The 62,500-nt window shown below is 44.5% G+C and overlaps 3 protein-coding genes across 4 annotated transcripts in view; all 3 read left to right on the forward strand.

The window, feature by feature from the left end:
• Positions 1-5,191: 5,191 nt before the first annotated feature.
• Positions 5,192-33,628, forward strand: abcc6a (ATP-binding cassette, sub-family C (CFTR/MRP), member 6a; the record flags this gene model as incomplete). The annotated part of the gene is made up of 31 exons (XM_080524735.1): positions 5,192-5,233; positions 10,773-10,949; positions 12,120-12,245; positions 14,590-14,727; positions 17,333-17,455; positions 18,684-18,745; positions 18,965-19,096; positions 19,683-19,892; positions 21,132-21,309; positions 23,892-24,053; positions 24,245-24,337; positions 24,902-25,105; positions 25,382-25,528; positions 25,767-25,854; positions 26,580-26,649; positions 26,737-26,863; positions 27,052-27,228; positions 27,577-27,744; positions 27,969-28,152; positions 28,337-28,418; positions 28,594-28,714; positions 28,863-29,070; positions 29,222-29,532; positions 29,851-30,050; positions 30,476-30,602; positions 30,878-30,979; positions 31,311-31,457; positions 31,875-32,033; positions 32,152-32,318; positions 33,083-33,277; positions 33,520-33,628. The coding sequence occupies 31 exons, from the start codon at positions 5,192-5,194 to the stop codon at positions 33,626-33,628; spliced, it is 4,536 nt and encodes a 1,511-aa protein (XP_080380861.1).
• A 6,840-nt stretch (positions 33,629-40,468) lies between these two features.
• cep20 (centrosomal protein 20) lies at positions 40,469-42,537 on the forward strand. Its single transcript, XM_080524164.1, has 4 exons — positions 40,469-40,499; positions 41,070-41,267; positions 41,426-41,510; positions 41,685-42,537. The coding sequence occupies exons 1-4, from the start codon at positions 40,472-40,474 to the stop codon at positions 41,812-41,814; spliced, it is 441 nt and encodes a 146-aa protein (XP_080380290.1). The 5' UTR covers positions 40,469-40,471; the 3' UTR covers positions 41,815-42,537.
• Positions 42,538-58,264: 15,727 nt separating this feature from the next.
• myh11a (myosin, heavy chain 11a, smooth muscle) overlaps positions 58,265-62,500 on the forward strand; it is a gene marked incomplete at its 5' end in the record, with an annotated part of 47,179 nt that continues 42,943 nt past the window's right edge. For both annotated transcript variants that reach the window (XM_080523762.1, XM_080523761.1), the window contains 2 exons: positions 58,265-58,609; positions 58,944-59,100. In XM_080523762.1, coding sequence (XP_080379888.1) covers positions 58,265-58,609; positions 58,944-59,100 — 502 coding nt within the window. The remainder of the gene's footprint in view (positions 58,610-58,943; positions 59,101-62,500) is intronic.

Consider the following 62,500-nt stretch of genomic DNA (forward strand, 5'->3'; position numbering starts at 1 on the left):
AAAGATTCAATGATTAAATAGATACATTTGGACGGATTGATGGCAGCTGCTGGATTGAAAAAAAAATCAGGTGTAGTGCTGAGGCACAAATGTGTACATTTCAAGCCTGCAAACTGCGACACTTTAAATGAATGTGCAATAACACTATGTGCAATATGACAACCCTAGTCGTTTTATCTGTACAGTATAGTATAGTGGATAGTGTACATAGCCTTTATTTATGTAAACCAGCTCCTTTCCCTTCTTGTTTTTTTAGTTTTTTTTTTCTTTCCTAGCACCAGGGGAGCCACCCCTCCCAAATTTCGTTGTTTGGTACCTGTACTATAGCAATGACAAATAAAGACCATTCATTCATTCATTCATTCATTCATTCATTCATTCATTCACACATTTTCTGGGTAGTAAGAAAGTAAGATAAGCTTATGATATTAGCGGATTATAGATGGTTTGGTTGGTTGGTTGGTTGGTTGGTTGGATGGATAGAATGTTAGATAGATAGATAGATAGATAGATAGATAAGTTGGTCAGGGGTAGCCAGGGGTACTTCAGTAGATAGCCTGGGGTTGGTAGTGGTAGAGTTGGTTGGTTAACTGGATGAGAGTTACTGGAGTTACAAAGAGCTCAATAGTGTAAAAAGTTGAATGGGTATCAGAAAGCTTTTATCAGGGTTGATGAAGATTTTCTGGGTAGTTGAAAGAAAGTGAGATAGGTTGGTGGGTTGGATGGATGAATGGCTACGTGAAGATGCATGTTCACCTTTTGACCCCCATTCATGAAAAAAAAGGTCAAAATGTATTCATATCTGTTGTGTGAATGGAGTCTGTGTACGTCGTATGTATGTGTGTATGTCGTATGCCCCCCCCCCAAAAAAAACAACAACATGAAATACATGTACCCTCACCCCCTGTTTAAGACTGTGTGTTGCCTCCTACAGTGGAGGGTCTACGCCACTGCGTAGTTCAGCTCCCACCACCAGACCTAGCACCACATGGCGAGTATCAGACGATCTCTGGTGTAACCAGGCCCTGGAAGAGCTAGAACTGCATGATAGAATGATTGACAGCAGAGGAGGAGGAGGAGAAGAAGAAAGAGGAAGAGGAGGGCAACAAGGGGGAGGAGAGAAACATGTTTCATAAGGGCTTCAAAGACACCACTTACGTAAAATATGATATCTCTTGTGAGACACTAGTCAGTGGCAAACCTAATAAACACCCCCTAGGATGTATGAGTGCCATTGCAATGCAGTTGTTTACATAAAAAATACACAGAACATTTACATGTTGTCACGAACCTACTCTGACGAATAAGGTACATGTGGAAGGTGGAGGTTTTCCATCTAGGCCTGACCCCCATGTGGGACATGTGAAACATCCATCGAGAGAGCCAGCCGGTTATATAACGGGTATGCCCCACCTGCTTGTGGTGGGACAATGAAACAAGGCTCTGTTCCCTCTGTTCTCATCTACGTTTCTCTAACTAACTTGTTTGAGCCTCAATTCTGAGCAATCGGCCACTGAAACATAAACACCAGGCTGTGTTATGGTCGCGCTCCCGGGGGGAGCCCCCCCCCTAGTTTTGGTGGTCCGGCCATGTTATTGCCACGGCATGTCTCGGACCATTACCCCCAGTAAGAACAGGCCACTCAGCCTCCCTGGGATTCAGACATAACAGGTGGGTTTGGTCGGGCCCTTGTTTAGAACTGGTCTGCTAAGCGGCTGGTGTTTGTCAAACTGGTGGATGGCATCTATTTGTCTCGTTGGTTAATGGGGCTGTCAGTGATAATACTATGTCTCCCTAGAGTCGCCCTGATTGCACTAGAGGTGTTGACGTGTTTTACATGTACATTTACGTTTCAGACATTCAGCAGACGCTCTTATCCAGAGCGACTTAGTTATTGTACATTTGTCTAAAGTCATGAATCAAATATACATCAGAGTCATCCCAAGTACCACTTTTCTAGGAATAGAAGGATAAGTGCCACAGTGCTAGAGAAAGGTTTCACAGTACAGTAGAGCAGGGGAGGCTGGTGGAGATAGATATCGGAGGACAGGATCATTGTACAGTAATGCATGGAATTAAATGAGGAATGGTTTCAAACCAGTAGCTCTATCGAAGAAGGGCAATTCTTTATCGATTGATTCTGAATCAAAGCAATAAAATCCTTCCATTATCACTGCCTGATGCCATTATTAATACCGGTATGTAACAAAAAGGTAAGTATTTATGAATTTCTGTTAAATATCCATAAGCCAGAGGTCTTTTAGGTGCCCCTCTACAATTCAAAAACATCTCAAACCAAATGTGTCACAGCAAAAAAATATACACTAGTCTACGTGAGCATACAGTACATGACGTCAATCACACAGCAAAACAGGACTGACCCAGAAAGCAGGAAGATTAGTGCGTCTTCAGCATTGACCGCAATGAGGCAAGTGGGGTGAAGATATACCACTCCCCTCCAACATTAATCACAACGTTTACTCCATGTCACAGAGGTCCTCCAAGAGTTTGTGTCACTCACGCCACATACTGCCAGGGGAAGGGACAGCACAACAACTACACTCTCTGATCACGCTTCCCTTGGTTGGGTTGAACTTGGTTGAACACACACACACACACACACACACACACACACACACACACACACACTTCTATGATCTTTTAGGATATAACACACCATTCTCAGATGTCTACCGATCACCTATTTTTATTTATATCCCCCCCTATTTATGTCTATTTATGTCTCATTCTTGTTTTTGTATTATCTTTGGACTGTGTTTGTTTGTTAGCACCTAGGGTTTGCATTTAAATTTCGTTGTACCTGTTACAATGACAATAAAGATCATTCATTCATTCATTCATTCCTTCATTCAGGCACACACACACACACACACACACACACACACACACACACACACACACACACTGGTGATGATTCATATAAAAGACAAATATTCAAAAATGTGTTTTGAAGCTCTTTGCACGTGTCCAGACACTAGGACGGTGGGCCTCTGCCTGTTCCCCCGTTCTTTCCATGTTTCTTCACTGTGGTGGCGGTGGTAAGCGGCTAGCAGAGACGCTGTCATACTTTCCCCCCCGGCTGCACCAACACTTTCCCCAGCGTCTCTTGACCAGGGTGACGGTCATCGTTTGGTTTGGTCTGATGTTACTGTACCCATTAGCAGACTACAAAGAAGACAGACAGTGTTTTTATTGGTTAAGTCGAATGTTCCATGTACTGTAGTTAAGATGGAGAGGTCTGATGGGGTTGAGTTTGTGGTGGGGTTTTTTCAACCTCGGGTTTGGAGCAAAGTGGAGGGCTGAAGGGTTACTCATCCTCACATCTGGTGGCCTTTTTATACACTTCTGGATCACACAAACACTAATCCAAATCCAATATGGCCACCACAATACCAGTGAACCTTCGGGTCAGGGTTTGTCCACTGTCCATTGTCGTACTGCTATTGTACGGATGTACAACTATTACCAGTGTTTCTACTACATTACCAGGCTATAGAGCTGATTGAATATGTTGTTGTTATGAATCCTCCAAAAAGCCTTGAAACCTATAATTTCAGGCACATGGTGTTTACGCGCGTGGATCCACGATATCCGGGGGAATCCAGTAAATTCCAGTAAAACACAGACTTCTCTTATCCCGTCCGAATGCGCCACATGAAACACAGACGTCACCACATAATACTAATCCCATCTGGATGGGGCTTTAGCCTCAGAGTCAGGTCCTCTCATTAACTGTGCAGTGGGGGATGGGTTCGGGGGATGGGATTTATGTTTTTATTTTTATTTATTTTTTACAATTTATATGATATATCTAATTCAATGGTATAATGGCATCCATATTGGATTGTATCCGTCATATTGGATTTGAGGCTAAATCCAGCATTGCCTAAAGCTTGATTGCAACCCAGTCATATTACTCAGAAATGACACTTTCTGTCCATTCAACTCTGCTGGCTGGGGCACTCAAAGAGCATGCTGTATGTCTATGTGTGTGTGTGTGTGTGTGTGTGTGTGTGTGTGTGTGTATGTGTGTCTTTGTGTGAGTGTGTGTGTGTGTGTTTGTCTGTCTTTGTGTGTGTCTTTGTGTGTGTGTGTGTGTGTGTGTGTGTGTGTGTGTGTGTGTGTGTGTGTGTGAGAGAGTGAGTCAGCGCAGCACGACTATGATCTACCGTACACTCAAATAAATCAGCCAAATCATATGCTGTGAATGTGCGTAGGTGTTCAGTGCATTCATCACACATATGTGCCTGAAGCTTAAAAGTAGCATTCCCCTGATGTGATACGATGACATACATGTCACAAAGGTGCTACTGGGCACAGGTATAAACTCAGGAATGGGGAAGGGGCAGAACATCTGAGATTATCTGAAGTATTCAAGTCCTCCCAAAAGTGTGTCAATATGTAAAAACAGTCCCTGTGGTCACGGAGGAGGGAGAAGGCAGGCTGGTGGTTTAATACAGCGAGAGGATGGGGTGAGAGGAGAGGGGGATGAAGAGGGAGAGGAGGGAGGGAAGGAAGGAGGGAGTGTTCCTGGGTGGGGAACTGTCATCCCATTGAGGGGAGTAGTTGTGGTGTTTTGATTGGGATCCAGCAGACGTGGGAGAAAGGAGTGAGAGAGAGAGAGAGGGGGGGGGGGGAGAAAGGGAGAGAGAGAGGAGAGAGAGAGAGAGAGAGAGAGAGAGAGAGAGAGAGAGAGAGAGAGAGAGGGGGAGATATATTTCCACCCACCTAACAAGCCAAACAAATCTAACAAGCCAAACCCACCTAACAAGGATAGACACTCATAAGCAGTAGAGACAGACTGAGGAGACTCACTAGCTGCTGGATCACAGAGCTGCACAAGGTGTCCAGGAGAGAGAAAGAGAGGAGAGTCAGAAACATAGTGCCTTAACTAACAGAAAAAGTCTCAAATACAAACACCTAGTCTCTAATACTGAGAGATATTCTCTCACACACACTGACACACTGACAGTTACTACTTGAGCCTGAAAGAGACAGGGGTTGAAAGAGAGTGCCTTCACGGAGAGAGGAGAAGTCTCACACACACAAATACATACACACTCTCACACACCCACACACACACACTGAGTGAGTGTGCCAGCCAGCCTGAGCAGCGGGGATATTGTACCCCAGCGCGTGGAGCATCAGGGAGGCAAGAAAAGGAGCGTGGATGGATGCCTTTTGTAGACTCAGTGGCCTGGATCCTCTATGGGTGAGTGAACCTGTGGAACCCTGTCAAAAGCCAGCAGTAGTCAAACTGTTATCTGTTAACTGTTAAGTGATATCTACTCAAATTGAAGTATATTATACTTTATTGCAAAAGTGTGTCTGTTGAGATTGAGCATTTCTGTCTGGTCTTATTGATTGACTCATAGAAGCATCTATTATATATGAATATGGTCCAAAATAATGTATATTTTATTAATGTATTTTTTATTTAATTAATATTTTAGATATAACGAATTTTCATATTAATAATAATTAATAAGCACTTTGAGCTGCAACGGTTGCAGGAAAAGCGCTATACAAATAAAGTTATTATTATTATTATTATTATTATTATTATATTGGCACTAAGGGAGGACATTCAGCTAAGATGGTTTATTTAAACATAATCTACATACCTGTATGTGTATGTGTGTTGCATGCCACTGTATATACAATACTAGAGTAGCAATATGTTTACATGCCGTATAGTAGTAGTACAGGGCTGTATTGACACTGTATTGTCCAATACTGCTAAATCTAGCTTGGCAGAGTAGTGTGTGTACACACAGTGTGTTCTGTGCAGGATTGTCTCCCTGAGGTGACTTCTTTGCCAGCCAGTTTGACGTTATTGTCCTGGCAACATTCCCTTCGACCTGGCACCGTGACACATCGATCGCCGTGCAACAGAGGGGTCGAGGGGAACGTCTTTAAACTGAGGGTTTTACGTTCAGGTTACTCGAGACTTTCCGGGAGTCCCACCTGAGACTACAGAGGGGGCACAGTTTAGTGGCATTCTCCGATGTCACCTGCGTATGTAACTGACTATAGGCTGGCTGAGAAAGGAACTCGGGGGGCGTTAGGGGAAGTCTGAACGGGATAAGTGCCTGAGAAGTAGAGGGCAGACTTAAGCCCTTAAGAATGTTAAATGTTGCTATGTAACTTGATGACGAGGGAAAACGTGGGTTGAGCATTGCTCTCAGTGAACGTACACAGGTAATCCTTTGTCCTTTTGTATAGGAGTAAACCTACACATTCTATACCTTTATTGATAGTAAAAAAAAAGCTTGGAGCTTGGCATCGATCCATACAGAGAGGTATCAGTCAATGCCATTATCTCTCTCTCTCTCTCTCTCTCTCTCTCTCTCTCTCTCTCTCTCTCTCTCTCTCTCTCTATATATATATATATATATATATATATATATATATAGATATGTATATATATATATATATATACAGTATATCAGTCTCATTCAAGTAGATACAAGTGAACTGTCATTAAGGCTACAGGCCATCAGCAGGTCTTCAGGTCAAATGCTGCAGGTTTGATATTGTAAAATGCTTTGGTGCATAGCCTTGTGCAGCATGATCAGCACTTTGGTGCATAGCCCAGAATGTTCTCAATAAAGTTTCCAAAATGGAACATAATGTGCAGAAAAAGAGGTGGACAATGAGATTAAGTATCGCTTTGAGATAACTCTTGGCAGCCGGCAAAAGATACATGGTAATTGTTTGGTGCTCAGGGTGCAGGGTACTCTGATGGTGCTGTTACAGTAGAACATCTACATCTAGCTTTGGGGCCATATCAGGTCACTTCTAGTTTAGTTTAGTTTAGTTAGTTTATTAGTTTATTATATCGAGGACAATCCAAATACATGAACCATATAAAATACAGTAAAAAAGGCAGCAATAGCCTAGTCGGCTAATTTTCAGCTGAAGTCCCCGGCCAGTTGCAACATGGCATCCTGAAAAGTAACGTCATTAGTTAAAATAAAACATTTCAATATTCTAAGAACACGTGGCTGAGACAAGGTACCCCAACGTCACACTTGACAAAAAACACAAGTAAGCAAGCTGAGGTGATTGCAAGCGGCTTAACATCATTTGTCTAAGAATGACCAAGTAGCGTGCGGAAAAAGTTAACGGTTTTGCGAATAAAAGGAACTTTGACAGATGTAATCCGTCATTTAGTTAAAAAGGTGTGGTGTAGAAAACACTGAGTCAGCGAGTTCTGAGGGAGTGTATTCACACCATCCAATTTTCTCTCATCTAAATCAAAATACCTCTAATTTGGGAGACAGGAGAAGGGCAAAACAACCCTGTCCAGCCTGTTTATCTAGTTCTCTAACTCATCTTTGGCTCATCTCTAGCTCAACAATATATATATATATATATATATATATATATATATATATATATATATAACAGGATAACAGGTATTCTCATCTTTCAAGTATTGAAAAAAATAAGCATTATGCATGTATTATGACTACCAATGGCCCCTGGCCCTAGCATTGATTTGATTTTCTTATGATGACTGACGGATAGATGATTCACTTACTTAATGTATATGCTGTAAGTCGCTTTGAATAAAGGTGTCTTCTAAATGCCAAACATGTAAATGAAAATGTAAAATTAATGATAACAAAATTCAAAATGTGACTGAGAGAGTCAGTAGCAGCGTACAGTAGCAGTGTATCTTCTCTCCCAGTTCACATCACTACGCTTCACAGGTAAAAATAGCCACAACGCTGCCATCCAAACCCTGGTCTGATGCACTCACCTACACTCACCTACACTCACACACGCACACACACACACACACACAAACACATGCACACACACACACACACACGCACATAGCAAGCACACACGCACGCACACACACACACACACACACACACACACACACACACACACACACACTACTTCAGCCAGAGCAAAGAAACGCTGCGACCAATAAAGGTCTTGGAGTGTGTTTGACAAGTTGCATTTCATACATAAAAGTCATTAAAAAATGTCTATTCACCCTCTGAAATTGACCACAGGAGTCAGAAGGGTCTGTGAGAAAACCTCCCACTCGCTGTTTCTCTAGCCATCTATCACCCAATGAATGTGGCCCATTTTTGCCCGTAGAAAAAAATAAAATAAAAAAGTTATACAGTAACTGAATGAATTCATGTAGTGTAATAACACATGTATTAATGTGCAGAAACCAGCCATTCCACCATGATGTTATGGCTCCATAAGATACAGTAGACCAGTGTACACATCTATTTAAAGGTCCAGCATGTCGTTTTGTGTATTGCTGGCCCCGCTAGCCACATTGAAAATGTGAAAACGTGCATATGCTACGTTTTCTCATAGCGACAAAGAAACTGCATATCGTTGTAAACAAAAATAAATATGAAACTGGCATGTAAAGGCCAGTGTCCTACCTGATAAAAGATTTTCATCAAGTGGTTGATGGCTACCGGTTTATCATGGCCAATTACCACTATTCTAACAGATAAAACACTTGTGTCACGACCAGCCACCAAGCGCCACCTCTATAGGCCTCACCTGCTGTGGTTAGGGTGGTGGCAGGGCAGTTGTGGCTGGGTGGGTGGGCAGGGTGGGGGCCGTCTGAGTCGGGTGGTGTTGTTGTTGCGTAATGACCCAGCAGCTGCAGTGAATTGTGGTCACTCTCCCTTATCCCCGGTCTTAGCCGGGGAGGACGGTAGCTAGCCGTCTGGCTGCGAGTCCGCACCGTAACACTCTCCAACGAGCTCCAACCCTTAAAACCACTTCCTCTCCCGACTCCACCAAGCCGTCTAGCAACGACAGCCGCCGCGACGGCCCGCCAGCCACCCTGTCCCTCGTTAGGGAGATAAACAGGGAGAGGTGAGAGACAGACAACAACAGAACACTTAGGGGAGGTATTTTAGTCTTTTTACGACGGACATCCGTCTCTCCACCTTCTTGGCCCCAGATGTACTGCACTGATGTAATCTCGAATTTGGCGACGTTTGCCCTAACAACACACAAGCAGTGTATCCCATCCCTAGACTGCATTATTCTATTACAGTTTTGACCTCAGGTGCAGTAATGTGTTGACGTCCACGGCCCACCCTCCCGAAGGGAAAGTTTTTGAAAGTACCGAAGTCAGGGTACGAAAAATTCCAAGACTGACTCAGCTCTTTAAAAAAATTCCCTGTCCAACGAACACACACACTTTCTGTTGACTTGCTGCGGTTTCACTCTTTACTGCCTAGATACACAAGGAGAGACGTACTGAAGGCCGGGCAACACCAGGTCCAAATGTCTCTCTGTCCCACCGAATAATCTCTCAGTAGGCTAATACTCTGACAGTGGTATTAACTGTTAACTGATAGATAATTTTTCACTCAGAGGTGACTGTAGGCTAGGGGAGGCTGGTGGAGGTAGAAATTGGAGCACTGGCTCATTGTAATGCATTGAATGGAATCAGCAATTTTATCAAACACATACATAGATTTGCTGGGTAGTTGGTTAGGTTGGTTGATTGGATAGATGAACGGATAGATGAAAGAGAGGATGGGTAGATGAGACGGTTACAGTAGAGGAGGTAAAGAAAGATCAAAACAATTAAGAGGTTAATCAGTATAGGTTATACTGAGTGAAGCAGTGACTTTACCCCCCACCTAACAATGAAATTCTAAGGGCAGTTGTGATGGCCGAGTGGTTAAGGCATTGGAACCCCGCTCAGCACAGAGCCAACAAGGTGTTTCTTTACAAGATGTCGGTCCACCACAGGAAACCTGACATTGAGAAAAAATTAGTTGTTGATCTACAATTGCGGGATGTTTGAAGTAATGGTGTACACAAACACAAAATGGTTCCCAATGCCTTTGGGATTTCCTTTGCAAAGCCTTTCCTGTAAGACAGGACATTTCAAGAAGTAACTTGGAGAACTGTAAGTAGCGTAACAATGGAATTCAGCAGTCTGCTGTGAAAGCAGAGTGGATAAGATGTTTGGCTTGAAATCCAATGTAGCCTCCCAGTGTTGGTTCAAACCCTGCTCGCGGTGCGCCTTTATGTTGTAAGGCCGCAACAGACTTTCCGCTAATTTGTTGAGCAAAGTCAAAAAGGGGTTACATATCTAAACAGAACACAGGAAAAACATGCGACGTTGCTTTCTCAAAGGAAAGTGTGTTGTTACACGTGTATTTGTGTAATGTAATTGCATTTTTGTAACATGGCTTCTGTGAAAACTCTTTGTGTAAGTCTTCCTCAATAAGAAAACTCTGGTCTATGTCTAGAACTTGAAAAGATATAGTATGTACTACAAATCAGGCAGTACAGAAGGTAGGGCAGCACAGCTGTGATGGGCGAGTGGTTAAGGTGTTGGACTTGAAATCCAGTAGGGTCTCCCTGTGCAGGTTTGAACCCGGCTCACAGTGCAGAGACAATAATGTCCCTCCTTATGTACTCGATGTCCCACTTTTGGAAACCTGACATTCAGGAAAAAATATTGATTGAGTTGTAATTGCAGCATGCAGGATAGATTTTCTGGGTAGTTGAAAGAAAGTCTTCTTATGGATAAAGTTAGAGATACAACAGTCGGATTTGCTCAAGCAAGCCCACCTAATTAGCAATTCTCTTCATTGAATTCAATGCAACTAAATTGCGTTCAGATTTCAAATACTTGAAGAATATGTGACGGTTGCACAGAAGGCCTCAAAACCGTCTCACACGTTCTTACATCTTATATCATTCTTATGTCCATTTGTCTTCTTTTCCTCCAGGATTGGAACCGAACGTGGTACACGGCCAACCCGGACCTGACCCAGTGCTTCCAGAACACCGTTCTGGTGTGGGTCCCCTGCATCTACCTCTGGCTACTCGCCCCATTCTACGCCCTCCATTTCTACTGCCATGACCGTGGATACATCCGCGTCTCCTGCCTCTGCACGGCAAAGATGGTGAGCCTCAATGGTTCTTGTTAAATTAAAGTTATTTTTTCTGAGTGGGGCTGTCCCACTCATATTTTTCCTTTTTAATGACAGACACAGAGTTAGAGATTATGACAGGAAGGATGGGTGAGAGAGAGAGAAGGGATGACATGCAGGATATGTCCGCGGCTGGAATGTAACCGGGATCCCTGCGGTACATGGTCAGCGCTTAATCCACTACGGATCCACTAATCCACCTAAGCACCCCGGTTCTTGTTAGATTTGTTTAGCATACAGTATGTTAGCTTTTTCTTTACCTCACACATCCAAAATCATACAACGGAGCTAATGCTATTGTAGCTCTATTTTAGCTTTATTATATAAATAAAGGTGACAAAACATTAGATGCAAACCCATTGTAAGACAGTTTCCCTTCACAAGTTTAACACTGCTGATGAAACTGTATCAGATTCTTTTGCATATCTGATTATTTTATAGCCAGTTACCCATAACTGCCTTCTGGCTACTACTACAAAGCTAGCCAATATGCTGGCTAGTGCTGACCACAAGAGTAAGCTTATAGGACTACAGAATAGCTGCTAGCTAACACCGACTGCAAGAGTAGGCCTATAGGCCTACAGAATAGCCGCTAGCTAGCAACAACTGCGAAAAGAGTAGGCCTAACACTACAGGGCAGCTAGCGCCGAATGCAAGAGTAGGCCTATAAGACTACACCAAGGTCGTTAACATTATACAAGTCCAGGCACAGTGTCGGAGTGCAGTGACCATATATGCAATAAAAGTAATATGAGAGTGTGAAAAACAAGGCACACATGGTAAGGGTTTGGGCCTGAGCGAAGGGCTTCATGCCTTAGCAAGCGAGAGGGAAATGGCCTGGGGATCTTTAAAGGTTTAGAGGGTAATCAACAGCGCATAGAGATGTTTACAGAGGGCTTCAATGGAGACGGTCAATACAGGACATGGCTCGTTTCAATGTTTTTGGTCACTGTACTTTCTCTTCGATTTTCTTGATGTGGTTACGCTTTAGCCACAGGCTTACACACACACACACTAGCAATTAGTCACAATGCCCAGGTTTTTTTACAACATTATCTCTATCTCTCTCTCCCTTCATTGTGTGTGTGTGTGTGTGTGTGTGTGTGTGTGTGTGTGTGTGTGTGTGTGTGTGTGTGTGTTCAGGTGCTGGGCTTCCTCCTGGCCTCCTTTGGCTTCGTGGAGTTCTTCTACATCCTGCTGGAGAGGAGCCAGGAGATTCACCAGCACATGGTGTTCCTCCTCAGCCCCATCATACGCAGCTTGACCGTGGTAAATATCTACAACTACTCAGGGGAGGCTGGCGGAGGAAGAAATCGGAGGACGGCCTCATTGTAACGCACAGGAACGGAATGAGGAATGTGTTTTTGATACCATTCCTGATTCCGTTCCGTGCATTTACCATGAGCCCGTCCTCCGATTTCTACCTCCACCAGCCTCCCTCTATAACTACTGTTATTCCCACTGGCTTTGTCTCTCTATCTTGCTTTGTACTCTGTCTTTATCTCTCCATCTCTGTCACAGTATACTGCTCTCCTCTGTCTGAAACCTTTAATTTCCAGTGTACTCTGAAATCAGCCGTAGATTAGTAGGGCATGTACTGTAGGGCGGGGGTGCAGTATGGGTGGTATAGTCCAGGGGGGTGTAGTATGGGTGGTAATAGGTCCACCAAGAATGAAGACCTGTTTAGTGTTTACTCTCTGTGGGGGTGTGATGTCAGAAATATGACAGAGGTAGTGGAGCAGAGGCTGTGGGGTGAGAGGGTTTTAGGGGTGAGGGCGGGGGTGGGGGGTGGGGGGGGGGGGGTGGTCTGGAACGATGTAGGCCAGTAGACCTCCTGTAGCAACCCACAGACCCATAACCCCCTTACCCACAACCCCTCTCTCCCTTGGGCTGAAACAGAGCCTCTACACACACGACCTCTCTCCAAATCAGACTTCCTAGCCTACCTGTGGTTGCCTCAGACACCTAAGTCAATATCAATTATCCGTTTGGGTGAAGGAGACATACTGAATCTCTTATACAGTACATGTTAAACATTTATTTTTATTTTAAGAGCATCACTAATCATGATAGAAATCGAACCAGTGGAGGCTGGTGTGGAGGTTTTGAAATCAGAGGACGGACTCAATACCATTCCTCGTTCCATTCCACGCATTACAATGAGCCCGTTCTCCGATTTCTACCTCCACTAGCCTCCCCTGAATCTAGCATAGTAGGGCAGACGGTTGCCACAGTTACCAGACACTGGGATATTTACTTAGCATCGCGATATACTGTAGCTAAATGAAAGCAGATAATTTTCTGGGCAGTGCATGGTAATAGTCACCAGTCACCAGTAGCCCTGGTTTCACCACCACCACTGGTTTCGTTTACGTAAAGCTAGGAACAGGAACAGAGTGTGCTTTGCCATTCAAATCCAAATGTTTCCAAATGGCACCAGTCAATGTATGGGATTATTATTATATAAAAAAAAAAAAAAATGTCACCACTTCCATGGTCCTCTGCTGTCCTTCCTGACCCATGACGGATGGGACACACGCACACACGAGTACATGCACACACACACACACACACACACAGACACACACACACACACACACACACACGCATGCACACACACACACCATGACGCGAAACCCTATTTCTGCCCCTGTGCTCCAGACTTCCCATGTAATTACTAGAAAAGTAGTTTGGGCTCAGTAATGGACTTCCACCCACTGACATCCCCTCCACTCGTTGGGAGCCATGTCTGGCTCTGCAGTGTGGTTAGTTAGGCAACACGTGTAGAAAAGGACAAATGAATCAACAACCACACTGCGCAGAGGTTTATCTCTATAGTCTACCTAGCGACAGTGTGCTGTGGTGTTTTTGATTGGTAAAGAGTGAGTGGATATAATTACGAGGTCAGTGGCTTTAAATAGGATAGTGCCGTGGTTTAGAATGTTCATCCCAATGCAACCAGTATGGCAACTATTATGCAACTTAAAATCACCACCCTCTCCTTATGGCGGTGAGCTGGCCCGGCAGAATGACGTCTCACTTAACCAAAAGTCAGACAGGAATAATTATTGCTCAATGTTGAGACACCTGACAGCTGTGCCTAAACACTGAATCGACCTGGTTTTCCGAGTGAAATAGAGAGTCAGAAATACAGTGCAATTAAGAAGTAATGCGTGGACGGAGGGAGGGCATGTCGTAATACATCTGTTGTTTTACTGGGGAAATCAGCAGGATAGCATCTGTGTCTGTGGCCAGGGAAATCCCAATCTCACCGCCTCCTCTCTCAACCAAAACCAACAAAGCTAAATCCAATCTCATCCAACTGGTTCTGTTTAGGCTGTGTTTACCAGCCCTGAGACGGAGACTAGACTGGGAGAATGAAGACGGATTGCTGATCCGGGGGGATTTAATTTTTTTATTTTCTAATCTTCAAAGGCGTACTCTTTCCAGAGCAGTTCACATGCAAAGCAGACGCTTGGCTTTTACAGACTCTAGTCCATTGTAATGCAACTGGATGTAGTCTGACTTCTCTCTCTCTCTCCACCCCCTCTCCCTCCCTTCCTCCCTCCCTCTCTCTCCCTCCATCTCTATATCTCCCCTCCCTCTCTCCCAGGTCCTGGCCATATGCATCATCCAGTTGGAGAGGATACGAGGCTGCCGATCCTCCGTGTTCCTCTTCCTGTTCTGGGTTCTGGCAGTGGTGTGTTCCCTGGTGCCCCTCAGGGCCAAGATCCAGCTGGCCATGGAAGAGGTACAAAACCATCCCATCTCATATCCCATCCCATACCATACCATACTATACCATCAAAATCAAATCAAATTTTATTTGTATACCATACCATACCAAACCATACCATACCATACTATACTATACTATACCATACCATACCATACCATACCATACCATACTATACTATACTATACTATACCATACCATACAATACCATACAATACCATCCCTGCCATGCCATGCCATGTCATACCATATCATGTCACGACACAATATGATCAAATGCGATACGATGTGAATATGATGCCATATGATAATATAATACGATATGACATAACCCTGCCAGGGAACATCCAGGGAAATTCATACATTTCACAGCAGGGTAATAAACCCAGAGGCAGGCTAGGGAGCCAAAAGGTTGGTGAGCTGAAGAAATGCCACCGCAATGACAGAAGAGTGTGCAACTTCCATTCTCATGTCAGTTTGTTAGAGTTATGTTCCGTTAGTCAGCAGCAGCAGTCCGTCGTCTTGGGTGTGCATTCCACTTCCTCCTCCTCCTTTCCTTTTATAGACGAGGGTAATGACACAGGCACTAATCCTTATATATCCGAATCGCGCGTCTGCTTAGGTTTGCACTCATTGACCCCCCGGCGGAATCTAGGTTGCCTGAAGGGTTGTTTTGTTGTCTACCCATAGTCTAGACCAGTGACTGATAGCGTTTGCTCAGAAGAGGTAGCTGTGTCTACATTTGGTTTTTTTAATACATGCCCTTAAACATCGCCCGACGTGAGCCCTGAGTCGGCGAGGAGCCTGGCCAATTCTGGTCTGCTCTTTTCTAAACCATGTGTGTGCAGATTCCCACTCTCTTCCTGTGTCTCCTCTCTCCTCCAACCTCCCAACACTGCAATCATTGTCCTATATATCCAGGCCTACCTTCTATAAAAAAACACAAACAGCCAAAGCAAATTGCATTTGCGCTTCTATAAACACACACGCGCGCACGCGCACGCACACACACACACACACACACACACACACACACACACACACACACAGACGCACACACACACACACACACACACACATATCCATATTTCCAGTTTTATCGCGCCCAGTGTGACTGTGCTGCGCTAGGCGAGGGTAATGATGGCCCTGGGAAAAACGTTGGTGAGGCGAGGCAACCCAGGGTCAGACCCGAGTCTCGTCAGCACGCCTTGTATGAGCCTGAGAAGCCAGCTAGCTGCCAGTAAACCCTCAGACCGGGACATAGGATATGTGCATTGTCTCCACACACTGACACATTTAAAGTCGGATATACAGAGCTCAGATGCACAGCCACATACACACGTGTACATGCACATTATGCACAAGGTATACTCCACCAGTAGTGACAATTTGGACAATCTCAGAGAGGGTCTGATCATCTTTATTCAACAATACACTGGATAGACAGGGGAACATAATACACTTGCTATATACAGTATATAAGCATCTCAACCGAGAGTCTCTCAATCAAGCGCATAAGACACATTTCCAAGTAAATATAATTGTTGTGAGAAGGCAGAGAGAGTTCATGTTTGCAGACCCGACCAATTCCCTCTGCCCAGCCTCACCATGACCTATATTTACCACCCACTCAGCTCAGCTCAGCCCATTCTCAACCTGTTTTGCTGTGCGGTCGGAACCAGCCTCCCGTCCATATCTCCTCTGTGGGTACAACATCACTCCAGGGAAATGCTTTTACCACTATAGCTCACCACGTTCGCGCACTCAGTCACACACACTGGCCTACACACTACACACTAGCTAGCACACAAAGAGAAACTGGTAAACAGAAACTTCAGCCAGAAAAGGCTTGCCCCCTAAGTATGTTAAGAATAACATGGGAACACCACATTTCGCATATGTTGTCGAGTGGTTAATATCTGCGTTTTGGCTCGTGGCCTCTCAGAGTGAGGGGCGGACGCTGGTTTGTTGAACCACAATCTCTTCTATTTACAGATGCAGGCCCAGTGGCGTGACGGGGAGTTTTTATACAATCGTTTTATTTATATAAAGCGAGCCATTAAAGCTTTTGGTTTTTCACAAAGATTTGGCTGCACAGTTCAAAATAAGCTTTATTGAGTCTGTGATCCTGGCATATAACCATATCCGGTGGTATACAGTGCAATAATATGCCTTATGTGTGGAAGTTGTTAGTTTCTTATCAGACTCGAGCTTGAATGTTGTGAAACACACGCACAAAAAAACATTGGTTCCTGTGCCACATAAAGTACAATCATTAATTAGATAATGAATGTTTATATGATTGGACAAAATAAAACTCATTTAGCTTTTAGCACACACTTTGGGATGTAAGGACAATGTTGTTTTTCTGTGGTGTGCGTATGGACAGTATTCTGCAGTACCAATTCCATCCTTAAAGAAAGACACAGGCAGGTCCTTACTAAAGTAAATCATTAACGGTTGCACACCAATTCAATTAGGGAGATAACAATGACAACGCTGATTTTGCTGCTCCTTACTGTGTATGTTCTCTCTGATAGGACATCTCCAGTGATATCGTGCCAATCTCCTTACTGTATATCTGTATGTGTATTTATACTGTATGTGTTCTCTCTGACAGGGCATCTCCAGTGATATCGTGCGGTACTTGGCCTTCTTCTCCTACTTCACTCTACAGCTGGCCCAGCTCTTCCTCTGCTGTTTCGCCGACCAAGCGCCTTTAGGAAAGACTGTCCTCGACAAGGTAAGCATGCAAACACGGGTTAGCGCCCGCTGCCCACTTCCGTCAATATGCTCCCTCCTTCCAAAATTGCTAAAAAGAATGCCCGGGTAGCCATCTTGTGGTTTTGAACTTTTCTTGTCAACACACTTGTCCTTTTGGAGGAAGCTAGGTGAATCACTTCCTCCCCCACTGCCCACTCTCACTCTGGTTTCCTATGAGGAGAGTGTGAATGAATGTGTGTGTGTGTGTGTGTGTGTGTGTGTGTGTGTGTGTGTGTGTCTGTGTGTGTGTGGTGTGTTTGTGTGACACGTGTGTGTGGTCTCCATCCCCGTCCATTCCATCCAGACGACTCACATCTTTTTGGGATAACATGACCCGTGTCTCGACCGCTACACCGACGCAGTTCCGCAATACAGTACACATTAACAACGCACCCTCTCACTGACCTATCAAATATGAGCCTGGCAACAACCGACCAATCCAAAAAAACATACATTCTGTGACAAACGAAACATACATTCTGTTACGTAATGAAGTAATGTGGTGCAGTGAGTCCGTGCGAGCCAATGTGACGCAAGATTTTCGGAGAAAAAGAGAAAATAAACTCAAAAAGCCCCTAATGTCTCCCAGCATCTGCCCGGCGGTGACCGAGGTTGAGAAGCCACAGTGTGCTGGGGGAGCCACACCCATGGGCCCCTCCCTGTCCTCTCTCCCCACGTCTTGGTCAGAGTTACTCACTCACAACAGATGGATCCAGTGAGGGAGGGAGGGAGGAAGGGATGGATGGAGAGAGACCTCCGGTGAGGGGGTGGTATAGGGAAGAGGGATAGTGCAAAGTTCTGGCGTAGGCACAAATAACTGGTGTGTGTGTGTGTGTGTGTGTGTGTGTGTGTGTGTGTGTGTGTGTGTGTGTATGTGTGTGTGTGTAAGACTGTGTGCATTCAGCATGCCACAGTGACGACACATTTCCACCAAACGAAAGATCTCCTCCCCACCCTGCCCTAACACTAACCTCTGTTTATGTTTTTCTCTGGGACTCCAGTCCCCAGCTAGTAACACAGTCTCCTCAAAGTTCACTACCACCACACTGAATCATAACCTCATTAACATCCGGTAAACAGGGCCTCCACAAGTACATCATTCAACCATCAAAGCCTCTATGGAGTCCTATGTTTTCGAAAGCCTTTAAACATTGACAGATTTACTTGGTGGGGACATTCTAGTGACCGTGGCTTTTAATCTGTTTCAGAACCCATGTCCAGTCAAGGATGCTTCTTTCCTTTCAAAGATACTCTTCTGGTGGTTCACTGGGTAAGATGGTTTTACCAATCTTTCCATCAGTGGAAGCTGGAGGAGGTAGAAATCGGAGGACGGGCTCATTGTAATACGTGAGCCCGTCCTCCAATTTCTGCCTCCACCAGCCTCCACTGCTTTCACCATAGGATTGTATAAAACCGACCGAGAAGATCCTCTGTGTATAACATACAATGTGTATGTCTGTGTGTGACTGTATCATCGTTGTTCCCTCAGGCTTGTTATCAAGGGCTACCGAACCCCTCTGGAAGCTGAAGACTTGTGGACTCTGAGGGAGGAGGACTCATCAGACAAGATCATCTCTGACCTGGAGGAAGAGTGGACGACAGAGTGCGGCAAACTCCAACAGTGAGAAACACTCCTAATCCTCAACTCCTTTGCGCTAACTACTACCATCTAGCTTACGGATGAAAAAGCCTCAAAAGCCAATGTCTATTTTATGGGGCTGTGGTCAAACTTCAATAGAGTGTTTGTCGTGAAGATGAAGGTCCCTCGGGGCACTTGCGTAGTTGCAATCATGGTAATCGAAATGCGAGCTGTTTCATCAGAGACATATTTGGGCTGAAAATAGGTCAAACGCAATCCCCTGAGGTCGTACCGCAACGTTAAGACGAGAGCCCTGTGTCATTTTCAACTCTTGTTAACACGTCCATCCACGCTTTGAAGATCTATCGTTAAGGCCATAACCTTGCGTTAAGTACTCCTCTACGCGTCTGGATAATGATTTTTACGGCTGCAAGAAAAACTCCCGCCACACTTTTCTGTGCATCAGTGATGCGTTAACTTAACAACAATTACTTTTTTTTTTCTTCTTCCTTTTGTCTGTTTCACATTAAAAACTTAAAAGGCGCCGGCCGGCCGGCACCATGTCGAGCCATCCATCCCTGACGCAAATGCCCCGTCTGTTCTGTTGTTCCCCCCTCTCCCCTGGCAGGCAGGAGAAGGCCCTGGCATCGGGCGTGGCGCTGGGCTCCAGACTGCCCTCCGACCAGGCCCAGCTCCTCAGGAAGCTCCAGAAGGAACAGAGCTCCGGGTTCTGTCTGCTGAGGACCCTGGCCCGCAGCTTCGGCCCTTACTTCCTGACCGGAACGCTGTGCATCATGGTCCACGACGCCTTCATGTTCGCCATCCCTCAGGTGCTAAGGTAAGAGGAGCTTTCCGGAATATTCTCACTGCAGTCGTCTCCATGGGAAAGTCATCCGAAAACAAGTCCGCAACCCAAAAACTGGGATGTACTTGACCCAGCAACCCAAGTTTCAAGTCCAACAGCTATTCTCGACAGCCCTGACATTGACATCTAAACAAAAACAGACTCCGGTGACCTAGACACTGAGCCACAGCTGACCTCTGACCCCCGCCACGCCACCAGTCAGTCAGACAGACAGGAATCTTGTTGTTGTTGCACAACACCATGGCTTGGTGGAAGTGTTAATTACGGTCATGGGCCTGTGAGCGAGAGAAGAGAGGGAAAAGAAGACCACAGCTCTCTGCTGAGGCATGGAGGACGCTACAGGAGGGAAGGAGAGAGAGAAAGAGGGAGAGAGGGAGGGATAGAGAGAAGAAGCAAGGCTCTAAATGGTAGAAATGCTGAGGTCGCGCTGGTGGACCACAATAAGGGAGCCGCTGGCCAAGAGTGAGGGCAGACCCAGCCACAAGAGCAGCAGTGTTGTGCAATCCGAGCAGCTTTGTGAGTTGACTGGGACCAGTAGGGCATGCGGCCACACAGCAATGCTTGCAATCCCATTGACTAAGGCAACACAGTCTAACGTATGGTATAAATGTGGGGAATTGTAAACTTGACCTTGCACAAAAGTTGACACAAGGAACAATAACATGTCAGTATTTTACTGCATGTCTCCATAAAACGCGGTGGAATTGGCATTTGTAGTGCATTTGAATGTAGCGTACCGTAGCCTTGTGTGTTACACTGTGAATGTTGGTACATAGAGCATAACATACTCTGCAAATTGCTGTACTTCCAAGTGTTTTTGGAACAGACCATGTTTAATAGTAGGTCTTCATCGGGTCTCCATAGCATAGAGTTTACAGAGAGGTCTTACAAATATGATACACAAAAGGGCCTTTACACATCACAGGGCCGACCTGAACCATACTGAGTTGGCTGATGTTTTCCTTTCACAAGTAGAGTTAGAGCACTTGTTATAGCTGCGTAACCAGGCCAGCCCAGTACAGCTCAGCTTAGTTCTGCTCGGTTTAGCCCTGCACTGTGAATTAGAGTCAAGTGTCTTCAAGACGTTCTCTACATCAAATTGTAGGTCCTCATCAGGTCTCAATAGCAAAGTGTAAACAAAGAGGTTTTTACGAAGTTCTCTATCGCTACACCTCTCCTCACCCCTATTACCTCCCCCATTCTCCCCCACAGTCTGCTGCTGAGCTTCATGAGGGACGAAGACGCCCCCTTGTGGAAGGGCTACTTCTATGCCACCCTGATGTTCCTGCTGTCCTGCCTCCAGTCCCTGTTCAACCACCAGTACATGTACACCTGTTTCACCGTGGGCATGAGGGTAAAGACAGCCGTGATGGGCCTGGTCTACAGAAAGGTACGGATTTAGTTGGGATGTGTGTGTGGGGTGTGCGTGTGTGTGTGTGTGTGTTGGGAGGAGGGGTTGTTTATGGACAAGAGGGCGAAGACAGCTGTGGTGGATCTGTACATATGTACATATGTCTCGCGACTCTCGCCAGAAGGCAGAGCAGAGGGCTTGACGTAAATATTGACTCTAATGGCAATATTGAATGTTTGCATTTTTCCTCCTTGGGAAAACATTGTGGTGAATTTCTTAGTTGTAGTTTATGTATGTTGGAGGAAAGGGGGGGTGCATGTCAAGAAACCATCATGCTTTCTACCCAAGGTTACACTCTTAGAAAAAAAGGGTCCCAAAAGGGTTCTTCATCTGTTTTTACATTTGGATCTCTATATTGTTCCATGTAGAACCCTTTTGGGTTCCATTTAGAACCCCCCAGTGGAAAGGGTTCAATGCAAAACCCTAGCTAGAGTATAGGGCAGAATCCTAACTTGAAACATTGTTGTTACTAGAGTTATTACACCGTTATTACATGGTTATAGTGACAACTTGGTGTAAAGTGTTACCCGGAAAAGAGGCAAGATATAAAGAACTATTAACACCAGATGTCACAGTTATATAATATTTACAACAATTACTATTTTGGTTCTGACACTTCTGCTCTGTTTCTGTCTCTAGTCCAGAGTGGTAAACATGTTTCTGTCTCTAGTCCAGAGTGATAAACATGTTTCTGTCTCTAGTCCAGAGTGATAAACATGTTTCTGTCTCTAGTCCAGAGTGATAAACATGTTTCTGTCTCTAGTCCAGAGTGATAAACATGTTTCTGTCTCTAGTCCCTAGTGATAAACATGTTTCTGTCTCTAGTCCAGAGTGATAAACATGTTTCTGTCTCTAGTCCAGAGTGATAAACATGTTTCTGTCTCTAGTCCAGAGTGATAAACATGTTTCTGTCTCTAGTCCCTAGTGATAAACATGTTTCTGTCTCTAGTCCAGAGTGGTAAACATGTTTCTGTCTCTAGTCCAGAGTGGTAAACATGTTTCTGTCTCTAGTCCAGAGTGATAAACATGTTTCTGTATCTAGTCCAGAGTGATAAACATGTTTCTGTCTCTAGTCCCTAGTGATAAACATGTTTCTGTCTCTAGTCCAGAGTGATAAACATGTTTCTGTATCTCGTCCAGAGTGATAAACATGTTTCTGTCTCTAGTCCAGAGTGATAAACATGTTTCTGTCTCTAGTCCAGAGTGGTAAACATGTTTCTGTCTCTAGTCCAGAGTGATAAACATGTTTCTGTATCTAGTCCAGAGTGATAAACATGTTTCTGTATCTAGTCCAGAGTGGTAAACATGTTTCTGTCTCTAGTCCCTAGTGATAAACATGTTTCTGTCTCTAGTCCAGAGTGATAAACATGTTTCTGTCTCTAGTCCAGAGTGATAAACATGTTTCTGTCTCTAGTCCCTAGTGGTAAACATGTTTCTGTATCTAGTCCAGAGTGATAAACATGTTTCTGTCTCTAGTCCCTAGTGATAAACATGTTTCTGTCTCTAGTCCAGAGTGATAAACATGTTTCTGTCTCTAGTCCAGAGTGATAAACATGTTTCTGTCTCTAGTCCCTAGTGATAAACATGTTTCTGTCTCTAGTCCCTAGTGGTAAACATGTTTCTGTCTCTAGTCCAGAGTGATAAACATGTTTCTGTCTCTAGTCCAGAGTGATAAACATGTTTCTGTCTCTAGTCCAGAGTGATAAACATGTTTCTGTCTCTAGTCCAGAGTGATAAACATGTTTCTGTCTCTAGTCCAGAGTGATAAACATGTTTCTGTCTCTAGTCCAGAGTGATAAACATGTTTCTGTCTCTAGTCCAGAGTGATAAACATGTTTCTGTCTCTAGTCCAGAGTGATAAACATGTTTCTGTCTCTAGTCCAGAGTGATAAACATGTTTCTGTCTCTAGTCCCTAGTGGTAAACATGTTTCTGTCTCTAGTCCAGAGTGATAAACATGTTTCTGTCTCTAGTCCCTAGTGATAAACATGTTTCTGTCTCTAGTCCCTAGTGATAAACATGTTTCTGTCTCTAGTCCAGAGTGATAAACATGTTTCTGTCTCTAGTCCAGAGTGATAAACATGTTTCTGTCTCTAGTCCAGAGTGATAAACATGTTTCTGTCTCTAGTCCAGAGTGATAAACATGTTTCTGTCTCTAGTCCAGAGTGATAAACATGTTTCTGTCTCTAGTCCAGAGTGGTAAACATGTTTCTGTCTCTAGTCCCTAGTGGTAAACATGTTTCTGTCTCTAGTCCAGAGTGATAAACATGTTTCTGTATCTCGTCCAGAGTGATAAACCTGTTTCTGTCTCTAGTCCAGAGTGATAAACATGTTTCTGTCTCTAGTCCAGAGTGATAAACATGTTTCTGTCTCTAGTCCCTAGTGGTAAACATGTTTCTGTCTCTAGTCCAGAGTGATAAACATGTTTCTGTCTCTAGTCCAGAGTGATAAACATGTTTCTGTATCTCGTCCAGAGTGATAAACCTGTTTCTGTCTCTAGTCCAGAGTGATAAACATATTTCTGTATCTAGTCCAGAGTGATAAACCTGTTTCTGTCTCTAGTCCCTAGTGATAAACAGTGCTTCCAGAAGAACCTGCACGGTCGGGGAGATTGTGAACCTGGTCTCAGCTGACACTCAGAAGCTCATGGACTTTGTGGTGTACTTCAACGCGGTGTGGCTCGCTCCCATTGAGATAGCCCTCTGTCTCTACTTCCTTTGGCAGGTAAGGCACAAAATGGCTGCTGTTTTTGTTGGCACAACGTTTCTTATCCCGCATCCGACATGTAATAACGATATACAAATTACCCTATCACTATATAACCTGTAACATGTCAATACAGTGTAACTCGTATGTTATTACAGAAGTATAGGGGTAACTTAAGGTAAAGTGTTAAATGTATGTAAATTTTTCAGCATCTTGGTCCATCTGCGCTTGCTGGCATCGCCACGGTGATCCTCATATTCCCACTCAACGGATTCATCGCCAAGAAAAGGAGTAAACTGCAGGTAGGCTATTGGTCAAGAGATCCTTCTGCTCCCTGGGCCTCAGGGCAGTGGCAGCATCAGAGAGTCATCTGGACTGTTTGATCAAGGATTCCACAGCTGGTTTAGATAGTTGATCCATGGGCGTAAGGGTTGTATGTGTCTGTGTGTGTGTGTGTGTGTGTGTGTGCGTGTGTGTGTGTGTGTGTGTGTGTGTGTGTCTCTCTCTCTCTCACGTAATGTCCTCTTTTGATGTCTGTACCACTCTCCACCATGTTACACTTATGAAAAACAACCACAGGAAAACGGGGGCTATAAAAGCTATATTTTTCATTTCTTTTTTGGGAAAAACAACAGACGTTCAGCAATAATGCCAATTTAATCGAACTTACAGTTGAGAATGTGGCGCACTGACCGCCGCTTTCCTGGCTCTTTGTTGTTTCCTTGTTGTAAAATGGCTAAGTGTTAAGAGCTGTGACCAGTACTGTAACATTGTCAGTGTGACTGTAATTAAATCAAACCAGTCATACTTGTTGTGGAAGTGCAACTACTCGAATAAACATTGCTAAATCCATGTCTTTGATCCAGGAGGTACAGATGAAGTTCATGGACAGACGGATCAAACTGATGAACGAGATCCTGAACGGGATCAAGATCTTGAAGTTCTACGCCTGGGAGAAGGCCTTCCTGGAACAGGTCCTAGGCTACAGGCAGAAGGAGCTGAAGGCCCTGAAGAAGTCCCAGATCCTTTACTCAATCTCCATCGCATCCTTCAACTCCTCCACTTTCCTGGTATGTCAGCAACTGACGTTTACGTATTGGAGTGGAGGCTGGTGGAGGTAGAAATCGGAGGACAGGCTCACTGCAATGCATGGAATGGAATGAGTAATGGTGTGAAACACGTGCGTTGGATACCGTTCCTCATTCCATTCCATGCATTACCATGAGCACGATTTCTGCCTCCAACAGCCTCCAGTGAGATCTGCATATCTCACTCACTGTCTACAGTATGTAGGCTTGCTATGTTTCCCAATACAACCCTTTTTATCCTACATATTCCTTCCCCAGATTGCCTTTGCCATGTTTGGGGTCTACGTGATGATTGATGAAAAGAATGTCCTGGACGCACAGAAGATCTTTGTATCCATGGCTCTCATCAACATTTTGAAGACCCCCCTCAGCCAGCTTCCCTTTGCAATGAGCACAACCATGCAGGTGAGATTCAATGTCCACAGCTTTGATGGGCAGGGCCAGGAGTTTTTTCCTGACCACGTGGCCTGACCAGAAAAATACTCCAGAACCTTGTTATGGGTTATGCCTGTAGCTTTTCCTAACAAGGGCGACATGGTCAGGAAAAACTCTTGGCCCTATTCATGAGACCTAGCTGATGAAGAAAACCCCTGATTTTGAGCTGGTTCATAAATAACAATGTTCTCTCATCTCTATGTTCCAGGCCATTGTTTCCTTGAAACGCCTTGGAAAATACCTGTGCTCAGAGGAGCTGAAAGTACAAGATGTGATCAAAGCTCCTTTCAGTACAGGTGAGAATCCCTACCTCCACCAGGGGAGACTAGTGGACGTAGAAATCGTAGGACGTGCTCATTGTAATGTGTGGAATGGAATGGATTTTTTTTTTCAGTGTGATACCATTCCATCCATGCATTACAACGAGCCCGTCCTCAGATTTCTACCTCCACCAGTCTACCCTAACCTACACCTAACCTTATTGGTATCTTGCACCAGCCTCTTCTACCTCAACAATGCTCACTAGCCTGTACACGCACTCACATTGAAGATTTGTTTATATTCACGGAATCCCATAACCTCATTTTGGGGTAACGTGTGTGTTGTCACTTCCGGGGAGTGAGGCCGCCGGGGAGACGCGGTAATTATAGGATGTTCCCGTCCAGCGGTCGACTGTAAATCGCAGCTCTGAGTCAGACATATGATTCAGGGGGAATAAAGGCTCCCCTCGTCTGTAATCTGTCAACACTTCCGAAGACAGCTTGTGAAAACACACAACTCTGTAATTTTGAGGATTATGCTAATTAGATCTCTTGTAATTATGTACAGTCTGCAATTTGGCATGTCACTGGGAAGGAAATAATATTTTGGAAAGTCTGCTCAAATGCATAAACTAAGGTATGCCTACTGTACAGACAGGAAACAGTGGAGACTTCAAATGAGACATTCAACTCCCTCTCTCCTCTCTTTCCTTCTCTCTCCTTTCTCTCTCGTCTCCCCTCTTTCTCTCTCTTTTTCTAAGATGGGGAAGGTGTTGTGATAGACAATGGAACTTTCAGTTGGTCTAGAGAGGGCCCTCCATGTCTCAAAAGGTAACACGGTCGACCAATTACACACTCATAACATCTCAAATCTAACAGGAGTTGTTGAGGCTCATATTCTCCCTCCTTTGTTAACAGGATCAATGTGCGCGTACCCCAGGGCTCGTTAGTGGCTGTGGTGGGGCACGTCGGTAGTGGGAAGTCCTCACTACTGTCTGCTATGCTCGGGGAGACTGAGAAGAGGAGTGGCAGTGTATCTGTGAAGGTACAGACTTTTTCTCAGGGGAGGCAGGTGGAGCTAGAAATCCGAGGGCTCAGTGTCCCTCCACTGGTCTGAGGAAACACTTTGAATGTAATGCTGACACTGATCTCGATCCCGTACAGTTGAGTCATATAATTTCAATTGAAGTCAATTCTGATCTGGTCTCTCTTTATTCTCTCTCACCTCCACAGGGCTCTGTGGCCTACGTCCCCCAACAAGCCTGGATCCAGAATGCCACTGTCCATGACAACATTATGTTTGGCCGTGAGAAGCTGAAGACCTGGTACCAACGCGTGCTGGAGGCCTGTGCCCTCCTGCCTGACCTGAAGATCCTACCCGCTGGAGACACCACAGAGATTGGGGAGAAGGTATGATCTCATACTACTCTGATATGGAGTAGAACCAAACAAACCAAATGCCTTCTAGTTCTAGAACTCACACTTGTCTTTCATTATGGGTGCGTTCGTAAATTCGCTCTGGAAATCTGATCAGCACTCATGGAATGCCTCTTGTCCAATACAATTACTTGGTCCTTTTATGACGATTAACCCAGTGTGCACTGCGGCGCTCTCAGAGCAAATAGTCTATCGCATCCTAATAGTCATCGAACATCTTAAAGTAAGATTCTAGAATGTTGGAGTAACATTTTGGAATCTTGGAATATAATTTGAAATTCTAAAGTTCTGGAACTTCTTCTTGTTCTCCTGGTCATGCAGGGCGTGAATCTGTCGGGAGGGCAGAAGCAGAGGGTGAGCCTGGCCCGGGCCGTCTACAGGAAGGCTGACGTCTACCTCATGGATGACCCACTGTCTGCTGTGGACGCCCACGTGGGGCAACACATCTTCGACAAAGTCATTGGGCCAAAGGGCGTGCTTAGAGACAAGGTAACAATACTAGTAAACACGGCCTAGATATTACCTATATGTGTCAGTGGCGACATCTTCACAAACAATGCAAACTCAGAAGTCAAAACATACTCTTAGTAAGTTCCTCCTGTGGCTTCAACATGGCAGCCACTATTTTGCTGATTCTTAAACATCTATAGTACATTTGTGTTCATTTTCGCTGATCCTCCATTTTGGCTAATCCCTTGCGGTTCTGCCTGCAGACTCGTGTCCTGGTGACCCACGGGATGAGCTTCCTGCCGCAGGCGGACCTCATCCTGGTTCTGGTGGACGGAGAGATCACGGAGAGCGGATCCTACCAGGAGCTGCTGAGCCGCCACGGAGCCTTCGCAGAATTCATCCACACCTTCGCCAGTACGGAGCGCAAAGAGATCTCCACACAGAGAGGTAGGGAGGCCACAACCTATGCCATGAACATCAAAATGGGACCGTTATTGGCATTACGTTTGTTATATATATAGGTTTAGTGAAGGGCTTTCACTGACTATGAATGTGTTATTATATGTGTTATTACAATGTAATAAGGATGGGTATAGCGAACAGCTGTATGAACAATGTGTCTTTGATTCAGGTTCCAGGAAGTCCACGGCGAGGCTCAGTGTGAGTGACTTCATGCCCTTCTCCAGAGACCTGTCCCAGGAGCAGCTCATTGGGTATGTGACTCACTCACTGTATTATACTGTAAGGCTCTTTGGATAAAAGCGTTATATTATATGATATATATGTGGCTCTTTCCCCCATGACATGTTAACTCATTGATATAGGCGTGTATCTTTAACAAGCCATTTGAAAGCTCGTGCTGACCCTTGAACTCTCGGTGTTCCCCAGGGGTGACACCATCAGCACCAACATGCAGGGGATGGAGCCCATGTCTGAGACGGACCAGGAGCTGGAGGTGGAGCTGGACCTGGGGAAGCTCACTGAGGTGGACAAGGCCCGCACTGGGAGGGTGAGTCACTGTATTGTTTTGAATGTGTAAAACTGAAGCAAATTCCTGGTGACCATTGTTAGTTTGCCAATGTTTTCTTATTCAGATTCTTAATTTTTTTTTTTTTTTTTAAATGACTGACTGTTGCCCCGCCTGTTTTCTGTCCCAGGTGAGACTGGAGATGTACATGGAGTACTTCAAGACCATCGGCCTGGCCTTCATCATCCCCATCGTATTCCTCTACTTCTTCCAGCAAGGGGCGTCTCTGGCCTACAACTACTGGCTCAGTGTGTGGGCCGACGACCCCATCGTCAACGGCACCCAGATGAACACAGACATGAAGCTGGGCGTCTACGGCGCGCTGGGCTTCGCACAAGGTCAGTGGTCATGACGTCTTAGGTATAGCCTTGTGTTTTTTCCTGTTCGGTTCACAGGCTCAGCAATAGTTCCTGGTCTCTCTAATGAGAGAATCCTATACTGTTAGCTGCAAAGGGTTGCCTAACATCAGCTGTTCCTGTGTTTTATCAGGAATCGCTATCTTCGGTACCACGGTGGCCATCTCGGTGGGCGGCATCATCGCCTCTCGACACCTCCACGTGGACCTGCTGAACAACGTGATGCACTCGCCCATGTCCTTCTTCGAGTGCACCCCCAGCGGCAACCTCCTCAACCGCTTCGCCAAAGAGATCGACGCCATCGACTGCATGATCCCCGACGGCCTCAAGATGATGATGGGCTACTTCTTCAAGCTGATGGAAGTCTCTATCATCGTGCTAATCGCCATGCCCTTCGCTGCCGTCATCATCCTGCCCCTCGCCTTACTCTACGCCTTCGTCCAGGTACTGTATGGTCTAACTAGACGACCCACCCGTACTGTATTGTAGAAAATAATGGGTTTTAGACTCCAAAAACCCAAAACTTGCTGATCTTGACGTCTTGGGTTTTGCATGGTGTTCTATTCTACCTGCTGACATGGTGTTACGGGAATCCGCAAGGAATGCTGAGCACCCCCAACCCCCCCCCCCCCCCCCCCCTCACACACACACACACACACACGTATGCACACACACACACACACACACACACACACACACACAATATCTTGGTACTCTTGGTCCCATTAACAACCAGTGTTTTACTTTTCCGCTGAATTACAGAGTTTCTATGTGGCCACATCCTGTCAGCTGCGGAGGCTGGAGTCTGTGAGTCGCTCGCCCATCTACACCCACTTCAATGAGACGGTGCAGGGCGCCAGTGTCATACGGGCCTTCGGGGAGCAGTCACGGTTCGTCCTGCAGGCCAACAAAAGGGTTGACTTCAACCAGACCTCCTACTACCCTCGTTTTGTGGCTACCAGGTGAGATTTGATACGTTTGATTGCAGTCCATGATAAAGGCATAGACAGAGAAGCATAGACATACTCAAAACCGCATGTGATCAGGCGGAAACAAGAACAATATCAAGTTTATATCAGGGGAGGTAGAGGTAGAGGCAGAAATCGGAGGATACCGTCATTGTAATGCATGGAATGAGTAAATGACCCTGTCCTCTGATTTCACCAGGCTCCACTGGTTTTTATGGTCTTTTACTTTGCTTACATGTGATTATGTAAAGTGACATTGGAAGTTGAAAAAGTAATGACTTCAAATGTCTGCCTACTGACCTTAATAACCTCTTGAAAAATAGATGTTACGTCAATGACATAACATTCACATAACATGTCCGTGGTAAATTACGGTTTAATTAAATAAAAACCTATCCTTGCTCTTCTGATATCTACAGGTGGTTGGCTGTTAACCTTGAGTTTGTGGGTAACGGCGTCGTCTTGGCCGCAGCCGTCCTCTCGGTTATTGGGAAAGGTACGCTGAGCCCTGGCATAGTTGGGTTGGCGGTCTCACACTCCCTCCAGGTAAGACCCTAACAAACGTATAATAATATTATAGTCATAAGCGCTGCTGTAGTCATAAGCGTTGCTGTAGTCGTAAGCGACAAAGCACTGTAATTATATTATCATCAGGCACACCCACAACAGGCAACCCCTTTGCTTGGATCAGAATATAATCAGGCAATTAGTGGTTTACCCCACTGAAATAAAAGTAAAGGAATAGCTATGTGTTGCATAATCCTAACCGCACACAAGAGAACTGTTTTGATTGTAACCTCTAGCTATGTTGTGTTGCGTAGGTGACTGGAATCCTGAGCTGGATCGTGAGGTCATGGACGGATGTGGAGAACAACATTGTCTCTGTGGAGAGGGTGAAGGAGTACTCGGACACGGCTAAAGAGGTGAGCCTACAATGGCGGGGGGAGTAACACATGGGGAGGCTGGTGGAGGTAGAAATCAGAGGATGGGCTCATTGTAATGCATGGAATAGGGAATGGTATTAAACAAGTGAGTCCATGCATAGCCCGTCCTCCGATTTCTGCCTCCACCAGTTTCCATTGATAGTGAAAAACGTATATATATATTCTTGATTTATCTGATAACATGTCATACTATATAAACCCATATGGGATGGCATGAGACTAAAATTAATGAATTAATGAATTAATTCAGTCATTGATACAGGACCTTCTAATCTAACATGTCCTCTCCTCCCCCCTGTCTCCCCCCCAGGCTGCCTGGAACATGGAGGGCAGTTCCCTGCCCCTGGCCTGGCCCCAGACTGGCACCATAGAGTTCCATGAGTACGGTCTACAGTACCGCAAAGGTCTGGACTGGGCTCTGAAGGGCATCTCCCTACGCATCCAGGAGAGAGAGAAGGTAAGGGGTCATCTTTTTCTGCAGTTATGTCATAATAAGGCATCTCCAGGCTGGAACTTTTGGGTTTAACAACAGTTCCATTGTCCTCCAAGTCGTGACGTTAGAATTATAAGGTTCTATCAACATTTAGTTTTTTACATAATCTGATCCATTAGGTGTTTATTAATGCCTGTGTGGTGTTATTTCTAAAATGTTGAGATTTTTTAGTTAGTAATTAATAAAATACAAAGGTTCCATCTCACAAAACATAATGGCATGTAAAAACATTGACGCTCCATGTCTCTGAACTACCCTAACGGAGATAGAACCTTATAATTCTAAGCTCACGAAGTGCTGCTGAATGTCCTCTTCACCTGGTTGTCTGGAAAGGAAATATTCTAAGCATAACCTTATTCATATGGACATGGTCTGTCTTAGGTTGGCATTGTGGGTCGGACCGGAGCTGGGAAGTCTTCACTGGCACTAGGGATCTTCCGGATCCTGGAGGCTGCCAAAGGAGAGATCTACATCGATGGAGTCAACATCGCAGAGATCGGACTCCACGACCTCCGATCCCGCATCACCATAATCCCACAGGTACTAGCGACAGTAAAATTAATCTTATTATTATTATTATTATTATAAATATTGCTGTGATTCAGCTGTCAGTTTCAAACAGAGGTCTGAATGATGACTGTTCCTCTACCTCTACCAGGACCCCGTGCTGTTCTCCGGCTCTCTACGGATGAACCTTGACCCCTTTGACGCCTACACAGACGAGGAGGTGTGGAGCTCTCTGGAACTCGCCCATCTCAAGAACTTTGTGTCCAACCTGCCTGAAAAACTCAACCACGAGTGTTCAGAAGGAGGGGAGAACCTCAGGTATGAAAAAACACTGAATCTTTAGTCAGTCTGAGTCAATCATGGGAGGCTGATGGAGGTAGAAATCGGAGGACAGACTCGTTGTATTGAATGCATGGAATGGAATAAGGAATCGTTCTCTTATCTGTCTCCTCCTACATTCTGTTACCACGTGAAGTGAAACCTGATCTAGCCTAAATGTTCAGCACATGTTATTTTTAATTAATTTATTATAATTTAATTTAGATGTAGGGTTAGGGTTAGGGTCATATTTTACAGATACATTCTTCTGAGACACTTTCACAGCCCTGTTTATTTACTAGAAACAATTTTGGTAAATATGTGGTAAAAGCCCCCACTCTCCCAAACACTCTCCCAAACCACATCATAGAATCCCTTAAAAACCCCTCTTTTTAAACTTGCTTTTAATCTTCAACTATTTCTATTGTTGTTTTTACTGACTACACTTTTGTTTAGCTTTTTATGTATCTATCTATTTTTGTTCTCTCCATGGAATGTAGAGTACTGACAAAAGCGTTATACAAAATAAAATCATTATTATTATTACTTTCTGGAACTCTCCTCATTTCATCAGCACCATTGGTAACTAACTGGTACTGTATGGCATGAGTCAATGAATCTAAAAGAACCAGCAAGAGTAATAATGCTTTTACCTAACTAAGTACCTAACTGCTTAAAACCGGGCTGTAAAATAAAGGGGTACCCATTCTTCCTTCATTTCCAACCTAGTTCTTCAACATGTGTTCATGTTTATCCCTGTACAGTTTGGGTCAGCGCCAGCTGGTGTGCCTGGCTCGTGCCCTCCTGAGGAAGACCAAGATTCTGGTCCTGGATGAGGCCACAGCTGCTGTGGACCTGGAAACAGACACCCTGATCCAGTCCACCATCCGCAGCCAGTTTGAGGACTGTACCGTGCTCACCATCGCCCACCGACTCAACACCATCATGGACTACACCAGGTACACTCAGCCTATAAATCGAATCAAATTAGTTCATCATTTTACTTTTTGATTTATTTATTTTTTACTTAGAAGCAGTGTAGCCTTCATGAAATGTATGTTATTATAATGCCATTTTGAAGTTGTCTGATACTCTTTCGAGACATCATCATCACAACAGTTGCTTGTGTGTGAAGTTGAAACCTCAATAGATAGATAGAATCTGACCCCTTGTTGTTGTTCTTCTTCTCCTCTACGCACAGAGTGATCGTCATGGACAAAGGCCACATCTCGGAGATGGACACCCCCGCAAACCTCCTCTCACAGAGAGGCCAGTTCTACAGCATGTGTCGGGAGGCTGGGTTGGTTTAAGCTCATCCCCAGCTCTGACGTGCTCTGGGTGGGGGAGGGGAACGGCGGCAGATGCCGTCTTCATCCCCAACACATGTAGAATCGTCCATCTCAAGCTCCACGGCAGCTTAAAACTCTTAAAACTATGGGCATTGCTTTTAGAAACCAAAGATGAAACGCGGATGAACGGTCCATGGCGTCCGGTTATGCTAGTGACACAGTGACACAGGTGCTCAGACGTGGAAAAGACCAATCAAAGCTTGTTCTCAAATACTCTAATAATCTTTAAAGTTCTCTTGATGGACTCAAGTGGGTTGTAGGGGTTGTTGTTGTTGGGGTAACTCAAATTGTAAATATTGTATATAAAGAGTGTGGAGTCATCGACCAAAGGAAAGGGAAACTGGGACAGTGAGTGACACATCCAAAGGACTTCCGTTCAGTCTCTGCATGTGAACCAAAAGCATTTTTATGAAGAACACGGTACCGTTGCAGTGAAGTTTGGTGAAGGTACAGTAGAAATCAGAGGACGGGCTCATAAAACAATGTTGATCCCATTCCTTATTCCGTTCCATACATTACAATTTCTACCTTCACCAGCCTCGATGTTGAAGTAAAAAATAACTCCATAAAGATATACTGACCCTGAAAAAAACTCAGGAGAAGGCAATGACAGTCATCACTCATCACAGTCATCAATCAGAATCCTAACTATTTTGGTGCTTTATGGGTCGGGTAAAGAAGAATACATAACAGTGAGCCAAGGTGCTAGCTAGCCAGAGTTCAACTATGTTGCGGTGTTTGTTTATTTTGGTCACAGTAAACACACAAAAATGGTCAATAGAAATTGGATGGACAGATATGAAACCTGACCATTCTGAGTGTTGTTATTGGTGAGGGAAAAACCAACATGAATGAAGAGAATTCTGTTGCAAAACAATGGGACTACGTTTGCGATAATGTGTTTCTCCGGTCATGCAACACGCACACGCACACGCACATGCACATGCACACGCACACACCACCCAACTCTCAGACTTTCTTATAGTGTCTACCATTCAATGCCAGTGTTATTGTTTTCCCTTTGGTTCTGTTATGACGGACTGTAAACAGAATCTCCTTATTTAATATTCATAATGTAGAGTTCCATGTGGACTTCTCAAAGAGAAGTATTTTTGTCTTACTGGTTTAGACAATACGCATAGAGGCAGTATTTATGTCATATAATGATGATAAGTGGCCTTCAAATTCTAAAGATTGTATTATATTTATACTTTTTATATTCAATCTGTTAATTTTTGATTGAAGAAAACGTACTGTATGCAATGTCTGGAATTAATAAAACTCTTTTTTGAAAATAACGTCACGAGTTTCGCCTCTGGATTTATCCTTTGTTTGGCAAACATTTGTATCAAATAACCCCATTTATGCTATCTCTTGAACATTTAGATCAATTAGGCCTACATTTACGAGAGTAAAAGTAGGTAAATGTTAAGTGGGATGCTTGGGGCGGCCGGACTGACGCCACAACGGTTAATGCAGGGGTTATCATGGTTACAGTGGCGGGCGGTGCATTTCACACCTAGGCCTTCAGTGATCTTAATACCATCATTATGACACGCCATGGCTCTAGAAACTATACATTTAGACAGAAACGCAGTATAACCGGGCGTTGCAATTTTTATTATAGCTGCACCTCGTCTGGGTGTATTCATTGCATGAAAACGAAAGCGTCAGTTATTATTTCCCTAACTTTGCTTATCGGCCTGTCGATCTTGATAGGAGGACCGTATCGAGTCCATTCTGGTTATCTTCCTCATGTTCATACAGTCACGGGGGTGTGTCGTTTTCTATGGTAGCAAGTAGTGTTGTTCCGATACCATTTTTTGATCCCGATACCGATACCGATACCTGACCGTGCAGTACTTGCCGATACCGAGTACCGATCCGATACCACGGCGTTTGAAAAAAAAAATAATAATAATGTTTTTTGAGCCGCATACTCACCTCGATGTAAAATTATTGCTAACACTTAGTCTGGCACTGCTCAAAACCTTTTTAAAACAGGAAAAAATACCAACAGAGAGTGAATGCTATAGAACTTTTTTTTATTGTCTACCTGGTATGGTGACAAGAAAATCAACCCCTTATAAAACCTGAAATGTGGCTCTCACAGATGCCAATCAGTGCAATATCCATTTAAGATATAAAACAGTCGTAGTAGTAGTGCAACAGCAAGTGAACATTTACAAACAAAATAACTTTAAGATATAAAACAGTCGTAGTAGTAGTGCAACAGCAAGTAAACATTTACCGCGTGAGTACCGCATTTACACATTTACCGCGTGAGTACCGCGTGAGCCATAAAAAGGCGGAATCCCACATTGTCAACAAAGGAGAGGGGCAGGTCACAGAGCACAATCATTTCAGACATTTTCTCAGTCATCTTTCTTGCCATTTCACTCGTCGCGTCCCACTGGTCCTTTTTATGGAATGAGCTACTCAGCGTTTGTTGTTTTGGTCCATCCGTTCTCTTGCTCGCTGTCGCTGCAGTAGATGACAGAAACTCTTCGTGCTCTTTAATATGTTTTAGCTTTAAATGCTTAATTAAGTTGCTAGTATTGAAACTGGCAGCTTTAGTGCCACCCCTCGACACATTGAGACCGCAAATTGTGCATTTAGCCGTTGTACACACCGGACTATCCACCTTGAAATATCTCCAAACCGCCGACATGTTTTCCTCACTACACCTCTACAGCATGCGTGTTTGTTTTTCCGCGATAGTGAAAAGTGAAAACGAAAGCTGCCACGCCATTGGTTGAGAGCAGCTGCTCTGGGAGGAGCATGCCTGGGCATGTCTGCGCATGTCTGTGTTAGGAAGGCGGTGTCAGGTTACAGACAAGCTGAGAAAAACGCAACGTGGTATCGGGAGTTATTATTTGTTAGTACTCGCCGATACCGATACCAGCATTTTTGTAAGTATCGGTGGCCATGCCGATACTAGTATCGGTATCGGAACAACACTAGTAGCAAGTGATTAAAAGATCGCATTGAAGTCCCACTTACTCACACAGCTGAGTCAGCACACACATTATCTACGGACCCCAAGGTGGCTCCGTACATATCTACATCTCTTGCAGAAAAAATAAAATGCTTTGTACTCACCAAAACAACTGATTATTTGAACACAAAATCCATCCTCCTTTCTTTCCTCAAGAAGACTTCAATGTCTCTGTTGTACAGTTTATCAGTTCCACCAATAAGTCCTTTTCTACATGGATAGCGTCGCTGACGTCGGGGTTGGCCGTTCTCTTCTGATTATGTCTAGCTTTTCTTGGAAAGTTCTTCTTGAAAATGTCATTGTTATAATAATATCTGCCACCAAATCTACCTCTTCTCCTCCTTCAGCCATTGTGGCTGCTTGTAGAACAACAGCTTCCATCTACACAAATTAGCGAGATCAAGTTCAGTGTGCTAGCTCTGCCTCTCAATAGTGTGTATCCAATCAAAAGACGTGCAGGTGCTGATCAGGTGGTGCGCCATCCAGCAGGCGCGTTCGTCGGATTTGCTCGCCAACTCGAGATCTGACCACGGTACGCCACAGTCATTTTCTCGTTCACCTTAAATTACAATCTGTACTCGGGCCACTGTTGAATCTGCAGGCGGGCAGATTTCTTGGTACCCTGGCAACACATTATGGCTGAAATGAAATGAAATGATTGGATAAAAGCTAAAGGCCAGCCCTCCAAATGGCTGGAAGCAGCGCAACCAAGAGGAAAGCTATGAAATGAAGAGAATAGACTAAGGGAATAATTGAATACATATTTGTGGGAAAATATATCAAAATTAAATATCATCAGTCAGTATATTCTGATGATGTTTAGGCCAGCAGAGAAGGCCTTGCTGGCCCTGACGGCCCACCACTGCATGGTTAGAGTCAGGGTTAAGGTTAGGGTTAGGGTTGTTCCAAGTATCCCATTTAGCATAACCATTGCAATTAGTCTGTACTGACGGATCCCACAGAGATGGTAATCCCACAACACCACCTAGAGGCAGAGAAGTGATACACAAACAGGGTGCCATCATCATACAGATCTACACTACAGCCAATCATCATACAGATCTACACTACAGCCAATCATCATACAGATCTACACTACAGCCAATCATCATACAGATCTACACCACAGCCAATCATCATACAGATCTACACTACAGCCAATCATCATACAGATCTACACCACAGCCAATCATCATACAGATCTACACCACAGCCAATCATCATACAGATCTACACTACAGCCAATCATCATACAGATCTACACTACAGCCAATCATCATACAGATCTACACTACAGCCAATCATCATACAGATCTACACTACAGCCAATCATCATACAGATCTACACCACAGCCAATCATCATACAGATCTACACCACAGCCAATCATCATACAGATCTACACTACAGCCAATCATGACGCGTGCTGAAGGCGGTGGACCCCAGGAAAGCCTCAGGGCCGGATGGCGTCCTGGGACGGGTGCTGAGGGACTGCGCCGACCAGCTGGCCGGGGTTTTCACCAACATCTTCAACCAGTCCCTGTCCCAGGCCACCATCCCACCCTGCCTGAAAACCTCAACTATCATCCCAGTCCCGAAGAAAAGCACGGTGAGCTGCCTAAACGACTACCGCCCGGTGGCACTCACACCAATCATCATGAAGTGTTTCGAGAAACTAGTCCGGGCCCACATAGTCACAAGCCTCCCGCCCAACCTGGATCCATACCAGTTCGCCTACAGAGCCCACAGGTCCACAGAGGACGCCATCGCGACGACTCTCCACTCCACTCTATCCCACCTGGAGAGGGGAAACAGCTACGCGAGACTGCTCTTTGTGGACTTCAGCTCTGCCTTCAACACCATCCTTCCAGACAGGCTAGTGACCAAACTACTAGACCTGGGACTATCACACTCTATATGTGCATGGATCAAGGACTTCCTGTCCGACCGCCCCCAGAGGGTGCGGGTGGGCTCCCACACCTCCACAGCCCTCAGAGACTCAGCACTGGGTCCCCCCAGGGCTGCGTGCTAAGCCCCATCCTCTACAACCTCTACACCTACGACTTCACCCCCGTCCACCCCAGCAACTCCATCGTAAAGTTTGCAGACGACACCACCGTGGTGGGCTGCATCTCGGGGGGGGACGAGGCGGCGTACAGGGATGAGGTAGAGCAGCTGAGCAAGCTGTGCAAGGTTAACAACCTGCTGCTGAACCAGTCAAAGACCCAGGAAATCATCGTGGACTTCAGGAGGAAAAAATCTGAGGTCCAGCCCCTGCTCATCGACGGAGGGAGCGTGGAGAGAGTCTCAACCCTCCGATTCCTGGGGGTGCACATACAGGATGACCTGTCCTGGAAGAACAACACAGCAGCCATCATCAAGAAGGCACAACAGCGGCTCTTCTTCCTGAGAGTCCTCAGGAAAGACCACATCAGACAGGAGATGCTGGTGGCCTTCTACCGCTGCGCAGTGGAGAGCATCCTCACCTACTGCATCTGCAACTGGTTCTCCAGCTGCACAGCCGCAGAGAGGAATGCGCTACAGAGAGTCGTGAGAACTGCCCAGAAGATCACCGGCGCCCCCCTCCCCTCTCTGGAAGAGCTGTACAACACACGCTGCCTCAGGAAGGCCTCCAAGATCTCCAGAGACCCATCCCACCCTGGGTACGAACACTTTGCTCGGCTGCCCTCGAACAGGCGGTACAGGACCATGTTCGCAAGGACAAACAGACTGAAGCTCAGCTTCTACCCCAGGGCCATCCAGGCCCTGAACACAGCAAAGACCTAGGTTCTGGGCCCTGGACAGTCTGGACGGATTGATGGCAGCTGCTGGATTGAAAATCAGGTGTAGTGCTGAGGCACAAATGTGTACATTTCAAGCCTGCAAACTGCGACACTTTAAATGAATGTGCAATAACACTATGTGCAATATGACAACCCTAGGGTACACAAGGTTGCAGAGAATAGGAAATGTTAGAATAGGTATAGCATAGCATAGAGTACAGCACAGTGTTTTATTTGTACAGTATAGTATATAGTGGATAGTGTACATAGCCTTTATTTATGTAAACCAGCTCCTTTCCCTTCTTGTTTTTGTTTAGTTTTTTTCTTTTTTTTTCTTTCCTAGCACCAGGGGAGCCCCCCCTCCCAAATGTCGTTGTTTGGTACCTGCACTATATCAATGACAATAAAGACCATTCATTCATTCATTCATTCATTCATTCATTCATCATCATCATCATACAGATCTACACTACAGCCAATCATCATACAGATCTACACTACAGCCAATCATGCAAACTAATAATTGTGAAGATTATATCAATGAAGCTGTGGATAGATCATGTGTGTTTGACACCACTCCGTTCCATGTATTACAATGAGCCTGTTACAATTAGCCTGATTTCTGCCTCAACTGCAATGATGTATATCTCTTTGGGTTATAGGCTATAGGTGGTAGAACAGCTGCAGTTTTGATACAACTGTTTCCATAATTGGTAGCTTTTCCATGTCTAACAAATTTCGGAATAAAATGTATGAGAGAATGCATCTGTGCATGCAGTTATGTATTGTGTATCACTATGGACAGAACATATGAAGTATATCAAAGAGGTAATATTCTTCATAATCAAGCATTAGTTATTGTCTTATGATGAAAGTCAAAAGTCAACACACGTATTCCCCAGTTTTGACCAATTGCAGCTACCCATTCGAACCACTAGGTGGGAGTAAACTCTCTTGTGTAGCTGTTGGTTTACCTTTGAACTCGTGGGGGGGAAGTAAACGTCATTTGTTTATACCTGTTGCAATGGCGACCATAACAGAACTGAAAAGTGGTATGCTGCTGTCATTACTTATTCGTTTTCATAGACTCGTTATTATCACAAATAAGGTACCGACTGTAAAGGTAATTGCGCAGCATAATTCGTGGAACTTCATAAAAGTAATAGCTCAAAATGATGCCAATAATTCAGTTTACTGCGTGGATTTGCATCTGATCTGGTTATTCCGACGTTCAGCTAGCTAGCTAAATTGCAAGGAGCTGTAGCTAAACTGCCATGCAAAAAGCATAGCACTTGATCACTATTAGATGTTTGGAAAAGTGGAGTTATCTATGAAGTTATCTTATATTATCTCAGAGATAGGAAATGTTAGGATATTTATAGCATAGCATAGAGTACAGCACAGTGTTTTATTTGTATAGTATAGTATAGTATAGTGGATAGTGTACATGCTCTTTTCCCTTCTTGTTTTTAGTAAAAAAAAAAATCTTCCTAGCACCAGGGGAGCCCCCCCTCCCAAATTTCGTTGTATGGTACCTGTACTATATAAATGGCAATAAAGACCATTCATTCATTCATTCATTCATTCATTACCCCTCTCGATAACAACTTCTCTTCTCCCAGCCTTGAGGGAAACCCTGGAGTCCCGGGGTGTGTTGGGGCAGCTCAAGGCCCGGATCAGGGCCGAGGTCTTCCGTGCGCTGGACGACCCGAGCGAGCCGCGCCCCCCGCTGTCGCACGAGAACCTGCTCATCAACGAGCTCATCCGAGAGTACCTGGAGTTCAACAAATACCGCTACTCAGCTTCAGTGTTGACAGCAGGTGAGCATAACGGCTCGTGGTTTTGACTGCTATTTTTGAATAGAGTTTTGAATAAACCACTCAAAGCCAAGGTGATGCCTAATGAGACACACTTCCATCCCGGGATGGACGGTATGTATTCTATTCTATTCTATTCTGCTCTACTCGATTCTGTTCAGAATCTGGCCAGCCTGAGGTTCCCCTGGACAGACAGTTCTTGGCCAACGAGTTGAAGGTGGTGGAGGACCCTAGTGCAAAATCAGTGTAAGTCCCTTCGAGGGTTGTGGCTCCGAACACCTCCTTTTACTTTTCGTCTTTCATCTTTGTGCTGACATTTGCGTACCGAAATAATAATAATGATGATGGTAATGACGACGATGATATTGATGATCCTTGCAACATGTTAACTTATTATTGTTATTGTTGTTGTTTCTGTAGGCCACTACTATACGGCTTGCTGTCACATTTCCTGAGCAGCAGTGGAGCGGGTGGAGAGAAGCTGTTCCTGAGAGGAGGTTCTGCACCGGCTGCTACCAGAGAACCCAACACACACCCTGGTACCGACTGAGGGGCTTTACACACTACAGGGCTGACACAAACCATTCTTTGCTGCCTCCGATATTTTCCTTTCACACCGTCCTTCCCTGCATTGTTTCAGCAACTATGGAGGACGTGTAGAAGCCAGGCTCAGCTTGGTTCGCCTCTGTAGTGTGAATTAGGTTTTTTGTCTTCTCAAAACAGATGGAATTAGTTCATTTTTATTGTTCTGCATGACAGGGGATAGCTGGCCTGACCAAGGGGCTATTACATCAACGTTTCTAAATGAAAATCCAAGCTTATTTTTGATTTAAAAAGTCTTGCGAGATAAAATAAGCCTAGATTTTTTCTTTAGCAACGTTGATGGAATACCCCCCAGCCTTTCTTAGTGTGTGTTTTATTGCCAAAAGGGGATCACATCTACATGTCTGGATTTTCTTCAATTGTTTTGCCAAATGGGCTATGTACGGACAGGCTCACAATGACGCACGTGTTTGATACCATTCCTCATTCCATTCCTGCATTACATTGTATCCGCCTCTGATGTCTACCTCCACCAGCCCCCACTGATGGTCCATTACGTTCCTTGTAAGCTTACATGAACTCTTTCAGTTGTGTAGCAGTTTGTTTTAAATGAGAGTAGAACACCTTCACAAGCCTACTACTTGGTCTTCTTGATCATCTGCTTCCCTTTTATATTACCTAAGATTTTCCTGTATATAGTTTGTTTGTTTTTATAAATAAAACATTGTAAGATAAATGCGTTTTTGTAAAGACTACATTTTTTATTTTAACTGTTGTTTAACTTTTCACCACACAGTGGCAGCAGCACAAAACAATCATTAGGGTTCTAATTACAAGTCCCTGTATGTTGTTGTTGTTGTTTTTTTTTCAGAATGTGCCTTTAGTTTTCAGTCTCATGAACCACTATGAAATGCTGCTGCCCTGAGACAATCAACTGAGCTATTTTATTTTATTTTATTTTAAGCTTACAGTGTTTGACCTTTATTACGTTAGTACAGAATGTTAGTACAAGCCCTATCTCCTTCCCCATGTAGACATACTGTATACAATCATGTGAAAAAGATAGGACACCCCAACATATGTAAACATATGGACATCTTAATTTTAACAATATTGAGAGCTGGTGGTAATATAACTAAACAAATAAAACTGAAACAAAATTGCTATTTAAAATGCCTAAAATTAGAACCAAGCACACGGTCACCACATCAGATGCAAATGATAAGAACATTGTTGAAGAGGATTTTGGAGGAGTCTTGTCTTAGTTATGCGTATGAGTCTTGGAAGGGATTTAAACAGATCTGGAATCAGTCATTCCACTGTCCACACAGTGGAGGACATTTAAAACAACTGCCAGGCCAGGCCAAGCCATCCTAGCAAGTTCAGTCCAAGAGCTGGCTGCAAGATGCTCAAAGAAGTCTCCAACAATCATAAAACGTCATCACTGGACCTACAGGTAGATTTGCCACAGTTGATGTCAAAGTACATGCATCTACCATCAGAAAGAGACTGTACCTTCTTTTGGAAGCCCTGGTTTCCAAAAGGTATCGAAGTTCTAGGAGACCTATATCAGGATGGAACGCTAAAATCTTTTGAGGCTCTTAGAAGGGAATTTGATTTACCATACAATCAATTTTGGAAGTATCTACAGCTAAGACACTTAATGGTGCAAACATTTGACTCCCCCAAAATTGCCCCACCTAGTGGTGATACACTTGAATGGTTTTTGAACATTTTTGGACTAGGTCATGAAGCCTCTGCTTACTACTCGAGGATCCTAGTGGCCTCAGACCCAAACATATGGTCCCTTAAACTAGCATGGGAAACAGATTTAAAGGTATCATTTACAGAGGCAGAATGGGGAAGAATTCTCAAGAATGGGAAAAAAATGTCAAGGGAACTCCGAACGAGATTGATCCAATTCAAGATTATTAATAGAATCTACTGGACACCATCCAGGCTACATAGAGTGGGTCTGGTTGACAGCTCGGAGTGCTGGAGGTGTAGTGACAGGAATGGTACTCTAGTGCATATGCTTTGGGGATGTCCAAAAACCCAGGAGTTTTGGCTAGCCATACATGGTTTTCTGGAAAAAATTGTTGGCCTTGACATTCCGTTCACCCCCAGTCTTTTTATTTTGGGTGACCCCAAAGCATTAAGTGAGGTGACTCCACCACTCGCCAATTGGATCCAGACTGCGTTAATGCTAGGACGGAAACTATTGGTTAAAGAGTGGAAGGCCTCATCAGCACCAGCACCGTCTCTGTGGCACATTTCTCTTGGGCAGCTGGCAGCCTTAGAACAATTATCATATAGGCTGCTAGAGAAGGTGGAGGATTACCGCTTGAAATGGGGGCAGTATCACTCGTATATTGAGAAATAATGGCAACTCCAGCTCATGTAAATAGCAATATTTTTAAATTGTTTTATTTACTTTCATTTATGTATAAATAGCAATATCCCAAATGTAAAACATGAAAGTAAACTGCTATAAGTAGGATTGTTAGACAATGCTGTAGATTTATATTGCTGTACATCACCTTCATGTTTTGTTGTGTCTATTATTTGTCTTTTTCATTTATTGTCCAACGTCAACTGTTACTTGTGATGTATGTCTGTTCATTGTCTGTTTATTAAAAATAATAAAAACTATAAATCATAAAAAAAAGAAAGAGACTGTACATGCATCTCCCATCAGAAAAAGACTACATGCATCTACCATCAGAAAGAGACTGTACATGCATCTACCATCAGAAAGAGACTGTACATGCATCTACCATCAGAAAAAGACTACATGCATCTACCATCAGAAAGAGACTGTACATGCATCTACCATCAGAAAGAGACTGTACATGCATCTACCATCAGAAAAAGACTACATGCATCTACCATCAGAAAGAGACTGTACATGCATCTACCATCAGAAAGAGACTGTACATGCATCTACCATCAGAAAAAGACTACATGCATCTACCATCAGAAAGAGACTGTACATGCATCTACCATCATGGGAGGTGTGCAAGGAAGGAAATCCTTGCTGTAAAAAAAAACGTCACTAAAGGAAATCTAGGCTTATAAGTCTCGCGAGACTTATCAAAATAAGGCTGGATTCTTTTTTATAAATCTTGTGGGATTTATCAAAATAAGCCTGGATTGCCCTTTAGCGACATTGAAGGAATATGCACCTAGACAAGACGTAGGTTTTCCAGAGAACACCTAGACAAACACCAGGACTTCTGGAACAATGTACTTTGGACAGAAAGTTGTCTGTCAATCCAAAGTTGAATTATTTGGGCACAGTCACAGAAGACATGTTTGGCCAAACCAAAGACGATATTTAAGCACAAGAACCTCATATCAACTGAAGCATGGGGGTGCTGCAGCAGGGCCTGGTCAGCTCACCATCATAGAAAATGTGAGACCATCTATCCAAAAATGTAAGCTGAAGTGGATGTTGACCATGCAACATGACAACGACCCAATACATTTCAGTAAATCCACCAAGGAATGGCTCAAAAGAAAGAAATGAAGAGTTCTGGAATGGCCCAAGCACGGATTTTAATCTAATTGAGATGCTGTGGGGTGATTTGAAACGGCTGTGCATGCAAGACACCCCTCAAACATCACACAGCTGAAGGAATTCTGCATGGAGTAGTGGGAAAAACGTTCTCCCAGTCGATGTCAGAGACTGGTAGACAGTTATAGGAAATTAGATTATTTCAGCCAAAGGGGGCAGTACTAGCTATTAGGGTATAAGGTGTCCTAACTTTTTTCTAGGATTAGGCATCCGTGTTTTATATTTTTTGTTAAATAAATGGTAGCAAAGTTTTATTGTTTCTGGTTCAATTACATCACCTTTATCTAGAGATATGTCCATATTTCTTAAAAAGGAGATAAATATTTCAATGGGTGTCCTAATTTCTTCATATGATAGATCACACTAAAAACATGTCATATCTCCCCTGAGCTAACATGGATAAATCTACTTTACAAGAGATACTTTTATTACCTGATAAATGTCTGCCATAACTCCTAGTCCTGCAGCCAGATGACAATGCAGAACCCTGTTGCTGTATAAGGAAAGATTCCAGCCGTGATCCTAGTGCTGCCAAAAAGCAGAACGTTGTAACACTGTCGGTTGCCAATAGAATGATGCTGATTTATCTGCAAACTACAGCCTACCTTTATATGACGTTTAAGATCGCTATCAGATAGATATTATCTCAAACAAGTCAGATTCAGATACTCCATTAATGACCTGCGTATTTCACGTCTGTGCAGAGGCGTTTTCATTCACAATTTATACTATTAATCTTGACACAAATAACAAACGTTTGAGGCACTTGTCATACATGCACTTGAAACGTCCAAACTTGTATAATAGAAGAATCACTTCCACATAGGTCAGCTTGGTGGAATCCTGGTGTTTGACTGACTGACGGTTTACTGACTCACTACAAACTTTAAAGGGAATGTCAAGTAGCCCACAATCCCTGTATATATCAAGATTATGAAATGAGAATATACTCTCTGCCCCCCCCCAACCATTAACCCTCCCTCTCTCATACTGTGGGGCAGCTCAGGAACGCCGGCCGTTCGTTGGGAGAGCTCCCAGTGACGTCACAGCGTGGCCCAGACCCAGCACAGGTCACACAAACAGCTGCCTCGGCCAGGCCGGCCTCTCCCCGAGTGCACTTCCTCTCTCACCATATAAGGGAAATTGACATTCTTATCTCGCTGAGAATGACATTGCTTGAAGCACAGCAACAGGAACCCCAGGTCTAACCCAAGCTTAGAGAATCTCTTTCTCTCTCTCGCAATTTCTTTCTTTTCTCTTTCTTTTTCTCCAGATCATTATCTTTTGAGCAGAGGGGAGGCTGGTGAGGCTGGAGATTGGAGGGCGGGTCATTGTGATGCACGGGACGCTGTGTTTGATACCATTACTCATTCCGTTCCAATTACAATAAGCCTCTGATTTCTGCCTCCACCAGCCTCTGCCTCAACCTCCCTGCTTTTGAGGTACAGTCAGTAATGATCTTGAGATGGAAAAAAGCCAGGATAGATAAACTGGCAGTGGTCTTATACTTCCATTGCATTAGCAAGCAGTCTAAAGACACCAGTCATGTCATACATGACGCGTGACTGTTCTGATTGGCCGGGAGGCACAGCTTCTGTTTTCGTACAACTGTGTTTACTCATTTCTTGTTTATTTCTTGTTTGTTCAACAGGAATTGCTGCTCCTGGACCTGCGGATGTCTATGCCTAGAATAGAAGCTCGGCAAAGAAGGGGCAGCTGTGGCGCAGGAGGTAGAGCTGGCGTCTATTGACCGCAAGGTCGTCAGATTGGCGGTTTGAATCCCGGCTGGCCACATGTCGAGGTGTCCTTGGGCAAGACACTGAACCCCAAATTGCTCCCAATGAGCTTGCATGGTAGCTTGCCGCCGTGTGTGAATGAAGTGCCATTGTAAAGCCCTTTGAAATAGGGCACTATATATGTCAGGCCATTTACCAAATATGGTCTTGTCTCATCTCAACTGTTTGAGCATGAAACCCTCCTCCATTTGTCTCATCTTGTATCTGATCTGATCTCCTATCTGTATCTCCTCAAGACCCCCAGGACCAAGCTCCGCACGATGGGAGATCGGGCCTTCTGCTCGGCTGCTCCCAGGCTGTGGAATGCTCTCCCTGACCACCTAAGGGCACCACAGTCTGTGGATGCTTTTAAACGTGGCCTTAAAACCCACCTTTTTAATAGAGCCTTTTTTTAGCCTTTTAATTGAATGTTTTTTGCTTTATCTTACTGTGTTGTAGCACTCTGAGATTTTATATGTAAAGTGCTTTTATAAATAAAATGTATTATTATTATTATTATTATTATTATTATCTGTACGTGCTTCAACCAAGTTCTCTTAAATAATGCCATAGGCCAACGTAGTATAGTCTGTACTACTGTATAGTCCTGCTTTTGCACCCCAAGGAGTGATTTCCTCGCCCCTGCATCATTCTTTGAGCTCACAGTTTCTTTCCGTAGATCTCACAGACCTATTGGCACCCCACAAGAGGAAACCACCACACACACTCTCTCATATACCTATATATGCAGAGGAAATTAAACAATGAATGTTGTTATTCATTTGGAAGATTGCCCCGAGAAATAGGTAACATTGTTCCAGGGTACAAATTGGATGTGTGTGTGTGAAACAGCTGAATAAATACTATTGAGTATGGTACTGCACCAGACAAGAGGGTGGATTTGTTTGTCCTGTGCTTAAATTAGAATGCAATTGCATTCCAACGGGGTCGAATATATGTATCCATAAACATATGTGTCTCCGTCAAATTGTCCTTCTATGGCTACAATGGTAGGAGAACATACACATCTCATGTAACTGATTTATAGGACTATAGAAATATATATATATACATATATATATATATATATATATATATATATAGTCTGTCTCGTACAGTAGAATGTTCTTAAGATTGCAAGATTGTGCTGTTGGAGGAAAATACTGTTTACGTTTCCTCACTGTAACTCATATACAGTATGTCATGTGATGCCACTGAGAGTGAAAGCCCCACTCAGGAGTTTTTGTCTCTGTTTCAGTGGAAATTGTTCATTGCAATGCATGAAATGGAATGAGGAATGGTTCCATTCTATGCATCACAATGAGTCCGTCCTTCGAGTTCTACCTTGACCAGCCTCCAGGCTCCATTTATGGGATGTGCTGCGTAACTACATAAACCAGTAACACCAATTTGTCACATTACAGGAAAACATCTTTGACTGGAGAGAGAGAGAGAGAGGAATCCAAAATCCTGCCTCTTTTACTGGACTCTATGAACCGGTCCAAAATGTTGACTCCCAAATGTCCTCCCTCACATTTTCTCTTGAGATAGGCTTTCTGCTCCAACTGAGAGGACCAGAACCTGGGGTGTGTGTTTTGACTGAACCCTAGGAGAGGGGTCCAGGGGACCAGCTCAATGGCCTCGCGGTTACAGTGTCCGCCTTGACATTGGGAGGTCGAGAGTTCGATCCCCAGCTGAGTCATACCAAAGACTATAAAAATGGTACCCGATGACTCCCTGTTTGGCACTCAGTATTAAGGGTTGGATTGCGGGTAAGACCCTGCCACATACCAGCGTCATGTCCGGAGGGTGTACTTGTACATCAAGCCGCTTCACGCTATGGAAACAGGAAATAGGCTCCTGCCCTATGGGCCATTGGGCTTGAGAACCATCAGTTCTCAAGGCTACATACTTAGGAGAGGGGTTACTTTTTCCTGTTTATTTTTGTGTTTCTCACGTCTCTCGTTTCAGAGGCTTTGCTACCTGCCCTAGTGTGTTTTTTCGCTTGTGTGATTGTCTACCTGTCCCTCATCATCCGTCCCTCTCCGGTGTAATTGTGTGTATAGTTTGTGTGTTCCCATGTCTCTGTGCCAGTTCGTCTTTGTCCTTCGAGTCAGACGTTCCATAGTGTTTATTGATTTCCTGGTTTTTGACCTAGCCTTCCCTAGTCTTCTCCTTGCCGGATTATTCTACCTACTTGTGTACCTAACGTTGTTTGAAAGTAAAGACTATTCCTTTTGATTCAAGATTTTTGTCTCCAAGTCGTGCGTTTCAGTCCTCGGCCTGAGTACCCCAGCCGTTACACTGGGTTGGACTCTTGCATTTGATCCCCTGGAGGTTTTTTCCACCACCTCGTCCTCCTCTGTGTATCAGTTATACAGTACAGTCTATTCTGCTGTCATTAAAGTGCATGAATGAACAAACCTATATACTATCACACGATGATCAGAGCCCTGGGAATGGACTCTGTGTGTGTGTGTGCGTGTATGTCTGTGTGCTGGAATCAGAAAGCGTTTTGATGTTGAGTATAGTAAATTATAATAAATAGATTTAAGATTCAAGACTCAAGAACACTGTAAAAAAAAAGATAAAATTGTAGTCTTGAGTCTGGTCCTGAATGTATTGAAAGTATCAGAGCATCGGGTGGCTGGTGGAAGGGTGTTCCACAGCTTGGGTGCAGCAACAGAAAAGGCTTGATCGCCTAGTGCAGGGTATGACAAGGAGGTCAGTGAGGGGATCGGAGGGGATCGGAGACCACGTGCAGGGGTGTAAGGGTGGAGTAGGTCAGTTAAATAGGCATGAAGTGGCCTGGCAAGAGCGTCAACTAACACAAATACGATTTATATGATTTTTTATTAGTCTTTACTGTCAAATCACTATACATAGAACAGGCTATGCTGCGTATATAGGGTAAACTAGCATCTGAAGATAAGATGATAATGATGAGCTAAAAGAGATAGCCCCGCTGTCTCCTTAGAGGACTTAGATGCACTAGCTAGATAATAGGGTATACACAGTGGGAGATGTAATGCATGTAAATAACGTGGCGTTATTCATGTAAATAACGTGGCGTTATTCCCATAATAGCACCTCTGTTTGTTTAAACAATGCCATTGCAGTGGACCATATTTAGTCACTGGGCCTGCAGCGTCGACTTTCAGACGCAGAAAGCTGCTGAGATTCCATGCTGCGGACCCCACTGTCCTTATATGGCACACCACGGCAAACCTCTGTACACGGTGCGTCTCTCCCCCACTCTCTTTCTCTCTCCTTCCCTCACGCACACACGCTCTCTCTCTCTCTCTCTCTCTCTCTCTCTCTCTCTCTCTCTCTCTCTCTCTCTCTCTCTCTCTCTTCCTCCCTCCCTCTCTCTCTCTCTTGATTTCACAGTCTCTCTGTCCCTCCCTTCACACCCTCCTCCACACACAAACACACACACACACACACACACACATACACACACACTCATACGCACACACACACACACACACACAAACAGTTCTTGATGTTGACCAGAGACCCCGCAGGCCAGACAATTTCCAAGAGTGGAGGTCCTCCGTCTTGGACCAGGGCTGTCATCATGTTCCGCTCACATACCGACGATCCGTCTGGGGCCCTGGAGCAGGACCGGGCCAGGCCATCGCAAAAGTGATTGATTGGACGAAAAAGGAGGCTGTCCTTATATAGGAAGTTCCATTGGAGAGGCGTCGGTTTGTGGAAGGGGTAGGGGGGTCGTGACGGTGGAATGTGGTGTGCATAAGGGTAGGAGAAACACAGAGATGGTGGGGATGGGATAAAGCCCCCGCCCCCCCCAAAACCCCCCCTCTCCGCATCCCTCTTGTTGTGTGTTGGGGGAATCTCTCGCCCCCCCCCTTCCTCACTCCCACCCGCAGGGCAGCTGGAGGGATTCCTCTTCTGGGAACAGCCTCTTCTGATGCGCAGCACCCCTGAGACGAGAACATGAGGACATCGTGCTGCTGTACCCTGGGAAGGCCTCTCGTCCAATCATGCGCGGCGTCCCTCCTCACGTCAACACTACTGGCCCACGATCAATAGTGTTGCTGCTCGCCAGGGGAGGCTGGTGGAGGTAGCTATAGGAGGACGACGTTCATTGTATCTATGCATGGAATGGAATTACAACGAGCATGTTTGATGCCGTTCCCCATTCCGTCCCATGCATTACAAAGAGCCTGTCCTCTGATTTTGGCCTCCATCAGCCTCCCCCTGGAGGAGTGCATCGCCTCAGGATCGCCTGCTCCTGCCCACTGATCTATAGTATAAACCGTAGTCTCCTTCTAGTCCAACAACTATCATTCACAAGAGAGAAATACGAGGTGTGAAGTAATACTGTACGTTTACCTTGGCGAACTGCGTCTGCTACTGCTGGCTAATGTCATGATGCCAGACTGTCACTATGTTGTGAGGGTAGAGTGAGTGGCATACTCAATCACTATGAAGAGGTAATGATGGTGATGATGATGATGATGATGATGATGATGATGATGATGATGATGAGGGCCCCACTGGGTTGGTAACAGCTTCAACTCACAGGTGAGCAGGATGTATGAACAGGAGACATTCCACAACAGGGTGGTTGTATGTAATAAACTAAATCCAGATCCATACCATTCTATGAATAAATAAATCATTATCATAATCATAATAATAATCATAAAAAATAACATATGAAAAACATGTATCGGCATATTGGCTAACGCTTGAACTCAATGAGGCGAGACAATTCAATAAGGCAAGCAGATTCTCGCACTGTACCGGACCTATCAATGTACCCTTAAACCAGGTGGAGGTTGAAATCGGAGGACGGGTTTATTGTGAGGAATTCCTCATTCTATTCCATGCACTATGGGTTAGGGTTAGGGTTAGGACTAATGGTGACACATCCTCTGATTTCTACCACCACCAGCCTCCCCTACGTTAATCATCACCAGAACTGCAATGGGTGCACCCAACCTGGAGAAGTTCATCATCCTACTGTACTTGCAGTATATTGGCAGTATCATCCAGTCAAGACAGGCAGACAGACATACAATTCTGTTATGATTCATATTCAATCAATTGTATACAGTAATCATAAGTTATAGTACAATTGGAGTTATTTGTGAATGATGCCAGTGTGGCACTGGAGAATGGTGGAGGTAGAAATCGGAGGTCGGGCTCATTGCATGCATGGAATGGAATAAGGAATGGTATCAAACTCACGTGGAGTGTCAGCCAATATTTCCAATATTGATGTTAACAGTATAAACCATCCACTATCAAAGGAATTGCCCTCTTGCTAACGTTGTAACTCTCCTGAGATCTGTAGATTCAAGTCAATTGTGTATAATGTTCAGAGACAAAATGCTCGCTGCACTCCGTTCTGCGTGTCAGCGAGTCAAGCACGCATGTACATTACTTTCGCCTCGTCCGCTCGAAGTGGACGCTGCTGTCAGTTGTGCGCGCATGGAACAAGAGGAGGGTCTGCGCGTGCGGCTCCACCCTCCGCGCACGCCGACGCGGTTTAAAGGGTAACGGAGGTATTTGACCGGGCTAATTTGGACTTAGGTTGTCTTTGGAGTACCCCGTCAACGCAGGACGCTCCAAACCATCACTTTCCAAATCCAAACCACCCCCTGCCGATTCGATCCCATCACATTTGTGAGTATTTCGTATTTTTTTATCTCGTATCAGTGATGATTTTCACCCGAGAAGCATTGCGCTGCACTTGTTAGAGCTCTTTTCAGGTTTTCTTTTAGTGCGCACAATTAATTATGGTCAATGTAATTGCCATTTATGCATAATAACGTGTTCACTAGCATTGCCTGTAATTCGGTAATGTTGACATTGTTTGCTGCATGTTATACATGTGTTATATACTGTATAACAGTGTATTCAACAGTTAGAACAAATTATACTTGGAACAAATTTCGAACTGATTAACGATCACTGAGCTGTGAACTTTCTATGTCGCTCTTTCATGCTGCACTGAGCAACAGGAAATCGGATATTACTGTGACATTGTTTGTCTACGTTACAATTATGCGTTTGGCAGCTGTTTTGTTTTACATTATTAAAAGCCAATATTGATGTTAACAGTACAAACCATCCACCATCAAAGGAATTACCCTCTTGCTACATTGTAACTCTCCTGAGATATGTAGATTCAAGTACGTCTATAATGTTCAGAGACAAATGCTGACACATTACTGTAAAATTGATCTGTGCCCTTTGCGCCCTTCCACTCACCAGCTAACAATGCCATGCTTTACTAACTAACTGTTTGTGTAACTATTTGTTATTGATCACTTTATTTATCTATTTGGGGGATAAAGGCTGGAATGGTTCATATCTACAGTACTGCACAAGCTCTGCAGCTGTGTCATAGAGGAAATAGGGGGAAGTTGACTGTTTTGAGTGTAAGAGAAAAAAGAAATAGGCTTGACATTCTAACCATGGAGTTTCCTGTTATCCAAATATGGTAGTATTTGTCTTGCAGTTGAACCTGTGGTGTGGCTTTTCAAAGCGAGAGTCGAAAGTCTGTCAGTCTGCATTGATGTAAAAAGGAGGCATCAAATTGGAGACATGTCAGAGTAGACACTAGGGAGGTTAATCCCTAGGATAAACCTAGTTGATTACCAGCATCAACAGCTAGGGCCTTAATATGAGGTGATCAGTGCTGTTCTCTGGGTTTAAATTCATTTCATTTTCATTTCATAAATGTTCATTTATTTGTTGAAGATTAGCATGGGAGCTTCAACAAGGGAAGTGTGCAGTCTTCATATCTCCCTTCAACAGGGGAAGTGTGCAGTACGCACACACCTCTTACGTCTCAGCTTTGGTCTCTCTGGATGACGTGAGAGATTCATTTTAACGGTCTTTGTCCGCCCATCTCTGAGTTCTCAAAACTGAACCCTGTACTGCATTGCTCAGGGGCCTTAGGCATCAGTTAAAATTACTTTCTGCCCCTGTTTCATTTGTTTTTCAGTGAGCTAAAGCACTGCTCCTAGGCACACGTGAAAGCATCTAGTCAGAGGAGTCATTCAGGCACGATACCTGGATTCAGTAGGCCTACTCTGAAGTGGAGGTATGAGCCAAACTGACAAAGATGGGATATCTGGACCAGGCAATACTGAGATACGCTAGATAGCAGTAGGATCCAAGACTATGATGGGTTAACTTGGTGCTGTCACTATCTTTAGACATAGACAGACACAAACATGCAGCTTCAGCAGTAGCTTTAATTGTGTTTAAATGGCCTAATACAATTCTGAGGTCCTTCTCATGCTCCTCCTTTTTATCAGCACAGAGTTACAAGTACAACATTTTACTTCACATGTTTTTTTGAAGAGCGACAATCTGAGTATTGTTTTTGTCATAGTCTACAGTGTTATTATTTCTCACGTAACTGTGTTTGTTGAAGCTTATCAGAAATGCAATTCAAGTGCCTTATTAGGGCTTAAATTGTAGTCTTTGCATAGTCTTGGATGATAACAGACCAAATGGAATCGCAATGGTTTTAGACCAAGCCAAAAGATTGTGGGAATAATTTGCCATTAGACCTAACTCTTATCTCTTATAAGTATTTTGACTTATTATAATGACTCAGTGGTTCAGTAGTAGTGACTGGACAAACTATAGGAAATGTATTTGTGATTCAGCCAGGGAGGGGGCGGAATACAACTAGGGGGCTAGAATCGTTCACAAGCCCAAAGGTCAACCCATATCCCCTACGAATAGAAAGGTCACACGGTCGCCCGGGCAACAGGCCCATTTTATACACATAAAACACATTTTATATCCAAAAACCCTTCTATGGTTTATTCCTCCAAACAAAAAATTATGTATTGTTTCCTTTTACAAAATATGCCTTCAACAACATTGAGACAATGTTGATTTGTATTAGTAATGCATTCGGGGAGTGTGGGAATAAATCTAATGACGGGATTTATTATGCTAACAGAAACATGATATAACGTTGTCCTGATGGTTTATATTGACCTAAGCGGGGGTCAGTGAATGTGCGTGCGGGGCCACAGGAAGTGTTTCATTAAAGTTGCAGTGTTGAATTAAAGTGATTTATCTCCCACACACCCACCCTCTTGGTCTCTCAAATGAGGCTGGCTGTTTACCCTTGTGTGGTGAAAGATCGGAGGGGTGTCAAGCATTCATCTGTTTCAGGTGTTTTGAGTCAATGCTAGTGTAGGTTATGGTTGGTTGAGACAGTTGGGTGGACTATTCCAATCACCCAGGTTGGTCAGTGGTGCAGGCGAGGCTTGTGGAGGAAGAAAAGGACAGGCTCATTGGAATGAATGGTATGGAAAGAGGAATGGCACTAAACAGGGCTCATTGGAATGCTCAACGTGTTGGATACCAGTCCTCATTCCGTTCCAATGCAGTACAATGAGCCCGTCCTCTGATTTCTACCTCCACCAGCCTCCCCTGCAGTGATGGATGTAAAGTGCTTTGGCATCTAGAAAAGTGCTACATAAATCCGATCAACTGATAATGACTCAGATACTCAAGTGATAAGCAAAGCCATGCATTATTATTCTCTGGCATTGCTTCTAAGTAGAAGTCCCAGCAGTTCTTAGAAGTCCAACAGGATTTTATTGAACCCCTCCTCCACGTCCTTCTCCTCCTCCTCCTCCTCCTCCTCCTCCTCCTCCTCCTCCTCCTCCCCAATCTCTCTTGACAGTGTTGACAAAAAGAGTGTTCTGAGGGCCCCTCCACCCTTATCATGCTCTCTGACGAGTAGTGACTACACACTGTGGCCTATCAGCAAACTCTCGCCCTGTCACGTCTCTGTTCAGACAGCTATGCTCAGGCTACACGGCCTGAGGACAAAGGTGCCCATGCGTTGACACAACAAGGAGAGAGAGAGAGGGAGGGAGGGAGGGAGGGAGGGAGGGAGGGAGAGAGAAAGAAGGGGTGTTTGATGCGTGAGGAGATGCAGCCTAGTTAAAGGGAGTCTGGAATGAGGATTCTTGCTGCACATACATCTGTATGGGGGAGTGTCAGGAAAACTCCAATTGTAATCAGGAAATAAGTCATCATCATCATCATCATCATCATCACCCATCAGCTGTTTAAGTCCCATACAGTAGCATGTCTATGGCCCTGCTTAATGTCTGTACTTTGAGAAATGAGAGATATCCGTTCACTGGTTGGTGCTCCCAAAATGTCTTTTGAGCCCAACATTTCCAACATCCCAACTAGGTCTTTGTAAAACCTTTGTTTCTATGCCACAACTCCCAAAAAAACAATATATATGTTTTTTTTTGTGGGGGGGTTGTTTTTTTCTCACTCTAATGTGAATATTCATACTTGCTGTCTTCTGGGAGGGTTTATGAGTAGTCTGGGCTGTGCTGGTCTCAGGGGGACACTGACAGTCTTTCCCTGGAGAGTTGCATAGAGTTGCATAGTTCCCACTCCTCGAAAGTGCATGCCAGTCTGTGACTGTACTAGCTGTACTAGTATGGAATGATTGGTGTTTTTTGGACTGGACTCCCGGCACCATTGTGGAATACCTTTTTAGTCAACGACCACATGACCCTAGTGTAGTCTGAGCTGAGCACCTAGCCCAATGGTCCGTTGTTCAGCCCTGGTAGTCAATGAAATCTAATCTTGATTGTTTTGTGAAAGAGGTTTGTTTAGTCAGTGTTGACTCGGAACTGTAAATATCTACATCTCGGTGCTCAAACACCTCAACTGTTGCACAAACACGTCAACTGCACCTGTCATCATACAGACGTGACTCAGTCAGGCATTAGCATCCTCCAAGTTTCGCAACACGAGTAAACTACCACACCCAGCGTGTCTACTGGGTGGTGGAGAAGCGGGACCATATGAAGTATGAACATTAAACCCCTAACCCCCCCCCCTCCCCACCCCTGAGGCTGCCTGCCTGCGTCCATGTTATCATTTTGGAGTAAACTGCGAGGCCAGCTGAAGACATACTATTCCCTATAAGGGCTTTGTTTGGGACTTCACTAGCCTGGCTGTTTAGGTCCGCAGAAACAGGCCTGCTCCAGTGAAGAGGCCCATATATGGTCATTGTAGCGCAGGACTGTTTGGCCGTGCAGCCAAAGGCAGAGAGAGAGAGAGAGAGAGAGAGAGAAAAAAAAAAAAAAAAAAAAGACATTGTTGTTATTGTTGTTATAATATTGTCTGTTTATCGGGATAGCTTTTTCATTATTAGCGCTGATGGGGTTGACTGTGTTTTTGAATTTGTTTGTGAAAGAGCGATCGATATGTCTTGATCTTGTGGATTTTAAGTCCTTTCCCAGCCTCTATCTTCCTAATCTAAATTAGGGCTCTCTCTGTAATGGTTGTCTCCCTTGTGGCGTGTGTGAAAGTGTAGGGGCGAGGGGGGTGGAGGCCTGGGGGGGTGGGGGTGGGGGTTGTGTGGGGGGTCTGTGAGAATGACTGTACTCTGGGACTTTCTGATGGATGAAGAAGTTTAACCCTTTATGTGGCCAACCTTTTGAGTGTACAGTATGGTTGGTAGCAGCATTTACTTACTGTACACAGAATCACACAGTATCTGTTGGTTAACTCTGTCAGTGTTCTAAGTTTTAAATGCCTGACTGAAAATAGAGTCTCTCTTCCTTAAAAACATTCAGAAAGATAAACATGACATCCAAGTGATTTCCTCCACCCTGCTAGTTCTTACAATATACTGCTTATCAGAAGTTTAACTCCGACCCATGCCCTGCCTTGCATGCCCTGCCTGGTCCCCTCAACCCACCACTTCCATTCCCTGACCACAACCACGGAAGGGCATTTATATTCAGCCTTTTAACATTCTTTCCCCATCTTAAATCTGCACTGCACTTTTTTTTATGGACATGTTATTTTATGTTATGGCTTAAGTAGGACGTGTGTGTGTGTGTGTGTGTGTGTGTGTGTGTGTGTGTACATGTCACGTGTGGTATCCTGTCATCGTTGTTGTTGTTGTTGTTGTTGTTGTTGTTGTTGTTACTCACTATGTACCCCGAAGTCCCCCTCGTTGATGAAGAAAGTGTTTTGGATTCAATTGAATTGAATCTTTCATCCATTAATTCTTTCCTATTGTTCATTCTGACAGCTGGCCAACCGACTCCAACATGTCCAACAAAAAGGACCTGAGCGAGGATGAGAAGTTCCTCTTCCTGGACAAGGACTTCATCAACAGTCCCATGGCCCAGGCCGACTGGTCGGCCAAGAAGCTGGTGTGGATCCCCTCGGAGAAGCATGGCTTCGAGGCGGCCAGTGTCAAGGAGGAGCACGGGGAGGAGTGTCTGGTGGAGCTGGCCGACAACGCCAAGAAGGTGACGGTCAACAAGGACGACATCCAGAAGATGAACCCGCCCAAGTTCAGCAAGGTGGAGGACATGGCCGAGCTCACCTGCCTGAACGAGGCCTCGGTCCTGCACAACATCAAGGAGAGGTACTTCTCCGGCCTCATCTATGTGAGTATTAGTGGTACACACACGCACATGCACACACACACACACACACACACACACACACACACACACACACACACACAGGCATGCATACACAAGTGCACACACATATACACACATACACAAATCTGTATAGTGATACACACACACACACATACACACGCACACACACACACAAACACACACACACACACACAACATATTGGCTTAGACACACAAATGAATACACACATGACAATGATTGACATTGAAACCGTTATCTCATTCACAGTGAAGATCATTCTTAGTCTTCAGATTTTATGTAAATAAACATGTTCCACCTTTGTGTTTTCTCCAGACATATTCTGGCCTCTTCTGCGTGGTGGTGAACCCCTACAAAATGCTACCCATCTACTCCGAGAAGATCATTGACATGTACAAAGGGAAAAAACGCCACGAAGTTCCCCCCCACATCTACTCCATCACCGACAATGCCTACAGAAACATGATGCAAGGTACGTTCCTCCTCCTCAGACAAGTACACATCGTACTGTTCACCTCCGTCTGTCTGGGTCCTTCCTGATGATACAGATCTGGGAAAAGCATGGAGGGTCACCGCAGGGTTTCACAGTAGCTACTGTCTTTCCTTTTGAGGAGAGGGATCGTCAGCAGGGCATGGGCTGGATTCAAGGACGTATATGTGTGCACCAGTGGAGGCTGGTGGAGGCTCCGTAGAAATCGGAGGACGGGCTCATTGTAATGCATGGAACGGAATGAGGAATAGTATCAAACCACCCCACTTCTTAGTTAATCAAGAGTGTTATATCAGCTACTCCACAATAATCACAACCGTCTTGTGAGAGAGTGAAGTGCCAAGTTTAATTGGCTTGTGGGTGGATAACTCTTCAGACACTTCAAAAAAAAGTATGAATATATTAGTGTCTGCTCAGCAGCCGACGGTCCTGAGGGTTTAAGCTGACGGGTCGGCCCAAACGTGGGTGCTGCCAGCGAGGGAGCCTGTTCAGAGTGATTTGTGTTCTGTTGAAGCGGCCGTGTGACAGTTTAAAGAGCTTGTCGTGATTGAACTGTCGCGGCAGCTGTCAAATGTCTAATTTTTGCCTGTGTCGAGATATGAAGAGTGGGCTGGCTAGCAGCCTGTGGTCACGCTACGTGACTCAGAACGCGGGAGGAGATGAGGTGTCAAGCCATGAAACGAGCAAAGCTGTCAAAACGGCTGGTCGCAAGCTTTTGAAAAAGCAAGAATTCTCACATATACTCTACCGTGCATAGTATTTAAGCTCTGCCACTATCTTGGTCAATGTCGTCTCTCTATGAAGTACGTAGCCTGTAAATACAATGTAAAAACAGCTAATCGTGGCCTGAAAAAACTATGTAAAAACAGGTAATTTCCCATAATAGTTCATGAGCAGCGAAAGCAACCCTTTCGTGGTTTTGAAGGGTGAACGCGAGGTGACGATAGTAACGGCCTAGCTGTGCTTACAGTAAATGGCTCTTGGCTAACCCTGCGGCACATAGCATACTTAGTGAAGAGGCTAATTTCTCTGGGTTCCCACAAGGGCTTTTTTAATATGGCTCCAGGGGTCATGCCCACTTGACCCCTGAGGAGCCTGGGACTGGGGGTTCTTGGAGGAGCTGACATCTGGATGGAAATGAAGGGAAAGGGAGACATTTCCTGTTACAGTCCTGCCACTTTCACTGAACTTCTTCTTCTTCTTCTTTTCTCTCAGTGTGTGTGTGTGTGTGTGTGTGTGTGTGTGTGTGTGTGTGTGTGTGTGTGTGTGTGCGCGCGTGTGTGTGTGTGTGTGTGTGTGTGTGTGTGTGTGTGTGTCTGTGTGTGTGTTAGGGTTTTCTTGTTTCAGTCACTCTTATTAAGTTGTGGATATCTCATTGCCTTTTATGTTGTGCATAGTGTGTAGTGTGTGTGTGTGTGTGTGTGTGTGTGTGTGTGTGTGTGTGTGTAATGTGTGTTTAATAAATGTTTGCAGGGGTTCTAAAATGATCATTCTGTTAGTGTTGGTCGATGTCTATGCTATGAAAACCACTGCAGATCCAGTAGCTGCTGTAGTCAACACCTTCTCATGTGCTCATGGTTAGACGGCCGAGGCGTGAGGTTTATTGGTTTCCTCACACAGTAGTTGCTACTGTGTCTCTCTTGGCTATCATCAGCAGCCACACAACTTAGATGTACAGTAGCTAGCTAGCTTAGTCAAAGCTAATCAATAACTACACCAAAAGCAGAAGTATAGTAGGTTACTGTTGTGAGTTTGTTTACGTTCTCCCCTTGCCAACCCGCTGCTACATCATGGTTTGCCAACCAAGCAGTCAAACTGTGAAGTTACCTCCGCTGCTGTGAAAACACTCCTCTATGGTAAACAGAACCTTCTAAGAACAGGACCTTGTGTGCGAATTCTGAATGATAACAACAGTCGGTCTCCCTCCATTGTTCAAAGCGCAGATGAGAGAAGCCGAAATAAGCCCTGCACGTTTGCCAAGCAGAACACGATGACATCACCCTTTCTCAAGTTCCCTATTGTGTACTGTAGTAGTGTGTTGAGAACTGGTGGATTCATTTATAGTTACGTTAGATACATTAGTTTAGCACCAAACACAATGATGTCATTCCCTCAGCCTCTCAGCTTCGCAATCTAAAGGCCCAGTGTTTGTTTAGGTTAGATGTGTGTTTCAAGGTTCAAGTTTCAAGTTTATTGTTACGTCACATTACACAAGTGTAAGAGAGTAACATTTTTAGACTTTGATTCCTGACATTGCAGCACAAGACAATAAGGCAATAGGAATAAAACAAGATAATAAAAAAGGGACAAGTACAGGGCATAAGTGACAAATAAGATTATTTATAATTAGCAGTATTTTGCAATTTGTAGACAATAAGGCACCAGGCATCATTTAATAAAAAGTGTCAATAGTACAGGCCATAATTGAATAGCCATAATTTAATTTAACAGACATAATTGAATAAAGAGTGTCAATAGTACAGGACATAAGTGACAGTAGTAAAGTGACTGTGAGGAGCTTACGCTTAGGTAGCCTGTATACATGGGATGTGCTTGTGGATGATAGTCAATTGTCTACAGTAGGCGTGTTCATGAGCCTGATCACCTGGGGGAAGTAGCTGTCGGTTAGCCTCTGAGTTTTGGCTTTGAGGCTCCGGAAGAGGCTACGCCTTTTGGACGGCATCGGTTCAAACGGTATGTGTTAAAGGGGCTCTAACATGAGAGGGATATTAAAGACACTCTCCCTAATGAAAGATACATGGATTGTCTTACACCCGGGGAGGCTGGTGGAGGCAGAAATCAGAAGACGGGCCTCATTGTAATGAATGGAACGGAATGAGGAATGGTGTCAACCATGTGTGTTTGATACCGTTCCATGTGTTACAATGAGCCCGTCCTCCGATTTCTACCTTTCACCAGCCTCCCCTGTCTTACCCCCGTAGTGGAGTGTGTGCAGTGTGAATGTCTCCTCTGACCTAGTTGAGGCTGTAGCGTCAACTGAAATAGTATCTGACAAGCAGGCGGTCCGGCCGCTGGGAGGGGGCTCTCTCATGTGAAGGGGAAACTAAACGGGCAGATTAAACACAACCACCACCAAGTATGTTAAGGCCCTGAGTACGTTGAATAACGTTGTTATGTGAAGAAGACATACAGCTGATGAATCAAAAGTGTGGATTTAAATTTCGGAGGGAGCCTTGGTCTACATTCAGACCAGTGGAGGCTGGCGGAGGTAGAAATCAGAGGACAGGCTAGTTGTAATGCATGGAATGGAATGAGGAATGGCGTTTGATATCATTCCTGTTTCCATTCCATGCATTACGATGAGCCAGTCCTCTGATTTCTACCTCCACCAGCCTCCACTGATTCAGACCTTTGACACCCT

This window comes from Nansenia antarctica (assembly GCF_963989245.1).
Source record: "Nansenia antarctica genome assembly, chromosome: 2".
Classification (NCBI taxonomy): Eukaryota; Metazoa; Chordata; class Actinopteri; order Argentiniformes; family Microstomatidae; genus Nansenia; species Nansenia antarctica.

What these genes read in the sequence shown, in the direction of transcription:
- cep20 (XM_080524164.1), top strand. Translation starts at nt 40,472, where the DNA reads ATGGCGACCATAACAGAACTGAAAAGTG. An exon ending in AGCTTCAGTGTTGACAGCAG is followed by an intron (nt 41,268 to 41,425) that starts GTGAGCATAACG and finishes GATTCTGTTCAG; the next exon opens with AATCTGGCCAGCCTGAGGTT. An exon ending in GACCCTAGTGCAAAATCAGT is followed by an intron (nt 41,511 to 41,684) that starts GTAAGTCCCTTC and finishes TTGTTTCTGTAG; the next exon opens with GCCACTACTATACGGCTTGC.